The sequence below is a fragment of the Camelus dromedarius genome, chromosome 16 (assembly GCF_036321535.1).
Source record: "Camelus dromedarius isolate mCamDro1 chromosome 16, mCamDro1.pat, whole genome shotgun sequence".
NCBI lineage: Eukaryota > Metazoa > Chordata > Mammalia > Artiodactyla > Camelidae > Camelus > Camelus dromedarius.
This window is the reverse complement of record NC_087451.1, coordinates 34411460-34483084: the sequence shown is the minus strand read 5'-3', so window position 1 is coordinate 34483084 and position 71625 is coordinate 34411460. Positions and strand designations below refer to the sequence as shown.

The 71625-nt window shown below is 47.6% G+C and overlaps 1 protein-coding gene across 1 annotated transcript; it reads left to right on the top strand.

The window, feature by feature from the left end:
* The first annotated feature begins 31748 nt into the window (after window positions 1-31748).
* Window positions 31749-36606, top strand: SOX9 (SRY-box transcription factor 9). Its single transcript, XM_031448605.2, has 3 exons — window positions 31749-32548; window positions 33524-33777; window positions 34384-36606. The coding sequence occupies exons 1-3, from the start codon at window positions 32118-32120 to the stop codon at window positions 35232-35234; spliced, it is 1536 nt and encodes a 511-aa protein (XP_031304465.2). The 5' UTR covers window positions 31749-32117; the 3' UTR covers window positions 35235-36606.
* The last annotated feature ends 35019 nt before the right edge of the window (window positions 36607-71625 follow it).

The following is a 71625-nucleotide window of genomic DNA, read 5'->3' as shown; positions in this document are numbered from 1 at the left end:
TCCAAATGCGGTTCCTTCCATTTGGCTATTAAAGCCTGAGCAGACCAGATGGCTGGGTTAATTGAAATGAAAACCATTTTTCTTGTGACCAACTCGTAGTTTCATGTCGAGCAGACCCAGCCGTGACTTGACCTCTTTTCTACTCAAGTTCATAAAGAAGCAACAGGTCTTCAGAGGGCTGAGCGTGCCTGCATCTCCTTGTTCCTAAGAGGAGATGCACCAGAGGTGATGTGCAGTAGAGACATGAGAAACTTGGATCGTTCTGTTTCTTTGAGCAGGTCCTGAGTTGTGTGCACCCTGAATTTTCTTCCTTCCTTCCTTCCTTCCTTTCTCTCTCTCTCTCTCTCCCTCTCTCTCTCTCTCTTTCTTGTTGTTGAGTAAAGGTAGACTTATTCAGAGAGATACATACCCCATAGACAGAATGCAGGCTGTTTCAGAAGGCAAGAGAAAAGCCACACGTTTTCCAGTTATTTCTTATTTTTTTTTTGTTTATTTGTTTTAGGATATCTAGGGTATTAAAATCCTAACATTCTCAGCAAGCTGGTCTTTACCCCAAGGATCACTCTTTTTTGGTGACCATGAGACTGAATTGCCCACCAAAGATTTAAACATGCACCGTCAGGTGACTAGAGGCAGTCACCTTTCATCGCCTCAGGTTTTACCACTGATATCTGGCAAAGTCATCCAGCGTGGCTGAGACGGAAATGAATATAAGTAAACTCAGCTTAGCATGCAGCAAAACGCTGTGTGTGTGTGCATGTCTATGTGGGGAACCAGCGTGTGTGAAGGTGTGTAGTGTGAGTCTTAAACCATCCAAGCTGACAATACATGTTTGCAAGATGACTTGTCGACACGGTGCCTGATCCAGATAACACTGCACAATACAGATCCACTAAGGACAACCCAAATGCAAGAGTAGTTCAGACCTCTTCACAGGGACCAGGCAATGTGGGTAGTTAGTCGTGTGTAGCCTTACTCTGACATTGGAATCAAAACCAACTTTACAGAAAAGGGGAAAGCAAATATATTTAGATAAAGCTCCAGAATCAAAGAAGGTTTCACGCCAGCTGAAAACACATTCGTGAAATGAATGAATGCCAGCTTTCATGCCCCATTGTCCCCTCACAGAACTTCCTCTGTTGGCATCCTCCACCCCCCAGCCCCCAGTGATTGTGTTTTGAGTCCCAGGGAGCCAGAATTTCTTTTCCAAATAGGCAATGATAACGCAGTTCATATCTCACCCTTCCTTCCTCAAAGCTTACCCACCCGGTGTCTTGTTCCAAGGTGACCCTCCTGGAGGAGATGTGAGTTACTCCTAAAGTTGAAATGGAATGACAGTGTGTGCTCATGCTTGAGATGACACTTGTGTAAGGGGGCAGTTGCTCACAGTTCATTCCTGAGTCCACTCTCTGAGAAGATTGGAGGCATCCCCGAAGATTGGGAGGCAAGGAGCTCCATTTGGGACCAGGGAGATCCTTCTCAGCTCGGACCCAGGTGATGGCCTCAGACTCCGCTTAGGCTTCTTCCAGCCAGGTCTGCCACGAGGATGGAGGTTTGGTCACATGGCAGGCAGGCAGTCTTGGGCCCACGTCTCTCCACTTTTAAAATAGACAAGCGATCCGGCCTCAGAACCTGAAATGCAAAGGCTGAGAGCAAATCCCAGACTCTGCAATTCACTCTTCCCCACAGGCCAAACAAGAACTAATTTTAAACAAACCACCATGACCGAGCCTGCGGGAAAAGCCCAGCTCACGAAGCAATGGAGCCGGCAAAACTGCTCGCTCCACCCTGATTGTTTACTTCTCCAGAGCCTTTCAGGGACGGAGCCCTGAGCTGGGGTTTGGGATGCCGTCCATTCCACCCCAAAATTCCCTTTTCAGCTTAGGATTAGGAAATCCTTCCCCACACCGGTCCCCACCAAGCCAGAAGCTCCTGCCTGCATCCTTTGGTGTTGTTTTCATTAAGCACTCAAGTTTGGATTCCTATAATAGACGAGCTGAAAAAAGATTCCTGCTAAAAATTGTCTACGTACGTGTGAAGTCATGGGTTTCTGTGTCAGTCAGGGTTTTCCAGAGAAACAGAACGAACAGGACATTTTATATATATATATAGGTATTTATATTTATTTCATATACCTATTTTAAAATATATTATATATTTTATATTATATGTAAATATATATATTTAAAGATATAATTTTATATATAAATACATATTTATATATAAATATATACACTTTATATATATAAATATACATATATATGAAGAAATTAATTTCAAGAATTGGCTCATGCAATTATGGAGATTAGAAAGCTCCAAGTTGCAGGCCAGCAAACTAGAAAATCAGGTGTGCACTGATTCTGCAATCTAGAAGCAAGATTTCTACTTTTCTGGGAAACCTTAGTTTTTGCTCCCAAGTCCTTCAACTGACTGAACAAGGTCCACCCACATTATTGAGGTAATCTCCTTTACTTAAAGCCAACAGATTGTGAATGTTAACCACACTCACAAAATACCTTCTCAGCAATATTCAGATGAACGTTTGATTTAAATAGCTCGATGCTGTAGCTTCAGCAAGCTGACACCCAAAATTAACCATCACAGCTTCTTAAGGCTGTGCTGGCATCTGAACCTCTCTGAAGTTCTTGGAGCTTTGGAGTTGTTCAAGCCTCTTAACTACATAAAACCAAAGATTCTGTGGACCTGGGATTCATGGCTGCAACTTTACCCCAGGCCAGGCAGCGCCACCCCCAGAAACGGGGGCTCCCAGTGTCTAAATCAAGTAACAATGAAAGAGTGCTCAAGTTTCATGCTCATTATGTGTCAGGCAATTTGCTGAGCCGTTTAACAGCATCATTTGACTAAAGTTACTTCACTGAAATGAATCCTCATGTTATTCTTTTGCGGATGAGGAAAATCCAAAGCTCAGAAAGGTTGAGACACTGGTCTGAGGTCACACAGTGCCTTCGGTGGAGGATGGAGATTTGAACCCACTGTTCTCACTCCCGATGCCTGCACCCTCTGTGTCCTGTAGAGCAGCATCTCTAATACTAGACCTGGATGGATTAGGCAGTTCTTCCTTCCCTTCTGCCCTCCCCTCTTTCCCAGCTTCTTCCCATCTCCCTTCCTACAGTTGTTACAAATGTCGACTCTGGGCATAGCCCTCTGCTTGGAAGTTTGCTATTGTAGGGGGGAAGGGGAATGGGGGGTGCACAGAGCTGAGGTGCTGAGAGTTTTCAACCAACAACTAAACAGGGTAAAGCAGGAAGAGACGTTTTGAGTTGAAAAACGTATTTTTGCCAAAACTTAAAATTTGGCTCTGGACAGAGTAAAATGTTACCACTGGCCAAAGATGCCCCCCAAAAGCAGCTACCGTCATTCACAGTTACACTTACCCAGATCACATTTTTGCTGTGAACTTCCTCTGAGTCCCAGGCTGGAAGAGGTGAAAGATCCTGTCTTCAAGCAAAAATGCCCACCACATTCTAGATCTTCACGGAGGAAGAGTCCAGGCCTCACCTAACCTATTCACCTGCCCAGTAGGTGATGTAGAATAATGTCTTTGCAGCTTTTGTCCTCACCCAGCCTCAGGTAGGACTTACAAATTCACAGCGGGAGCACCGCCATCTTGTGCGACGTTCGAAATCAGAGACCAGAAATCGACACATTGTAAACTGACTATACTTCAATTTGAGGGAAAAAAAAAAAAAAAAACAGAGACCTGAAAACACCACCCCAGGGAAAGACTAACGGAAACAGAGTCTGCAGCAACCTACCAGGAATGGCTTTAGTTCACACACCTCGGGCAGTGTCTGTCTGCCACAACTTCTTCCTCCAGGCAAATCAACACAGATGAAAACTGGCTGATGCTCTGGTCCGCCGGAGACTGGAGAACAAAACCGCAACGTGGAGACTGCCCAATTCTAATTCAGTTCAGAAGAACAAACAGGGAATCACTCAGCAGACCTCAAATCCCCCATCAGAAGATTATGCCCGTGGAGCCAACAGTTCCAGGGACCATCTACTCCACCTCCTCCCTCCAGCCACAGCAAGTAGATTAAAAGAGCTCATAAAGCCTTGCCTTGGCGAGCGACATTCTCTTATTACATTGTTGCCCCCGACAAGCTTGTGGGTTTGTTGTTTTTTTTTTCATATAAAGTCAGATGCACATTAGGAAGAATTTATTTTACAAAATAACTGCAGCATGTCTATGTGAGCCTTGCATTTTGTCTCCCTCCTTTATATCCCCGAAGATCCTACTCAAATGCCACTTTTCTCAGAAAGATCGTTCCCAGCCACCCCCTCTAAAACGTCACCCTCTACCAGCCAACACTCACTACCCTCTAGATCTGCTTTATTTTCCTTCTGCAACTCCGTATGTTTGTTTAATCACAATGTATGACTCTCACCATAACTTAACCATGACTTTTAACACAGAGAAGATTTAGGTCTTGAAATAAATTCAAACGGAGAGGATAAAATGGAAGAGAAATCTGTAATTTATGATCAATCTTTTAGTGACCAGCGTTCAAAGATGCCACTGGGGTTGTTAAACCATTTAACTAAATTAAAGGCAGCACAACATTTTCTGCCGTTTTTATTCCTTCCCCCTCTTCCTTTGGCTAAAAGATGGTGGTAGGTCGTCATCCAATGAACTGACCCTTCAGAAACGGACATCAAAATGTTCACATTCAGGTTGCAGGTGTCCTGGTTACACAGCCGGCGATGGAATTTACCTCTCATGGGAAAAGGGTTTAAGATACGATTTAGTCATTGACCTCCAGTGTTTGCTCTGCCTTCTTACAGGCGAGTTCGAAGTGGAGCTGTGAAGTTTCCCAAGCTCCACTCAGGTGACAGAGGTCCACCCTGCAAATAGCAGTCCTTCACCGTCTGGAGACCTGACACCTATGAAACAGCAAGGAAGGAATTTTCTGGCTCTGCTTCCGAGCACAGTCATCACCCAGGATCTTCTGGTCTAATTAGTCGGGCTTCACAACTGAGCCTCAAGAAATTTGTATTTAATGATCTGAGTGAACTGGACAATTGAATCCGAGAAAGCAACAAGCAGACCCCTCCTCCTGCCTCCCACACTGACCTGCAGCGTCTGGACTGGACCAAAGAAAGAGGGGCTGGTGAGACTAGCTTCCAGGAAGAGCAAAGTCAAGGAGAGAGGTCAGCAGACTTGACGCATTTCGAGTCCAACGTGCCCAGTTTCTTATCTACCTGTATATCTTACTGTGGTGGTGATGGGGACCCCATTTAGGGGTGAAAGGGCCACAGGAGATGAAGAAACAACATCTCTTATGTCGTCGTTAAGCACAGGGACGCCAAGGCCCCATTCAACCTCCTCCCTCCTGATGTGGGGGAGGACTTCTAACTAAGGTGGAAAATCACTCAGGGCCTCACATCAGTGTCTGCATCCAAGTGGCTTCAGCCAAACATTCTTTAAAACACAGCGTAAAGGGCCACCAGTCAAGGGGCCGAAAGTCCTGAACCCCAGCTCCTGTCTTTTCAGCGTCCCATTAGTGAAAAGAGGGGGGAGCACCTGGACTAAAAATCAGGAAGGGAGCACGTGCTCTCACTGGGGCAGGGCGGGGCTGCGCCATCCACTGTGGTAGCTCAACTCCCAGAAGAGGAGGATGGCAGAACCCTTCTGGGGAACCCCCCGCAGTACTGAACCAGATCGTGAAAAAAAAAGAATCCAAAGCTCTCACTGTTTCAGTCGGGGATGGGGAGGGAGGAATGCCAGGTCTGAAGCAGAGAAGTGGCCTATCACACCAGGCATTCTGGTTCTAAAATGTAAATCCGAGCATGTCTGCCTTCCTTTGGTTTTAGATAAATTCTGAAGTCTTTAACATTGCGTGTGAGACCTCTTCTGATCTGGCACCAGCAGCTTTTCCCAGATTTATCTCTCACGCCCACCCCACACCCTCACTAACCCTTTATATTCCATCCACCTCTCTGACTTGCATTCCCAAGACCTGCCATGTTTTCTCTTGATACCTGGGCTTTGCGCATGCTGTTCCCTCTGTCTGAAGCTGAATTTTCCCCACCTTCCCTTTCTCTGGGTAACATCTACTGGACTAGAAAGCATATAACATAAAATAAATAGTACCAAGTCTCAGCTGAGTTTTTGTGTTCTGTTAATATTTTGCTCCTCTGGAAGCTCAAAAGAACTAAAGGATGTGCAAAGCCATGAATCAAGCAATACTCTATGGTAAATAATCTTTAAGCAATAAATGTTAAATACAGCTTATAAGTGCTTACACAAATTTATTAAAAAGATGAACATCAGTTAGTCAAATTTTAAGGTACATTTCTTAAAAATGATCCATATATATGTAAAATTGGTAGATCATCCTTTTTGAAGTCAGATATACATGGCTTTGAGTACCAGCCCTGCCACTTATTAGCAGTATGACCTTGGGCAAATTACTGACCCTGTTTTGGCTCAGTCTTCTCATCTGCTAAATGGGGATGAGTCTAGCATCTGCTTAATAGCGTTGTCAGGAGAATCAAATGAGATCATAAGAATGAACTGCTTAGTGCTACTGACCAGGTGCAGTGGACTGAATGTTCGTCTCTCCCCAAAATTCATATGTTGAAATCCTAACTCCCAATGTGACGATATAGGAGGTAGGGGGCCTTTGGGAGGTGATTAGGTTATAAGGGTGGAGTCCTTGCTCTTTCTGTTATGTGAGGACACTGAGCAAAAAGCTGTCCATGAGGAAGCCAGCCCTCACCCCTGAGTCTGCTGGTGCCTTGATCTTAAACTTCCAGACTCCAGAACTGGGAGGAATAAATAACTGTTTAGCACCTCGTCTCTGGTATTTTTGTTTCAGTAGCCGAAGCACTTAGACCCCAGGCACGCAGTAGCGGTCAGTCAACTCATTTAACGACGCCTGTCACCATTGTCAAGGTCATCGTCCCCACCCTCATCCAAATGTTAACATAGCCCTGCTGCGTCTCTCTATGATGGACCCTAAAACTTGAGTTGGTACCATTTTGCAGCTACCAAACCCATTGGTGGGGGGGTGGGTAACCTAGCCTAGATCACTCCAAAGATCTCCACCCACTACTGTCCCCTTTGGAAAAAGGGAATTGTAACAGTCTTCCCACGTGGTTACGCCCAGGAGGGGAAAAGTCACCAGGGCGTTCTGGAGGGTCTAGCCAACGACATAATTAAGGAGGAAGCAGCCCCCTTTGGCTGTCCCCTCCATCTAAAAAGTGCACTGCCTTTCCTACGGCTGTCCTCATTCCTGTGTCCTACCCGAGGGAGGCAAGGCAGATGTTAACCTTCCCATAATTTGAGATGAGGAAACTGAGTCCCTTAAAGAAGCTGCCCAAGCTCACACGAGTGAACTGTTCAGCCCGTCTTCAGACTCCCCAGCCCCGGCCCCACCGCCCACGCGCCCTGGGCAGCGGCCCCTAAACTCAATATCCTCTCCCCTTCCCAGAGGCGCCACCGTGCTCCTTCACACAGTTTAATTTTCCTTCTTCTGACAATGGCCGTCTGTAAGAGGCCCTCGGCGCCTGGAATTCGAAATTGTTTTTCTTCCCTCCCTTCCTAAGGACCAGATTGTTCCTAAGCTCCGGGCTGCCCGGCCAGTGCAGGCCTGACTGGCTGGCACTAGGGTTGCACGGAGGAGATGGATTTGTTTTTTCAGGATTGCTCATGAGCGATGGAGTACTGGCGTTGGCTTCCTCGTGAAAGGTGCAGGGCAGTTAGGCATGTATTTGCAGGGAAGTAAACTTCAAGAATAAACAGAAAACACACACACTCCACATCCTGCCAGCCAAGCCCCAGCCTCCCAGTCCTGACGGGTGATCCATCCTGACTTCCTTACAGAGACACACGCCCAGCTGACTGCACGCCTTGAAGCATGGCGGGCGGGAGAGAGCAGACTTGGATTCTCCACTTTCTAGCAGGGCGGGCTTGAAAAAGTGACTTAGCTGCTATGCCACAGGCTCCACATTTGACAACTTGTCGGCATTCTTTTGGTTCCTCCAACATACCAAAGTCTTCCCCACCCCAGGGCCTTTGAATGTGCTCTTGTCTCTGCCTGGGATGCTCCCCACCCCTTCCCCCTCCTTTCACTCCCTCCTTCTCATGAGTGGCGTCCCTAATCCATCAGGCTTCAGCTTGAATGCCGTCTTCTCAAAGAGCCTTTCCCCAGCTGCCCTGTCTAAAGGAGGTCATTCTTCACCAACCCCAGCCCAATTATTCTCTCTCTCGGGCATTCATTGGCTTTCTTCAAATATTTGTCACCATCTCTAATACTCTTTATTTGCTTTGTCTTCCTGTTCAAACTTGAAGCTCCTTGGGGGTTTTTTCCTGCTGTATCAGCACGGCGCCTGAATTTGATGAGGCCTCAATCAATATCTGTTTAAATAATAATAAATGTCCTTGCTTTGTCCAGGCTTAATTGGTTCAAGGGAAAGATCAATAGCTGTCACCAGGATCCAGAATCCCTGATCCTACGGGCAATTTTCTCTTCAGCTGAGTTCATGTGAATGATAAACATCAGTGGCAGAAAGATGTGCAGCCCAAAAGGCCAAGGAAACGAATGCTCTTATTGCCAGAAAAGACATCACAGACGCTTCGTTCTGTATCCTATAACGTGGGTACTGCCCTGATGGAATGACATTTCCCACATGTCTGCCTTGCATGGGTGTGGGAGTGTGTCTACAAAAAAAAAAATCTAAATCATCGAAGAATTTAATAGCAGACTGGATGAAAAAAATATTATCAGTAATGGTCGATATATGGGAATTTACAATTAAGCTCCATTTATACAATGCAGATTTGGTGAATGCCTGAGTTAATAAATAAAAAAGTGATATAACTCTATGCTTGATAGCTAATGATCTTGCTCAGAAAACAAAATATACACTGATGAAACTATCCTAGGAGCCCTATTTTAAAAGCATAAAATAATACTCCAACACCGTTTGGTTAAATGCTTTCAGTTAGAATTAGTTATGAAAAGATTAAGTGTCGGCGAAAGTCTTGAAGAGAGTGAATGAATGGGGTTTGGCACAGAAAAAAATTATAAAGTTTTAGAACTGGAAGAAGAATTTGTTTTATTATTAAATAGAATGCCCTTATTACAAGTGTTTTATTTGAAGTCTATTTGACATATAATATTGTATAAATCTATGATGTACATCACATTGATTTGATACAGTTTTTCATCGTAACATGACTGCCATTTTAGCTACAGCACCTCTGTTGGCTCATGTAATTATTATTTCCTTTTGTGGTGGGAATACTTAAGACCTCACCTCTTAAGCAAGTTTGATGCTCATAATAGAATAATGTTGTCTGTATTTGCTAGACTGTACCCTAGATCTCCAGGACTTATTTATCTACAACTTGCAAGTTTGTAACCTTAAACAGCATCTCTCCTGTCCCCCTCCCTCCCAGCCCTTGGTAACCACCATTATACTCTCTCTTTTTACAAGTTTGGCTTTTTAAGATGCCACGTATAAATAATACCATACAGAACCTGTAGAGCTGGAGTCCACAGTTACATATATATATACATATAAAATCACATTTATATCACATCTTCTTTATCCGTTCATTCATTGACGGGCACTGCGATGGTTTCCCTATCTTGGCTATTGTGAATAATGCTGCAATAAACTTGGGAGTGCATATATCCTTCCAATATCCTGTTTTCATTTCCTTCAGGAGAATCCTTTATTTACAAATGCAGAAAATGAGGTCCAGTGGGATTTCCCCCCTGCCTGGTTCCTGTAGCAGAGGAGGGTCAGGGAGTGAGGAGCCCAGGTACCCAGTCTTTCCACTACTTCATGCGGGTCATTTTAGGAGGAGGTGGGGTAAACCCTTGGCCGTGGCACCAACGTGAGTGAGCAGGATGTGGCAGTGGCCATAGCAACAGGACTGGGCTAGGAATGGAGAGACGTGACAGGAAAGGCTTGGAGGTGAACTGAGGGGTGGCCGGTGGCTGGTTTCCTCATGGAACATCCTTATTTGGGGCATGTTGACTTGCTAAGTGGCCCCTGAGTCATCCCTCTCGAGGCTAGGAACCAACTCAAATAGAGGAGCTCACACATCTCTCCTTTCAGCTTAGGCATCGGGGGTGCCCACCACATATTTGTTGATTTGCTTTGACCGTGATGCTGGACCTATAAGCGTGCCGTGGGGGAGTCTGCGTGCGCCATGGCCATAGAGTGTTCTATTTATGTTGGGGAGGTTCAGAGCAGGAAAAAAAATAAATCACCTCATTTACAGATAGCAGGCATTGCTCCTGTTGAACCGAAATGCTCTTGTTGACTGGAAACAAGAAAACACTCGAGCTGGAAGAACGTGGCCGAGAATGGGAATGTAGCACGGAGGTACCATTTTCACCCTCCCTCTGCCGATCACAACCACGCCCAAGCATCGCACCACGGGTGTGGTCCTCGTCCTCTAGCTGGAGAAAGAGCCTCCCCAGAGAACCGTGGCACCCAGCTCTACTTTTTAATAGCTGGATAATTTGGGACATGACTTTCTCCTCTTGGAACCACAGTCCCCTCCTTTGCTAACCCAGGCAAAGCACCCAGCACGGTGCACGACAAAGAACAAATGCTCCTTTCCCTCCTGATAAAAGTACCCCAAGGAGAGAAGGCAGCCTGCACAGAGAAAGAGAACAGCCCTGTGTGGTCCGGGGGCAGACGGGTGGGAGCTTGGGGACGACAGAAAACTGAGACTTTGCCAGATCATTAGCCAAGACTTGAGGCTTCCAGCGATAGGAAGGGATGGAGCCATGGTGTGGAACTAAGAGCAGGGTTCAGAATAACGTGGATTCAAAGCCCACTTGAAGGCAGGAGCATCTTGAGCAAGTCTGATTCCCTCTTTGGACCTCAGCGTTCTCAATTAAAAATAAGGAAGCTTTAATATTGATCTCTGAGGGTTTAATGGGTTTATTGAGGGTAAATACCATGACAGAAAGCAAGGGCCCAGGCAAGACAAATCTCCTCTCCGGTTTTCCTTCTCATGGCAGAGCAGAAGCTAAGTAGACAAAGAGACACATCAGGACCTTGTGGATCTAGTGGTTCTCGGGATAGAAACAAAGAAATGAAGGTGAAATACGCTCACTCTTCTCAGGCCAGAGGGTCTCCACTTTCCCTCTGTGTTCCAGGTATCTTGGGGGGAAGTTGCACGGGAGGAGTGTTAAAGGGAACACCCCAATCTGTTTCAGAGGGCCCTGAGGCTGGTCAAGTAGGTAAGAAGGAGGAATTCAAAGTGGAAGTCCATCATACCATACATCTGCTTCAGCTGCATCCTGACCCCAGTTAGTAATGTGGCCCGAGGCTTGCTTAGAGTTGATTCAGTCCCCTGAAACTTAAACGCCTCCGAGATAGGCCAGGCCCTTCCAAGACATCAGGCGTACCAGATGGAGAGCCTGGGAGTCTCCCAATGCCCCTGCTGGAGAATCAAAGGACCTGTGTGTTCTTTGGCTTGGAGAGACTGACACTGCTGTGTCTGGCCAGTGTGTCTGGCTCTGTAGAAGCTAGGTGCATTCGTTTCCTCGGGTTGCCCCAACCAGGCACCACAAACTGGGAAACGGATTGTCTTGGAGATCTGGAAGCCAGAAGTCCAAAAGCATGGTCCTGGCAGGTCCATGCTTCCTCTGGATCACTAAGAAAGGATCTGCTCCAGGTTGTTCTCCCAGCTTCTGGGAGCCTCAGGTGCCCCGTGGCTCGGAGATGCATGAATCCAACCCTCTCCCTTCTCCTGGCATCCTCCCTGCCTCGTCCTTCTGTATGTGTGTGGGTCCAAATTTTCCTTTTTTAAAAGGACACCAGTCATGTCGGATCACGGGCCCACCCCACTCCAGTATGACCTCAACTAGTTACATCTGTAATGACCCTGTTTCCAAATGAGGTCACATTCTGAACCACTAGGGGTTAGGGGCTCCCACAAATATAAGGGGGACACAGTGCAACCCGGAATACTAGCCTTCCCTAACTTCTGATCAAGAAGTCGAGTCTTGAAAGTAACATTCTCCGGAGATTAAAGATGTGAACATTTACTTCTTGTCCCAATACTCCTTCACCAGAAATGATACATTAAAATGGACCCCAATGCAGGCAGTTCCAACAGATAACTGGCCTGTAAACTCTCTCCCTTCACTCACCCCATGTCTGAAAACTTCGTGAGCTCCCAGACACTCGAATGCATTTTGGCTACCAAGTAACACCCACCTCAAGTGATCCTACACCAAAGCTGTTTATGTAACTTAAGGAGCCTTGATTAAGCTGCATCCAAGTAGAAGGAAAAATTTTACTTTATCCAGTGAAGGAGGGCTTCCTTGGGGAAGTGGTCACAGAAGTCTGAGAACAGAAACAGGCGTCTAGGAAAACACATGTATGCGAATAAATCCCAACACTGAGAACGTTTCTTATCAAATCATTACCTGTTTCTCCAAATCCCCACAAAGAAACATTCAGGCTAGAATATTTTCGGGAGGATAAAAACACAGGAAACGACATTTCGCTTACTTCTGCCCTTGCTTTAGGTACAGAAAGTTGTAGGCGAGGGTCATAAAAAAAAGGGGGGGGGGCTCCCTTTCTGGTGTCTTCTAACATATTATTTCTACATTAGTATTATCAGTCTAGTTACTCAAAGACGGATGCAGAACAAGAAGGTGATCGCATTTCCCAATCTTATTTGCAAACAAGCATTCATTTCCTGCTTATCAAGGCAGAATGCGGCTACTTTGTCCATTCAAATCATTGTCTTAAGCCAGTGATGCAAACCACTGAACAAGGTTCGCCCCAGCCAGAGCCTGGACGCTCAGTGTCATTGAACTCAAGGAGCAGATAATTAGTATTGAAAGGTGTGATTGCAGCCCAGTCGGCCAGGTAATCAGCCCCTGATTTCTCTTCAGGATTCTAGACCAATTGGAAATCTTAGCCCAAGAGGAGGCTGGAGGGAATTATCCTGGAAGTGTAGTATCCCTTTTCAAGTATAAACACTGGACAATTATCCCAGCCAGTTAGCCCTTCCTTGCTCAGTGCCCTGCAGCCCAGGCAGCGCGCAGAGAGGACCATGCTCTTCCCAGGCAGTGTGCCTCCCAGCCCTGGCTCCCCTCACCTCTTCCAAGACTGTAGCAACCTTGGGATGTCTCTGCAGACTAAGCCTCTTCATCCTGGTGCTGGTTTTGCAAACATTTGGCTGCTGCATGGGAACTTGCCCCAACCTGAGGCCCAAACTCCCTCTTGGCTGGGATGGTGAAGGCTCCTTGAGAAGGGCTGGTCTCGTTTCCCACTCAGATCTGATGACTTGGAAGGGAGAGACTGGAATGCGTCTTTCTGCTATCCCTTCAAGGACGGAATTCCAGTTCTCAGATGTCAGCTTTGACACAAAACTTGGTTAAATATTTAAACGGGTATTCGCATAAAAACAAAATTTGGGGTGGGAGGCAATTAGATAAAGCCTCAAAAGAGAGCTCTAATCTCCTTTTGGGCCCTCCTCCGTGGACAGGGTTGCCATCGGACAAAGAAGATCCAAGTGGAGACGCCCTTGACTCTCTATCAAAGAATGCTTTCTCCATTTCTTTCCAGTGCTTTGCTTTAACCAAACTCACAATGGCTAACGTAGTCAGACAGCAAAATAAACATGAGTGTCCATAAAACACTGACTCTTCCAGGCTCTGGTGGAGGCTGGGCAGCCAGCTACCTGCCCCAGACGCAGAGGGAGGGCCGAGCATATAAACAAAGTTTGCATGCAAGACTCCATGTATTATCAACATAGCACGTTCAGGCTCCTGCCAGCCTCACAGCAGGCACAGAACTCCACATTGTGCAAGGTTTTGGGAAAAGAGGCTTTTTGTTACTTAGAACCTGTCTTCCACCAGGGCAGATGGCCTCTGAAGCAGGCCGAGCAACTCCCAGGAGCCAGGCCCCCAGGAACGATGCTCAGAGCATCAGGCCACTGCTGTTCCTCTTTGCCCCTAGAAAAAGCTGAGATGACAGTTTGTATTTCTGGGCAAAGGCCCTCTAACTTTCTGCATCAACCTCATCTTGCTCCCATTGTGCCATAATTTTACCCAACATTTTATTGTGAAAATGTCAAGTATCCAGAAAATTTCAAAGGATCGCAGATTAACCACCTAGGAGATTTTTTTCAGCTTTTTTTTTTTTTTCAGTCATTACCCTCCACCTGCATGGCTCTTACAATCCCATCTTTCTCTCCAAGCCACATTTTTCAAGACACTTGTCATGGGAAACCTGTGACACAGGAAATCAGGGCTTCCGGCCACCCTCTTTCAGAAATGCGAAGAACCCAGGTGATGGTTACACACAGACCTGGGTTTTGATCTCGACCCTTCTACCAACCAGCTCTGTGAACTTGGGTGCGTTATTTTATTGCTCAGTTTGCCTTCAGTTTATGATGGGCAGAAAGTTCACCCCATTAACCCCATGCTCAGCATTTGCTAGACGCTAGGAACTCTTCCATATGACACCCGCTAGCTCAGATGCTCACAGTGTCCTCATGAGAGGGGCCCTAGTGTAGGCTCCTATTGTAGAGAACCAGGCTGGACATCCATCTGCTACCTTGCAGTGCCCTGGTGAAATGAGCAATAGTGGACGTGGCATGTTTGATACAAGTTTTTACTTATGGTAGCTTTTCAGCGAATCATTCAAGGATGATGATGATAATGGGATTATTAGCAGTTGTAGTATTTTCAGAAAAGGTACCGAATCAGCACCCTATTACAGCAGAGAACATAGCCAACAGTGACAGTGCCTGTCACTCCCAGGGTTTCCCATACTCAATTCTTTCAAAAGTTGAGGCCATTACTTCTGCCCTAGCAATAAGGGTGTGACCCCCAAACCAAGGGTTCACAGGAGAGCTGTTTTCTGTCTAGCTAGCAAAGACCTTTCTGCTAAAGCACTGCTTTGAGTGCTCAGATTTTAAATTCAGAACACTGGACAGTCTGGTTGTGTTAGGGAACTGGAGGACATTAAAATGCCCCAGTTGGGTAACTCCACACTGTATCAGACAAATAGAATTCAGATACCAGCACTGGTTAAGGTGTATCTTTTATTGGCTGGATCAACTTTTTTTTTAAGTGGTGGAAATTTATCAAATCTAAACTCCATCCATATGCCCTCCTGTAAACATGGCTATTTACGTTGTAGAAATATTTCCAGACGGCTTCATCCCTCATCTCTTCAGCTCGAAGATATTTTCCGTGGTGGCTGCCATACAAATGCAAAACCCTGAGCGTTCTGGGGCTAGTGACCCAGACATGATTAGCTCTTCTCTGTTTCGAGGGCAAGGCCTGGGATTCGTTAAGCAAATGGACGGCCATCTTTCAGGCCAAAAAAAGCTCCTGACAGTTTGCAACCCTTCCCTCATTCTAAGCCCTTCAAACTCAGCTCTAACCAGGCTCCTCCAGAAAGGAGCGTGTCCGAGATCTCTACGAGAAGCCGTCTGGCCTTGGGAAAGGCAAAAGAACGAGTGAGTGGACGCAGACTTCTGATGAAGAACCATCTCTGGGTGGGAGACACAACTGAAGCCCAGAGATGTGGTATAGCTTTTCTAAAGTCACAGGGCGAGTTGATCAAAAGAGGGAGAGGAGAGAGAGAGAACTTACGGGAGAAAGCCAGATAAATAACACCACCCATTTGCATGAGTCCAGAGACTCGAGGACTGAAACAAATCCTTGTAGAAAAAAAGCATTTTGGGAAAAACTGAAAGCACCCTGATGATGTTGTCTTTCTCAAAGAGATGCCGTTTCAGATACACCAAGATAGGATGCTGTTGATGAATCTGATAAATTTTGCATCCAAGATGAAAAAGAAGGGGCATCTTCCGAGTCTCGGCGATTAATAGTTGAAGAAGATAAGTCTTCTTCAGATAAGTCAGAGTTTGGATAAGAGATCTCCAGCCTGGGAAAGAGACAAAGAGCCACAGAAGGGATGGGCATGTTCCGAAGGAAACGGACCACCAACTGATCCGACAGTGAAACTCTCCTAAAAGTGGAGTTATAAGCAATTTCAGAGCTGTCTCTAGACCAACAGGGTTCTCGCTAAAATCTAAGGAGAAGGAGAAGGAGTGAGGGGGCAGGAGGGATGAAATAAGGCAGCAGGGTCCATCAGGAGCTGACACACATTTATGAGAATTATATTTAAGAACTTGCTATTGGAAAGGACTCTCCTGCCAAGACATCTGGTCACATCCACCCTTCCTCGGGCCATGGACGTTCACCGCCAGCAGCTGACATGTCATCGTAGAGAAACAATCAAGGTTGGGGAAGAGAAAGTGATGTTTTAGGTGGGCTGGCAGAACAACCTTGTGGACTGCCCTGTTTTTTAACGTACCCGCAGAACTATGTGAAGCCAAATGTTCTTCAGGCCGGGCCAGACTTTCCTACCCCACCTTGGGGGTCTGCCAGTTTTCGCTGGCTCTCTCCCCACTGTCAAGCCTTCTTGTGAAATGACTGGTACTTCCTGCTTCCCGTCGCACCCCAGACCCAGACACGCCACCTCTCCCTGGGCATCCGCCCTACAGTTTAATGTAAGGGAGCCAAAGGGGCTCTTGAGGACACAGGAGCCCCTGTTCAGATGAGGACGAAAAGCACAAGGTCATTTCCCTCCCTGTTTCCTAGTTTTCTTCACTTTTCTCTGCTCCCCGCATTCCTTCCCATGGTCGCTGCGCCCTGGCTCTAATTCAGCACCGCATTACTGCTGTTCTGTGTGCCAGCCTCCCAGCTGCAAGGCCACGGGGATGTTCAGAGAGTTCTAGGTCCAAGAAATCCTCATCTCCATAGACCTGTCTACCCACCTCCCACCTGGCCTCCCGAGAAACAGCCAACATTCCTTCAGTCCCACAGAGAAAGGGTGTGACTTGGATTACTCAATGAAGCCTTCGAGCCAGCATCTTATGCCCCCCAAACAATAGAGTTGTATTTTTCTTGGACTTCCTTCATTTCATTTGGTTTCTCCTTTGATTAGCAGAAAGAAGTCCTTTTCCTCCCCCTCTTTTTTCTTTTTTCTTTTTTTTAAATCCGCCATCCCAGTTCTTCTGTTCTCCCGGTAGAATCCCAACCCCCAACCTCAGTAAGATAAAGCCTTGGATCGTGAACTTGAGTGATGTCAGTGAGCTTGAGAAACGCCATCCGTTTCTCCTAGGCTTTCTCACACGTGGGAACCGTCTCCTGGGAGTCTACAGCCCATCTCCCATCTGTTTGTTTTGGATGCTAATCCCAGGACGCTGGGTGAGGTGTTAGTCAGACTGACCTTTCCCGTTTTCTGAGTCAGTGATCTTAGATCACTAAGTCAGGCGCTAAGTGTTGAAAATTAAAATCAATGTGTGGGGCCCCGACAGCGGAGGGAAACCGGGAAGGTGGGAACAAAAGAGCTGAAAGGGGAAGGCGACACCTTGGTTTTGGTTGAAACAAACAAACAAAAACCTATCCATCTGCTATCGGGAGCCATTCTCATCAAAAAGGATTCTGCTCATTTGGGACGAGGCTCATGTTACAAAGAGTATTACATGGACGTGACCCTCTCTAGACACATATCACCTCTGAAAGGGCTGGCACAAGTCTGAAGTCTCGAGGGAGCTGCCATCCATCCCCAAACACCCCCAACTCCTGGTATTCAGGTCTGTTGGCCTGGGAGAGAGATCTACAGAGTGTCTTACCTCTCACCAGGCTGGGACACTGAGGACACCCACCCACTCCACCCCCAGCTTCTCTATCGAGCAAATAGATCTAATGGGTAACAGCGCTAATAATGCCAGGTGTCTGGTTTGGATTGGCCCTTTAAATTCAGCTCTTATCTCGCAAGCCAAATTCCCCAGGATGGAGTCAGTGCAGCTTAAATACCTATGGAAACTCAGACCAGACAACGTCTCATTTTTAACAGGAGAAAACAGGCTTCATGAGAAGCAGAGTGTTTTTTAGAAGGTCACACAACATATTGACAGGAACAGAGAGGCCACCATTTTGGTCTAAGGAATTCTGGATCTAGGATTATTTGCTGAAAGGTATATGGAGCTTGGATTTTGCTGACAAAAATTAGCTTTCAGGTTTAACCAAATATGCGGACCGTCTGCTGAAGATTTGTTGCATTAGAATCTCCAGAACTCTATCTCCCAAATCATCAATAAAACCTTTTCCTCCCATCTAACCAGTTCCAGCATATAACCAGGACTACCTTTTACCTAAACATAGCAGGGGCAACTCTTCTCAGTGGATATTTGTTGAGCATCAATGACCTTCAAGGCATTTGCTCAAACCAGGTAAAAAATGCTAAATCTGCTCGTGAAGCAAAAACCATCATATCATATTCTCCATACAGATGTTTCCAAAATTCAGTAACTCACTCCTTTTTTTGCTTTTTCGCAATCCTTTTCTCAAGAAGAGACAACATGTTCGAAAAAGGAAAGAAGTTAGCCCTATTTTCTTTTTTTTTCTGAGAACACACACACAGATACTCGCAGACACAGCCACTCATGCACACCTGTATAAAATAATTATTTCTCAAGTAAGATCTCCACGTATGTCATGGATGTAAATACACTAGGCCTGTCGAAGCTCCAAGTCTGCATCACTCTTTTTTTAAGGCTCCACAAAGAGAAAAAGGGAAAATCCGACAGGACCCTAAAGGAGTCAGCCCTTCTGTATTGTCAGGTAATTGTTAGCAGAAATCGGCTATAATAACAAGCCATTTTCGAGGAATGCCAGTTCAATTCTCTCCTGCATGAGGAAGATCCAGAGTCCGCCTTCATTCCTAACCTGGGCAGTTTTGAGACAATAACAATACCCTCTTTCAGAAGCTACGGGGAATCTGAAAGGTGAGGCTTCTGCTCTCCCAGGGGAGCGCTGGCAGGAGAGGTGACTGCTGTCCAGAGGACGCTGGCGTGAGCTCTCGGAGGTCAGCCAGGAGCCCCCGGAAGAGAGGACCCGCCTCCCGAGAGGCAGCGACGCTTGGGGACGCGGGGGGCAGGAAGAAAGTGTCTTGTTTTCAGAAACTTTAAAAGGACCTCCAATGCTCTGCTCGGGGTGGACTCAGCGGCCGAGGCCTCCAGAGCGGCAGAACCACCAGTCTCTTCGGAAACGGCTCCCTGCTGACGGTATGTTTGTAGTCTGGGGCTGTTTTATGCAGCTGGTTCCTTCCAAGAGTCTGAGGTTTAGAGTTTGGGTGAGCTTGATGGTTAGCTTTTTTTTTTTTTTTTTTTTTTTTTTGCTTCCCTCTACCTTTTTATTCACAGTTTCCAATACACAAAGCACTTTATAACATCCATGGAAACCTTCACGGCCGCAGACCTAGAAAAAGACTATGACCAGTGTCCAACACGCGGGGAAGGCACGTGGCAGGGTCCAATTATGTGGCACGGGCGTGTGGCTTTCTCTTTTTTTAATCAGGTCCCCCCATGGCGTTTCTTTGCAAAGGCCAGATGGGCAAGGGCTTCAGCTGAGAAAGCAGCACCACCACGTGCCATGGTGGCTTCAGAAATGACGTTGCCCTTGAGGTGGTCCATTTGGGTGGTTGGGTAGCACCGAGCCAGGCCTCTCTTAGACGTTTGTGAAACGTTTGTGGAATGAATGTGTGCTGTTTTGTTTTGTTTTTAAAGAGCTCTGTGTCGCTGTTGGAACGTACTGGATGCTTCCCAGAGGCAGGAATGTGAACACTTGAACAACGGCAAATTCAAACATTCTAACAATGACTCATCTCAGCTAGACCCCCTGGCTCCCCTGAGAAGGCTCCAAGCTCAGGAAACGTCAATAAAATGTGCCCCTAAACTAACTGATCTCTGTCCTTCTCTTGAAGTTGTCTGTCCTCGTTCTGGGTAATCTCTGCAGACAGTCCCATGCCATCCCTTTTACCCACCTTTCCATTGTTTCCAGCCAATTGTACAGGACTAGTTGCCAAAAACTAAGGCTGAGCCTAGTTGATTCTAATCTGGCTCTTTCTGGAGAAAACAGCTGGAGAGTGGTGGAAAGCACACCAGCATCATTGGGGAACCTGAGTTCCAAGTCTCCGCAGACATCCATCCCCCCCACCCTCTGGGCATCAACTTCCTCTTTCCTTAAACTGGCACCATAGCCCTCTCCCCGCGTGTTGTACACGACCGAGTCTTAGACACCAGTCTTCGCCAAGCAAATGAGATGTGTTCTCACACAGGCCAGGTTTGAACCCGGGGATTCTAATCTCAATCCCTCCCTCAAAAGAACGTGTCCGTCTCCTACATGGTCCTTCTCAGGAGTCTGGGCAGAAGGGGAGAATGGCTGTGAGGCAAACAGCGAGTCCCACTGGGGAGTGAGGTCATCAGGTTACCAAACCAGCCACGGCTTATGCCGAGTGCAAGACAGCTGTTGCGATGCAGGCGTCCCAGCACCCCTCCTTCCCTCCCAGTCCTCATTCTCTTCCACTGACAGCCTCGTTTGGGAGCTTCTGTCCCCAAGTGTGGATCGCCCCACAAAACACAGAGTCCAAAGGAAACAGGGCAAGGCTCAAAAGAAGCAAGGCCGTAGGTGAAGTTTCCCCTACTGGAGACCGGTGGTATAGCCCATCTGGTCTTGGTGGTAAATGAGTTTTTACATAGTAAGCATCCAGGGGTTGGTAGCAACTGCCTTCTTGTTTCACTGTTGCTGTTAGTGTGGAGTTTTTACCCTTTATTGCTTAAGGCTGTAAAAGTCTGGACAAGTGAAGTCACCAGGCAGAACCTCAGCTTTCTCATCTGTTAAATGGGGTGGGGGGTTGGGGGTAAGACCTACCGCGAAAGGCTTTCTTGGGGGATTACAGGTGCTATAACCAGGTAAAGCCCTTAGCAGAGTGCCAAGCGCGTAGTAAGGACTCTGCAAACATTTCCTCTTACTGATAAATGACCCAATGCGGCAAAAAGGAAAAGGGACAGGGTGGTGACAGAGGGTCCTGCACTTCTGGAATAACGAGGGCTTCTCCAGGATTAGGTGGATGATGACCTCCCATTTCCAGTTTGTAGAACAAAAGGATTTTGAAAATCTGGACAAGCCTAAATCCAGAGGTACAAAGGCTGCCACACAACCCAGAGGAGAGCGATCACCGTGAAACAAAGTCAACCCGGGCACCACTCCTGTAAACCCGGAGAAGTTCTCACGGAAAGGAAATTAAGAGGAGGGAAGACGCATTAGACCTACAAGGTTCAAGTCACACTTTATTCTCTGCTCCTCCGAGACAAAGGCAGCCAAACTCTGATTAGGGGAGGAGGGAGGAGATAAGATCAGAGACACACTTCACAAAAGAGTGGAGCCCCAGCCTCTCCACGTGACCCACAAAAAAGAGCCAGGGCCCAAGGAGAGCTCTGGCAGAACAATGAGAGCGTGGGGGAGTGGGCTCTGTGGGCGAGCTGGCCTGCATGCCTGGGAGCCAAGGTTCCGTGGAAACGGCAGCCAGTGGAATCCTGCAAGCGCAGGGGCGAGCGGGGGAGGCACGAGACCCAGGGAGCTGCCTCTCCCATTAACAGTGTGACCTTGAGCACGCCACACGCTATTTTCAGGGCTTCTGTTTCTGCACATGAAAAAGCAAAGAGAATAATTTCTTCCCCTCACAGCCTCCTAGAGATGTCCGGGGAATAAAGCTGACGAGTGGATGTAAGGCACTTCAAAAGCAGAAGCAGGAAGCGGCAGCAAGGAATATTCGTTAGCAGTGAAATGATTTTTTCAGCAATAGGTGAGAAGGTACAAGAACAGACGACTATGTGTGCTTTAGTGATGCCTCTGTGTGTGTGTGTGTGTGTGTGTGCACGTGTGTGTGTGCATATGCGTGTGTGTGTGTGTATGCAGCAGAAAGAGAGAGAGAACAAATTTGTACCCCTAGGATTCCTGGACAGGAGTGAGTGATTCTGCAGTGTTTGGTGTTGGGGAGCGGTGACGAGTGAGTCCAGGCAGTTGCCAGTTTTGGGGGGACAGAGTAATAGAGACCATGATGTGGATGGAGTGGACACAGTGCCTTGGACTGAACAGGGAGTATAGAGGTTCTGAACAGACTGAGGGCAAGCTGGAGGTTTCTCCTCCCCAAGCCGGTACCCCACATTTCCTACATGGGGTGGCCGCCCTTTGGCTGGAAGAGAATGCCCATCCTTGACCCCTCACTGCATCGCTCCACCCATCTGGCAACAAGTTTCACCTAGGAGGAACAAAAACTGTGGCACTCTGACATTTAATAACTAAATAAATACCTGTTGAAATTAACTCTGCCCACCCCACCCCACCCTCAAGCCAGTTCAGTATTTCCTGAAGCTAGTGTTTTTCTCCTCCTGTTTTTCATTGTCCTCCTCCTCTCCCCCTCCTCCTCCTTCTTCCAAATAAATCACAGTTTGGAATTAGGGGCAGGGGTGGAGATGGGTGATTTTTGTTTTTCAAGTGCCTTTGGTCCGAGAGGATGGAGGGTGCTAGGTCTAAACATTATTGCATGAGTCCCCCAAGTTCCTAGATACCGCACACCCATGGACACACTGTTCTTTCTTTCCCTTTAAATCCCCCTCCCGCAAAGAGGAATGGGGGAAGGATTTGTGCTTCTGGGGCTCCTGGGACTGCAGTCCCTGGGGCCATCTGGGAGTGATTAGCCTACAGATTTCAGGTAGCTCCAGCCACACGTGCAGCCCACATGACACCCCCTAATTCCATACCCACAGCTCTCCTTCTCCAAACAAACAGCAGCACCGTTTGCAGAGAAAAGAAAATGCCTTTCTTCAAGGAGCTGCAGAGGAAAGCCAGGTCATAATTGTCTCCTCTGCTCTGACCCCCTCCCCTCCCTGCCCCCTGCCCAACCACCCCCACCCACCATTCATTCAACAGACCACCACATCACGGCTCATCCGTGAAAGGACTGTGCCTTGTGCTTAGAAAAGCAAGCAAGAAAACCAGGAAGAAAAAAATATTTATTATCCTTGTATATTTGGGCAGCAAGGTCTAGGGGTTTTAGAGGCTCTGATATGTTAATAATGATTTCAGTTTGTGGTTTGATTGTTTTCTCAAAACCTGTAAATCCAGGCCAGAAATGTATAAAGATTGCAATCTAAAAGCTTTACATCCATCACTCCAGATATTCTCTGAAGGCATGTCTCCAACACCCTTTCTTATAGAAAGAAGTCAGAGGGTGGGAAATTTAAAAGAGGATTCCAGAACAAGGACAGACTTCCTCATACGTGGCACAGCAGCCATCTACAGGACACATTTTGAGGGGAGTCATAAAGCTATTCCACCCACCATGTGCCTAGCTGAAATCTACCATTAGGTATTCATTGCTTTGGCTAAAATTTTGGTCATTTATTCTCTAAAAATTTTGGTCATTCATTCTCTAAATGAACATCTAGTCAGCAGAGTCTTTGTGGCATACAGACTGGGGATATAACAAGGATACCACTCTGTACTTGTCCTCAAAAAGATCACAGTTTAGTAGTAAGCATATCCACACAAAGAACAAATGACAGCACAAAGAGGCATAAACAAAATGTTATCCAAACAGATAAGAGCAAATATCTATTCCTGATGAGAACTGAAGTCTTCAAGGGGTTAGCATGTGAACTGGATCTCCATTCCCTATTAAAGGCTGGCTACCTCTTAGATTGAGATTATACTTTGTATATAGTCATTTACACCATAGTCTGAAAGAGGCTCACATCTTTCCCAAGAGAACAGTAGATGAGGGCAGCTTTTATCTGAGAGAGACACTCTTCCTTAAAGAGGGAAAGGAGTGCTTCAAGAAAGGGCTGTAAGGAAATCTTCCCAGTCCACAAGCAAGGAAAGTCTTGAAGTTGGGTAATAAGCCAGTACATAAATCCAGAATGTCTGAGCCAGTTTCATACATGAGCCATTGAGAAACAACCAAAAAAATATGGAGGAGACTCAAAGAGTTAGGGCTACTCTCAGAAATGAGCAAATGAAGGCAAATCAGTAATTCTTTCTAAGGAAATTCTACGGAGGCATTGCTTGGGATTTTTTTAAATCAAGTCTTTTCTCTGAACCCAGCCTTAAATCTCAAAGGCAACCTCACCCCCACTTCCTGGCTTGTTTGACTGAAAAATCAAAGTGCCCTTTGCAGAAACGGGTCGGGCCACGAAGCCCAGGGACAAAGGAAGAGGGTAGGTGAGTGTTCACGCCATCCTCTGTCTAAATGGCACGGTCCTCTTCGCTAATAATACTAACCCAAGAGCTGGCTAAAGCAGGTCTCAGGGCTCGCTGAGCTGAGGAAGTGAGCTTGGAGGCAAATGCTCCCACCGATATCACTCCGCAGGCCTGCTTTCCTCAGACCTCCATTCCTGGAGGAGGCTCAGAACCAAGGGAGCCTCCTCAGTGCCAGGAAAATAAAAAGCAATTAGTGACTTTTGCTTTAGGCAGAATCTAAAGGGGAAAAAGAAATCTTGGAGCCTCAGAGAACTCCACCTCCCTGGGCCTCTCCCGGAACCACAATGTTCAGCCCACTCAGCGTTTGGCCAGTGCCCCTCTCTCCTCCCCCAGAAGATTTCTTTGCTCCTGGAAAATCATCTGGAAACTGTCATCACCACTGCGCTGGTTGGCAGATGTCCCCCAAAGAGAGAGGGAAGTGTACCACACACTACAAGGCCTTTCTGGGCTTGGACCAAGAAAGGGGGCAGGGGAGACGATGGATGGCTCCGGCCCAGAGCAGTGCAACATCACCAGGGACAGAAGGCGAGAGGGGACTTCTGGGGGCACGAGGAAAGAGACGGAAGGGGGTCCGACACTGAGCCAGGAGCTCAGGACCACTGCTCCCTCCTGCTTTGTCTTCCCCTCAGCACTTTGATGGAGCAGCAAGGATGGGGAGCAGCTCTCTGTGACCCATGAGTTCCTTCAGGGCAAGAAAAGGGGAATCTGTGGTAGAGGTGGAGAGAGAGGGTCTCAGGACCCAGGGAGCCCAGAGAGCAAAGCAGGGAATGGGTGGAATTCAGAGGCTGAATTCTGACGGAGACAATGACAGCAGGGACCCCACCTTGTCCCCTTTGGCTGTTCAGGCACATAGGAGGCCCATCAAGTGATAGCTGCTGAACTGATTTAGGTGGGATCTGAGAAGGATTAACCTTGTTGGGCTCGCTGGGAAAGAGAAGACAAGTGAAAGACGACAGGGGATGGTATAAAGGGATGGAGAGGATAAGATGTCTTCCTCTACCCAGAACTGTAGTCCACCATCTGGGGTCCTAGAGACGACCGACGCTCAGACCTGTCACCCCACTCCTCCAGGTCCTGCACGGCCTTCCGTGGTGGTCACCCACACCTCGAAAATTCGCAAGTCCCGGCGGCCACCTGGTTGGCTGCCCACCATACCTCATGCGTTTGTTACAGCTGCGATTCAAACAAAAGCTGGATTGGGGCTCCCTTACAGGCCAGGAACAGACCCTGGAAGAAGGGAGTGAATGCCTGGGCAGAGCATCTGAGCCAAGACCACCCACCCTGCCTTCCTCTCCTACTGAAGATAGCGCCCTTCCCTCCACCAGACACCAGTCTTCTCCTGGTTACTGAGGAGAACCTCCCAACCTGTGAGAGGTCTCCACGGCTCCCAGAAAGTGAGTGTGTAAGGGAGAGGTGCCTCCATTGAGGGCTAAGATTGCCCGTCCCTTTTGAAGAATGATAGATGCCCTGATATTTGACTCTGTGGTGACCCTGCCCCTAAGTTATACCTGTAACTGCTGTTTGTCTCTGCGTTGTAGGGAGGGTGCTCAGCCATTCCGCTTCTGCCAGCCGAAGCTGACAGTTTTGTGAGCTTTAGGGGCACCGAAAGGGAAGCAGTTTCTGCAACCACTCCTGCCTCATCCAGACCCTGCTCTGCGGAGCCTTCTCTCACATTTCAGCCCACCTGGAAATTGGGGGAGAAGCAAGCTCCAATCCAAGAAGAATGGCTGTGACAGATGTAATCTGCACTCTCCCATTGGACATAAGCACATGTTGTCCTAAAGACCATGACAGGAACACTGGGAGATTTTCTGAGTCTTAATGATTTCGAAACAAAACAAAACAAAAACTTGTCCCTCTCCTTTATGTCTTTTATGCCAGGCCAAATTTCATACTCATCCAAAAAAAGGGGGGGTAGGTGGCAATTAAAGAGGCATGAACCGTCTTTTACATCAGTGAAAGAGCCTTGCGTGTGCCAGAGAGGGGGAAGGAAGGAAGGAGGAAGGAAGGAGGGAAGGAGGGAGGGAGGAAGGAGGGAAGGAGGGAGAGAAGAAGAAAAAGAAAGAAACAAACTGCTTTCTCAAAACCCCTCTCTGCCTATTGGAAGTTGGGAGAGTACCAGAGACACTCCTTGCTTCTCCCTTGAAACAAAGCCGGGACAGATTCGGTAATAATGCTGCCTGTCTCTCCTGCAGGTTTGCAGACAGCGACGCGTCCCAAGAAATTAATTTGAAATAAACAGTGGCAAGGCGGGAAGCCCAGGGTTCTTTGTGGCCCCCACTTGGCGAAGCCCCAGGGCTGTTGAACCAGGCTCTCGGTCCGCCTACCCTCGGCAGGTTTTGCGACGTCACAGCTTCGAGAACCCTCCGCGACCACAGCCCGCCGCGTTAAGACGTCTCTCCAGGGGACACTTGGAAGTTGGGGGCTGACCTCATGGCCTTGGCGCTGCCGCCTGAGCGCGGACCGAACCGGAGGGCAGGCGACCCAGCTGCGCGCTTCTGCCCTCGCTCCTCGCTCACACCGCTCCAAAGCGGAGCCCAACCCGCAAAAGGAAGGACGCCCGGCTTGGCCCAGTGAACGTATGGGTTCCAGAAACTGGGGGCATGCGCTCTGCCCCGGGGCCTCCGGGGACCTGCTGAGATAGAAAAGGATTGCGAAGAAGACCCAAGATAATTTGTCTTGAATTCTGATGGTTACCTTCGGAATTGTGTCATAAGAACATTTCTCTGTTTTCGCGGTTTGATGGACACATTTCCTTCGAACAATAAAGATCTGAAATAATCACCCACCCATTAGGGCATCTTAGGGGGAGCAACTGGTTAGAGTCCCTTTAGGCTGAGATGAAGCTGTCGCTCTGGAGCCTGCCATCCCTTTGGGAAATCGTACATAACTGTCCTGAGAATCTGAGCTCTTTTCTGTCGGTTCCATCCCTGGGACCGAACATCCCTAGACCGAAAGGGGGACCCGAGGGGAGGCAGGTGGGAATCCTCTGTCTATCTGTGGAGGAAGCTCGCTGGCTCGAAGTGAGCCCCTGGACCCCGCGGAGCCCACTGCCAAGGAGGCACCGCTGCCTCGAGGGTTTTTTTTTATTTGTATTTTTGAATTAGCAAGGCAAAAAAGCACCTTCAGCTGAAAATGCTTGAGAGGTTTTTAAAAGAGGAAAACTGAGGAAGGAAGAAAAAAAAAAACTTGGCCTAGGCAATTTCCCGCTTCTAGGGATGAGTGGAGGGAACCCGAATGACGCGCAGCTCCCTTGTACCTTGACTAAAAACAGGTATTTTCGGAAAAGGAAGGAGAGCACGCTCCCTTTGGGAGCAAAGTCCCTTTTGGGACTGGGACTGGGACTTCCCCACTCCCACACCTCCTTTCCCCCTCAGATAGTCAGCCAGTCCTGGACTAGCCAGCTCGTCCAGTTTCTGGTTCTGGCTCTGGTCCGCGCCCCCGGGGCGCCGCGCTGGGTTGCAGCCGCCGCTGCCGCTGCCCCGGGGCCGGCTGGGTCACCGGGGGAGCATACTGACGGTTCATGCCTCTCTCACCCGATACCTCCCGTCCACCTCACCCCTCTTCTCTTCGAGAAGAGAGAAGGGAAGAAAATTGAAGTTTCCCTCTCGGCCTGCAGTTTTAGGGGCGCTGGTCTTGGGTGACACATGTCGGACAGCCTCCCAGAGTAGGGCGTCCGTTTGGGGAGAAATATACACGGAGAAACATACAGCCACATGCGCTTACGGAACGTGTCGCTGGGAGGTCTGCAGGCCTGTGATGGGACGTACACACACTCGGGCAAAATGTCCAAAGGTCATATTTATTTGGCCGGTCAACAGATACTTATTGCGTACCTACGAAACTATCTGGGGCTTTCCTTATGCCTTTTGCTGCTGCTGTCCAGCCCAACGCTTGTCCTGAGACAAGCCTACCTGCCGTTCTTTTCCAAAGAGAACTGGTGTCGGGCGTGAAGAGTGACGGGCAAACGCGCTCCATGCCCAGGGAAAAGTGCTAATTACCGAGGAGCGGCTGCAAGCGGAGGGAGGGCGCGGGGACCTCAGTGTCCCGCCTGGGATAGAGGTCTTTTACCTCCAAGGAATCCGGTCAGGGGAATTGGCAGAGAGAAAGGGTGTCCCTTGCCCCCGAGCACCTCTATGGAAAACGTGGCCCAGGGCTGAGATCTTTGGGAGACGCTGCTGTTTTCACGCCCCCCTCCCCACTTTCTAGGACCTGCCTTCCCGCAGAAAACGGATTTAGACGCAGTCCCCACTTTTGCTAAGGAATTTTGGAGAGGGAGGTAGTGGCCCTTAGTTCCCCAGGTAAAGGGAACCTTATCAGCCCACACCGTCCACCACCATCCAAGACAGAAAACCCCAGGCACCGAGCGTTTGCGCCGCCCCACAGAGCCGGCAAAACGCGCTCTGCGCCAGCAACCCTGGGCTCCCGCCTGGGCTCCCGCGTAGACGAGGAGGGAGATTGGCAGCCCTGGCTGGGGAAATTGAGCCCGGCGCCGGTCCCGGATGCCGAAAGAGAGAGAAGGGGGGAGGGGGCGGATCCCAGACCTCGGTTTCCCGAGGTCTCCCTTGGGATCCCCTCGCACCTCCAAGTCTACGCTCCCGGCGGCAGACCTCGCGGCGCTGGCTCCCGAGCTGGACCCGAAAGCACGTCCTGTATTGGTGAAATGTGGTCCATTGCCTGTCCCTCTCCTTGATCTGCGCCGTTTCCCTCCCTCAGCCCCACCAGCCTGTTTAGTTCCTGGCAGAATGCTCTGGCTGAAATTGGGCCAACAGCCTCAGTTTCCCGATCTGTAATCGGAACCTTGTGAAGGGTTCCTTTCCCCTCGGGCTCTCTCTGACTCGGGTTCTCTGGTCGGAGACTGCAAGCGTTCTTCCCTTGGCAGGGAGGAGAGGTCAAGGGCGACCCGGAAAAGTCACACCCGAGCGAAATGAGTCCCGGCACGGAGGTGGGGGTGTAGGCACCAGAGCACCTGCAAAAATGCAGGACCGCCCCACTGGCTAATCGACGGTGCCCACACGTCAGAATTGGCCTGATCCTGGCACACTGAGCAAAGGGCAACGCTTGGCACTTGAGAGATGGGGGTCCTTGTGGTCTCGGTGTCCCGTTCTGTGCAGAATAGAAATGTCAGGCATCTCGAACGCGCTTTTTTTTTTTTTTTTTTTTTTTTGCCCAGTTCCCTATAGACACACACCTCCCAGTTCCCCGAACTGGGCTGCCCAGAAGTGGATCCGCACGGGAGGGAATATCGAGTAGGAATTTCTGCCGAGATAAATCTCGGCAGCAAAGCAGTCCTGATTGAATGGAACACATCCCCCCACCTCCCCCGCCCAGTCACCATCTAACTTTTCCTGCAGTTTCTGAGTTAGACAGTTTCTGGGCTTTTGGCGCCCCCTCTGGATACAGCTAAAAATTGCAGTCCATTATTTAAAACTTTATCATAAATTTTCAATAAGATACAAGAACACAAAACCGCTGGCATCAAACGAACAGAAAAGGTATACACACCCGTAGTTCATGGTTTTACATGTTATATATTACGTATCTCCTATTACATAATTGTATTAAAAATATTTTTATATGTACGTATTTATCTTCACAAGTATTTAGTGGAGTATTCCAAAATATCTTGAAGTCACAGTCGTCTTCACTGCCTTTATACCAGTAAATACAGGAATTACAATAAAATGTAACTAAGTACAGACTGCCCGGTTAAAACTTCTGCCCGAAGTTCTGGTCTATGGGTTCCCTCCTGGGTCAGGTGTCTGTGTGAATCACACAGCTATACTAGCAACTGTCCTCTCCCTAGGACACAGAAATCAGTCCATACTAAGCGGGGCTTTTTTCTTCCAAGCCAGGACGAAGTTGTTCTTATACTTTCCAAGCCTATATACGGAGCCACAAACGCAAGCTATTGTATGAGGTCTCAAACGTGTAAACAGGCTGTAGGGTACTGGAGATATCCACTTGTGAGTTACATTCGTTTAAAAAGTAAATACTGTTTTAAAGGCTTGTAACTTACTATCTTCTGAACAGTTCCATATTTCTATAACAAATGTCGGCTTCTTCGGAAGAAAACGAGAGAAAACGAGATTTCAAAAACTTCTTCAAGGAAAACATTCTTTGAAATCTTGTAATAGTGTCCACAATTTGCAAATTAGAAATAAGCAAGTCTTTGATATGATGCGGGCCGATTCACAATAACAATCAATTAATTCGGAGGTGAACGTTGGCGAGAGCCAGAAAGGGGAGGGGGTATTAAAAATTGAGTTTTCCACAGTTGTGCGTTTATTTGTGATTTTGAAGACATGTAACCCGCAGGCGACAAAGATTTTTCATCTTCCCCAGAACAGATACCCAACCAGGCTTCTAAGCAGTTCGTGTAAACAGGAAGGTTGTGCTCAAATCATACTTGAAATACATTAGAGACACCGCCACCCTCTCCCCGGAACTCCGGAATGTCTGCAAGTCGGAAAGGACCCGACTAAAGTCAGGACGACAGGAGCTTCACCGCTCCAGGTGTTTTGTTTAAAAAAAAAAAAAAAAAGAGGCAAAAGCAGGCAAGCATCAGGACTCCACCAAAGTGGAGTGTTTTGTCTGCGGTGGTGCCCATTCGTTTGGCCTTTTCAAACCAGGTGCCCGGCCTCAGCCTCGCGGCCCAGGACAGCCACATTCGCAAAGTTCGATTTCTCAAAGCCAGAACAGTTTGCAAACTCTTTCCCGTGGCAACTCTGCTGACGTTCTGACGGCCCGAGGAGAAGAGCAGAACGTCCAAGCGGTTGCCCTGTCACTGAGAAGCATCCGCGGGTTGGGGGCTCGGGAGGGCTGGAGAACGACTTGTCGGAGTTCAAGGTCGCTGAAGCGCGGGACGGCTCCCGCGAGCGCAGAGCTACGGCGTCGCCGCGACCGCCAGCCTGTGCGGGGGACTTAACTTTGGTTTTCATTGATTCCCTTTGCAAGAGCGCAGCCGAATCCCGACCGGCCGCACCAGCCCCGGCAAACCAGAGCATGTTAATCTATTTATATGGATTATTACAGAGGAACAGCGGGCGTTGAGTCACCAAAACATTTGCTTCAAAAGAAAATTTCTAAGCACTTTCGGAGGACACAGGCTCCAGGCGCGGAAACTGGGCTACGCTTTAAGGAGAGACAGCTTTTCTAACACTGCAAACTCCGGCTAAGTCCCCGGGACCTCGGAGAAAGCAGTGAACAGAAATGCTTGGGGGTGGGGATAGATCCTAGTACACACACACACACACACACACACACACACACACACACACACACACACACACACACACACACAAAGATTCGCGCGGAGACGGCACCGAATTCTGACATTACGAGAGGAAGGCAAACTTACACACTTGGACGTCCCGGGTCCCCCGCCTTCCCCGCAGCACCCGCTCCCCCCACCCGCCGGACCAGCGGCAGAACTCCCCTCCTCGCTCCCCCCTCCCCTCTCGTCACCCAGCCCAGTGCCACAATCCTCCTCCCCCCAAATTGGACCCAATCAGCTGCCTGCCAACCCCTGAAATGCCGTGCTGTGATTGGCTGTAGGTCTCTAAGGTGAGGGGGAGTATTTATTAAAGAGCCCCTGAGCTGGGAGTTGGAGAGCGGAGAGCGGAGCTTGAAACTGACTGGAAACTTCAGTGGCGACGCGACTTGCCAGTTTCACCCCAGGAACTTTTCTTTGCAGGAGGAGAAGAGAAGGGGTGCAATCGCCCCCGTTTTTTTGCTCCTTTCTTCCCCTCCTCCTCCTCTCCAATTCGCCTTCCCCCACTTGGAGCGGGCAGCTGCGGGCTGGCCACTGCGCGCCTTCCTAAAAGCTCGCCGCTGCGGCCGAGTGACGCGCCAGGCTCCCCGGGAGCCGCTCGCCCCGCGTCCGGGCAGCCGAGGGGAGAGGAGCCCGCGCCTCAAGTCCCCGAGCCGCCGCGGCTTCTCGCCTTTCCCGGCCACCCGCCTCCTGCCCCGGGCCTGCGTATGAATCTCCTGGACCCCTTCATGAAGATGACCGACGAGCAGGAGAAGGGCCTGTCTGGCGCCCCCAGCCCCACCATGTCCGAGGACTCGGCGGGCTCGCCCTGCCCTTCGGGCTCCGGCTCCGACACCGAGAACACGCGGCCCCAGGAGAACACGTTCCCCAAGGGCGAGCCGGACCTGAAGAAGGAGAGCGAGGAGGACAAGTTCCCCGTGTGCATCCGCGAGGCCGTCAGCCAGGTGCTCAAGGGGTACGACTGGACGCTGGTACCCATGCCGGTGCGCGTCAACGGCTCGAGCAAGAACAAGCCGCACGTCAAGCGGCCCATGAACGCCTTCATGGTGTGGGCGCAGGCGGCGCGCAGGAAGCTCGCCGACCAGTATCCGCACCTGCACAATGCCGAGCTCAGCAAGACGCTGGGCAAGCTCTGGAGGTAGGGCGGGCGCCGAAGGGTGGGCTCCGCGACGGCGGGAGGAGGGGGGGCGGGGGGCGCTGGCCGGGACCGTCTCTCCGCGTCCCGCCTCCCAGCAGGAGGGAGTTGCCGGTCCCAGAGCCGAAGAGGTGGGGAGGGAGGGGGGAGTGGGGACGAGGTGTAACTTGGCTCAGAGTTTGACAAAGTTCTTGGATTGCTCTTGGGGGGAAGGGGGGAGGGGTAGGTGGAGCGGGGAGGGGCGGGGGCGGGGGTAGATAGCCAAATGAAGGGAGAACTCTAGTAGGAGACACGGTGGGAGGGAGGGGGCTGCCAGCCTGACCTCCTGCCGCAGTGAAGTCCAATCCCAAGGTGGGGGGGTTGGGGTGGGACTTGAAGTTTACCTCTCCTTCCCTCAAACTGCGCTCTCTCGCGAAGCTCTACGCCCTAGGGGATGGGATGCAGAATTGGGGAAGAAGCCGAGGCTAGAGGGCCCCCTGGCAGGAAGGGTTGGGGGGAGAAGAAGGGAGACTGCTGGAAATAGGTGGGTGCAGTGTGTGTGTGTGTGCGCGCGGTGGCGGGGGACAGGAGGAGCTCCTTGCAGAAAGTTTTTAAAGAGTGTTGGGGACGGAAGGGGGGCGGGTATAACTCCAGTAGCAAAGGCACTGGGAGCCAGAGCAGCGGAGAGCTATTTTCATCTCCAGGGTTTCCAAAATAGAAGATACGGGGAGAGGGCGGGGCGGGGCGGGGAGTGACCGCTCAGGTCGGACTAGAAGAACGGAGATTTTTTTTTCTTTTCCTTTCCTTTTTTTTTTTTTTTTTTTTTTAAGAAAACTTTTGAGCTGCAGTAGTGTCTGGAAAGCAGGGAGGAGGGAGGAAAGGGGCTGTGTGCGAAGAATCCAAGTGGTGGGGATCACCTTCCCCTCCCGCCGAACTGACAGCCCAGCCTGTTTCACAGAGTCCTTCTTTTTCTCTGCGCCTCCCCCTTCCCGCCCCCAGACTGCTGAATGAGAGCGAGAAGCGGCCCTTCGTGGAGGAGGCGGAGCGGCTGCGCGTGCAGCACAAGAAGGACCACCCGGATTACAAGTACCAGCCGCGGCGGAGGAAGTCGGTGAAGAACGGCCAGGCGGAGGCAGAGGAGGCCTCCGAGCAGACGCACATCTCTCCCAACGCCATCTTCAAGGCGCTGCAGGCCGACTCGCCGCACTCCTCCTCCGGCATGAGCGAGGTGCACTCCCCTGGCGAGCACTCGGGTGAGTCTCCTCACGGCCCCCAGGCCAAGCCACTACCACCCCCACAGGCCAGGCCACCGCGGCCCCGTCTGGCACACCCCCAGGCCACCCCCTAGTAGGCTCTGCTTAAGGACTTTGCCCTCCTCGGGGGAGAGAAGCACTAACCCCTGCGACTGGTCCTCCTCCCCTCCCTGCCCAGGGTCCCACGAAGCCTCTGAACACACACACACACACACACACAAACACACACACACACAACTTAATCCCCACATCCTAACAGATTAATTTTTATTGAGAGGTAAAATGCCTTTACAACTTCACAGGACTTCTCCCTTCTCTCTGCTCCCCCACCCCAAAAGCACACACAGGGCTCTTCTACAAGTAGCAGCTTGGCCTTCCGGACCCTCTGGGCCTCAAACCCTTCCCTGATAAAAGGAGACTGCCGAGTGTGTACTGGCAGGTTAATCATTCTGCGACTTATCTTGGGTGCATCGCGCCTCCGGAGTGCATATGGGTCCTTAGGACACTTTAACGGGGAGGGAGGGTCCCAGGAGGGTTCCTAAGACTAAAGCCTTTGCACAGCCCTGGTTGATTTCCCTGTGCATCTTCCTCTTTTATTGCCTGCAGGGCAATCCCAGGGTCCACCGACGCCACCCACCACCCCCAAAACCGACGTGCAGCCGGGCAAGGCTGACCTGAAGCGAGAGGGGCGCCCCCTGTCAGAGGGCGGGAGACAGCCCCCCATCGACTTCCGCGACGTGGACATCGGCGAGCTGAGCAGCGACGTCATCTCCAACATCGAGACCTTCGACGTGAACGAGTTTGACCAATACCTGCCGCCCAATGGCCACCCGGGGGTGCCGGCCACGCACGGCCAGGTCACCTACACGGGCAGCTACGGCATCAGCAGCACGGCGGCGACCCCGGCGGGCGCGGGCCACGTGTGGATGTCCAAGCAGCAGGCGCCGCCGCCGCCCCCGCAGCAGCCCCCGCAGGCCCCGCAGCAGCAGCAGGCGGCCCCGCAGCCGCAGCCGCAGGCGCCGCCGCCGCCGCAGCCGCAGGCGCCCCCGCCGCAGGCGCAGGCGCACACGCTGACCACGCTGAGCAGCGAGCCGGGCCAGTCGCAGCGAACGCACATCAAGACAGAGCAGCTGAGCCCCAGCCACTACAGCGAGCAGCAGCAGCACTCGCCGCAGCAGATCGCCTACAGCCCCTTCAGCCTCCCGCACTACAGCCCCTCCTACCCGCCCATCACCCGCTCGCAGTACGACTACACAGACCACCAGAACTCCGGCTCCTACTACAGCCACGCGGCGGGCCAGGGCTCCGGCCTCTACTCCACCTTCACCTACATGAACCCGGCGCAGCGGCCCATGTACACGCCCATCGCCGACACCTCCGGGGTCCCTTCCATCCCGCAAACCCACAGCCCCCAGCACTGGGAACAGCCCGTCTACACGCAGCTCACCAGACCTTGAGGAGACCGTAGAGGGTGATAATGGCCGTGATGATCATAAAAATTAACCGAAGAAACACGTAACCAACCAGAATTTACTTTGAACTTTTTTTTTCTTATTTTTTGAAAGACATTGACTCTAAAGGCAACTCGAACCCAAATTCCAAGACAGAAACATTGGCTATTCAAACGCATTACCACCTTGTTGGGAATCAGTGGCCAGGCCACTCTTGGCTAGACGGACCAGCGCAATCGACAGGAAACTGGACTTGAAACCTTCAGAGCAAGTGTGGAGAATGATGGAGTTTCGTTGTGACCAATTTGCTCACTCTTTGCCTGTTTGGACTTTGTAATTATTTTTTAGCCGTAATTAAAGAAAAAAGTCCTCTGTGAGGAATATTCTCTATTTTAAATATTTTTAGTATGTACTGTGTATGATTCATTACCATTTTGAGGGGATTTATACATATTTTTAGATAAAAAAATTAAATGCTCTTATTTTTCCAACAGCTAAACTACTTAGTTGAACAGTGTGCCCTAGCTTTTCTTGCAACCAGAGTATTTTTGTACAGATTTGCTTTCTCTTACAAACAAACAAAAAAAAAGTGTGTGTGTTGTATTAACCTAAAAAAACCCACAAATTTGTGTGTTATGGGATCAGTTTGGGGGGTTAGCTTCGCTTAATTCCTCAGGCTTTGTGATTCAAGGAGGAGTTGCCTTAGAAAGAAAAATAAAGGCCTTATTTTGTGAATATGGAAGTAAACAATAGTCTAGAGACGCACTTGGTAAGCTTTATCATATATATTTTTTTCAACAAGAGAAAAACACCTTGAGCCTTAAAACCATGCTGCTGAAAAATGCTTTCGCCCACTTTTAGTGCATTTCCTCCAGTGTTTGCTTGTTCACCGCAATCTTATAAAAAGGAGCAAAAGGCAAGCAAAGGAGAAGAAATCTGTGTGGGGGGTGCTCCAGCAGCCGGTATGTGCGTGCCCCAGCACACCGCCCCCTGGTTGCCTGCCCGGGCCCCATGTGGAACACAGATGCTAGAGTCCCTCACTTACGCCGTCACCTGTGCCTCTCTGAACACCAGCAGTTAACCTTCAAGACATTCCACGTGCTAAAATTATTTATTTTGTAAGGAGAGGTTTTAATTAAAAACAAAAACAAAAACAAACTTCCTCTTTTTATTTTTTAAATTTGCCTTCTTTAAAATAGGTTGTCAGAGCCGTCCTCAAAGGGTATGGTCATCTGTTGTTAAATTATGTTCTTAACTGTAACCAGTTTTTTTTTTTTATTTATCTCTTTAATCTTTTTTTTTTATTAAAAGCAAGTTTCTTTGGATTCCTTGTCCTAGATTTGTATAAATGCCTTTTTGTCTGTCCTTTTTTTTTTTTCTTTGTTGTTTTGTTGAAAACAAACTGGAAACTTGTTTTTCTTTGTGTACAAATGAGAGGTTGCAGATGTAGTGTATCACTGAGTCATTTGCAGTGTTTTCTGCCACAGGTCTTTGGGCCATCTAAACTGTGTGTGTGTGTGTGCGCGTGTGCATGTGTGTGTGTGTTGTGACACAAAGCAGTGCAAGTATGTGTCATCTGTGTCCCCCTGCATGTTCTCTTGGAGAGAGGGAGGAAGGGGGAGGGAGTCGGCCCACTGACAGACCTTAATGCTTAATTCCTTCTGTGGCTGGAGAGTTTGAGGATTGCTTTTTAAAAAAGACAGCAAACTTTTTTTTTTATTTAAAAAAAGATATATTAACAGTTTTAGAAGTCAGTAGAATAAAATCTTAAAGCACTCTTATAATATGGCATCTTTCAATTTCTGTATAAAAGCAGATCTTTTTTTAAAAAAATATTTCTGTAACTTAAGAAACCTGGCATTTAAATCATACTCTGTCTGTAGGTAAGGTTTGGTTTGTGTTTGTGTTTTGTTTGTTTTGCTTGTTTCACCCCTCCCCAGACTTCTTGTTTTCTCTGTGAAACTTACCTTTCCTTTTTCTCTTCTTTTCTTTTTTTGTATATTATTGTTTACAATAAATATACATTGCATTAAAAACAAAACGGCCTATGGTCTTACTCACCTGGTTCTCTCTCGTTCAAAGGATGATTTGAAGAATTGGGGCACCAAAGAGATTGTGATATCCTGATCATTGCGATCTTTTTATTTTTTTATGCACACTTTTGGCAATCCTAAAATTGACTGTGAAGAAAAGACTGTGTCCCCAAAAATCAAAATAGAAAAATCTTGAAAAGTGCCACCCCCTTAGATCACATAGAGAATTACACGTCAGCAGTTGCCCTCCTGGCAAAATATTTGTTGTGGTTTTAACACCCTCATGCTTCAGGGCAAAAGGTGTTCCCTTGTAGAAGTCAAAGGGGTAATATTAGCCCTGAAATTGGTTAGCTTGTCAGTAGACGGAGTGCCAAAGGGGGTGACTTGCTTGTCTGAATTTAGTAGAGCTAACCTTCTGTGATTATGAACACACAGCAAGGGAACGGGTGTCCACTTATGAGGCAAAGGGAACCCAAATAAAACAGTGCCTGAAGGGGATCAGAGAGAAATCTGTCCCCTTTAAGTCTCCTGGTTTATCTGCAGGGACAACGAAATGAGATTCCCTTATTTTTCTGTCCCCTGCAGTTTAACTCACTCTGAGAAGATGCAAAGCCATCGTAGAACTAATAAGACCTAATCCTGTTTTCCTTGGCCTCAGTTACACGGGAGTTTCCAGGATCAGAGAAACGTTCAGGTCATTTTTCATTAAACAGATGAAATCACTCCTTCCCTCCCACCCCCCACACTGAGACACCCCCCCACCCCCACCCCAGCTGATTGGGGAAGTGGCTCTAACGAGGCAAGCCTGCTGTCACAGCTCAGGCTGGCCTGACTACTGGGCCCGTGTCTCTGACAGTCTCACCAGCATCCAAACTCTGGTATTACCTCACATTGTCTGTTTTTGCTTACTGGATTCCTGGCTTGCGTCCCACCCCAGGAGCATGGCAACCAGGAAAATGGTAGTTATCAAATCGAGGCCCCTCTAGTACTCTCCTCCTTTGCAAATTCCTTCAACAAACACGGATCGAGGGCCTGTGACCTTCGGGGTGCCGTGCAAATCCCTCCCTGCCCTCCCCCCACCCTCCACCCCCCAGAGTCACACTCTGCTCCTTGTTTGTATCAGACTGTCCCGTTCACTCAGGCCCAGAGACAATCCTCCAGGAGTAAAAAGTCTGTTTTTCCCCCTTGCCAACATTCACAAAGTCCCTTTTAACAGTCTTCATGGAATTCACTAGTCGTTTAAAATCAACACATCCCATCCCATCACGACCACCCTTTCCCCAAATCTCTACTGTTTGCTGGACGGTTCTCTCTTCTCCTAAAGTGGGCTCTTGCCCTCAGTATGTGACCTTTGGCAGACATTCCTGGAGCCAGAATGATCTGTTCGGATGTAAACGTGCTCAGTGACCTAGGGCACGTCCCTTACTCTCCCTTGCCTCGGTTTCCCTTTTGGTTAAAATGTTTACAGTCCTTCCCTCCTGAAACAGAGCTGTCCTCAGAGCTGTTTTTAGCAAGGAGCAGCCTGGGGATTGACTGCATCAGAATGGACTGGTCTGTACAGGATTCCTGCTGCATCGGCACAAGAGGGGAAGGAAAGAAGGGTTTCCCAAGCTCCCCAAGTGCCTCTGATCCCCAGGGAAATACAAGAGACACTGGAGTGCAGACAGAAAATGCTTCTGAATCGGCTCAGCCCCGTCCGCCAGATCTAGTCAAAGCCCAGTATCAGCAGATTGTAAAATACTTGAGAAGAATTTTTATTCTAAATCCAGAAATGCAGGGCTTATCACCTTGACAACAAGACCTCTATTGGAAACCTAGGGAAAAGTCTTCCAGACCAGAAAAGGCTTGTACGTGTAGATCCAGGGTTATTTGTTTATTTGTATTCAAAATAAAATCTTTCTCTTTCTCTCTCTTTTATTATTTTAACAAAAAGATTTTATTTTTAGCAAAATGGAATAAACAAAAGGGATTTTAAAAAATCTCATTTAGAATCAATCGTTTGCACCGCTATTAAAATGGAACTTGTGAATTAGTTTGAGCTGTGTGTTTAGCTTTCCCTCCTCAACTCCATCCCATCCCTTCCCTTCCCCTGATTTCCAAAAGGAGCATTTTTGAGCTCATTTTGAGCAGCACTTTTTAAATTAAATTAATGGATGAACCATGGCTATAAGCAGAGATGGACGGCCTCTTATGCTAAAGAAACTTAAGCATTAGCACTCATCACATCACTTTCACAGGCTCCTTCTAAGGCCCTGTAGTTATATTTGTATTTTTAAATTTTATCTATTTTTTAAGAGCTAACCTCTCAAAAAACAAAAACAAAAACCTGTAAGCTTCAGGCCCCACAAAACCTGGGTCTGTCTGTGACAACAGCTGCTGGACAGCAAACCATGACTTCAGCGGCTGCAAACAAGATGCTTTTCCTTCTGTTCTCCGCAGTACCAGACACATAGTAGGTGCTTAATAAAGGCCGACCTTTCTTCCTATCCATGGACCTGCTGGCAGTGTCACAGAACACGTTTTTGGGAATCTGTGCCAGAACATTCCACCATTGGCCTTACACAATTTTCTTAGCCCTCTAAGACTCAAATGATGCTACCTCGGGGGCTTAATAGAGGCTAAAGGAAGTAAAGCCCGCAAGAAATATTAATCACCTGTCCTTCCTCATTCCTTCCCTGCCCTCTTCCTACTCTTTTTTTTTTTTTTTAACTTTCCTCTCTTATGCCCCCTTTCCCCTGTATTTTCTTAGGATCTCCCACTGATTTTTGCAGCTGCAAAAAATTCGCTACACCCTGTTGGGGCTACTCTTTCTCCATTGCTCACAGACAAGGACCGTCTTACTCTGAATATCTGAAAAATTAATTTTCGACCAAATACAACAATGATGTATATTTGCATTTATTTAAAACAACCAGGCAAAATTTGGGACCGTATGTACATTACCTTGCAGTTCTTGCTAGACATATTTCTTGAAACTTCAGGATTTTATATTGAACTTAATCCATGTACCATGATTTCATGCTGCCATATTGCACTTGAGGAAGATTTATGCTCCTCATTCTTCCCAGAAACATTTTCAGAGCATCTCCTGGGGGTTAGGATTCAGCAGTGAACAAGACAGACATAATCCCTGCTCTCATGGGGCTTACATTTTAGAGTGATGGAGGCAGGCAAAAATAAATAGCTCTCCGATATTTATTTGTTCACATGCTATGAAAAAAATGCAACTGATTAAGGCCAGTTGGGAGGTGGTTGCAGCCATCCAGGCAAGAGATGATGGTGGTCTAGTTTAGGATGGCAGAAGGACAAGGTAGTTAATGGATTTGGGAACGATTTTGGTAAGAACTTACAGAACTCTTTTTTTTTTTTTTCTGTCCTGATCTCCAAACATTTTTCAGTGACATGAAATTTACTCGGACCCAGTTTGCAAAAAGCTGACCCACTCTATCTTAATCATTCTCTCCTGTCCCCCCTCCTCCACCCAATAACCTTCTATGAGTCTTCTCTACTTCTTGACGAAACACATATTCATGTATCCCATAATCCTTTTTTTTTTTTTTTCAACCAGAGACCTCAAGAAAAGGATCCAGTCCCTGGTATCCAAGAGGGTCTCTTAATCTTCAGAGACTTGGTTCCACACTTCACAGGTTTATGGAATCAGACATCTGGAAGATGGGATGAGAGGCCTTCCAGTTTGGTTGTACTCGCATTGCAAAAATCCTTTACACAGCACCTCAGCCATTGCATTGGCTCCTTACTCTCTTCCAGAAGGTTTGCACTGATTGAGAGCTGACCTATCCTCTCAGGGAGACCATTAAAGGTGAAGAATCTTATCCTCGCAGTTTCCACCTAGTGGTCCAAGGTGACCCACCATTACACCAACAAGATGTGAGTCTTGTCTTTTTTCTAAACGATAGCCTTTCAACTATCTGTACAGTTTTTGGGTTTTCTTTAAGTTTTCTTATTCTTTCTTTTTTTTTTTAACTACGCTACACATTTCCAATCCATTTTTACATAGGATATGATTCCCAAGCCCTTTCATATCTTGTCATTTTTCTCTGGATGTACTTTACTTACTAACATTTCTCTCAATTTAGCATGCCCAGAGTTATTTCCAGGACTCCAGATAGGATTTGACTAACACAGAACACAAATAGATTCATCTCATTTGTCATCAGAAATTGTGTGTCTATTAATTTAAACAAGTTGTATTTGTTATTGTAGTAGCCATGTCACCCGGTTATGGGGAGAAATTCTTATCCTATAATTGTGCAGTTGATTTTTTTTTAACTCAGTTACCAAGTTTTCCATTTACCTCTGTCTCGACTGGAGCATGATGTATACAAATTCAATGGGAGGAAAAAGAATTTACATCATTGAGCCCCTACGGTGCCAGGCACTGCGACAGATGTTTTATATACGTGATCTCATTTAACCCATTAAATAACCCTTAGGGACAGGTGTTATTATTACAGTTTTATAGAAGGAAACTGAGGCTCAAAGAAATGAAGCGATTAACCTAAGATCACAGCCACGCAACTAGTAATCGGCATAGACAGCTACCTTGACCCCCCCCCACCTTGCTGACTGCCTCCCCCGCCTCCTACCAAGTCCTCAGTTTTCAAAAGAGAATTTGCATAGTTTTTAATAAGGATGGGAGAGTACCTTCTTTTGTTGTAAATTATATTCCAGGGAATATCTTTTAAGTAAAATCTGACACATGACACCCCCCTCCCCAACCACTGCCACCTCTGGTTCCAAACATTCCAATGGCTACCTGTTCGCTTGGAATAAATCCAAATTCCTTACCATAGGCTATCAGATCCTTCTCCAGGGGTTTGCAAATTACAGCCCAGGTACCCAATCCAATAAAGGCTTATCAGAACTCAGTCACGCCCATTAGCCTACCTACCAGCTTAAAGTACTTACCAGCTGGTCTTTACAGAGGAGGTTTGACACTGTTTCTGCACAGTTTGGCCCTTGCCTGCTTCTGTGACCTCATCTCTTCCCATTACCCCCTTCCTCTCTACGTCTCTACCCTTCTGCCTTCTTTCTCATTCTCAAATCTGCCAAGTTCTTTGCCATGTAAGGGCCTTTGCACTTCCTGGGCCTTAAGCACCCTTTCATCAGAAATTTCCTTTCCATCTTTCAGGTCTCGGCTCAGACAGCATCTCTGCCGGGGACCTTGCCTGACCACCCTAGATCAAATAGTCATGCACTCATTTTTCTGTGTATTTTTGTAGTGCCATCACTTCCTGAAATGATCTTTCTCATTTAGATGGCTCCTCTCTTCTGACTCAGGCTTTGTTTGAGCTTTGCCTCATGTCCATCTTATCCCTAGTACCTAGAGAAGTGTTCGACCCACAGCAGGAGCTGAGAAATTGTTTATGGATGAATTCATTGAGGTTTTAAGCCCTTTTTATTCCCCCAGATTCTGAGGTGGGAATCAAGAATTCAGGGTTCAAAGGCCAAAAGTCATCAATTACTCTGTAATTAAATCATCGACTTGGTGAACATTCCATGAGTGCTCACTCCGTGCCAGGTAGGATTTGGAGACTCCAAGACTAATAAGATAAGGAGCTCACAAGAAAAAGGATGGAGGTAAAGCCATTAAGCCAATAATAGTGTTGCATGTTCAGCTGGAGGTGTGCACAGAATCCTCTACAAACGCAGAAGCTGGAAGGCAGAGGGAGCTTTCTGGAGAGGGGGAAGCCGGTTAGCTGAGGGGGGAGACGTTTCAGGCACAGTGAAGGGATTATGCAAGAAAACGGAGGTGGGAAACAGTCACACTTGGGGACGACGATAAATTGGTTCAGTTTGACTAGGGTTGGATGTGGGTAGGTAAATGGAGGAGAATTAGTTATGAGAGAAGCAAAGGTGGAATCATAGGGGACTTCAGAAGGATTTTAACCAGGGTGATGACAAGAACAGGTGTGTGCTTTAAGAACAGAGGGCGTCGTTCCAGCCCAGGCTTTTGACTTTGCTGTTACAATCTGGGAACAGGGAAACCATGTAGGAGTCTCTTGTTCAGTCCATTGAGGAGTAAGTGTTAAAGCCCCAGCTGAGATAAAGGCAGAGGCAATAAAGATGGAGAGAGGATGATGGCTCTGAGGAGACTCAGGGGGTTGAAGTGGCAGGATTTGGGAACTGATGGGATGTCAACAGAGAAGATGAAGTTGAGGATAACCTCCATGCTCTGTCTTCAGCGACAAGGTGAGAGGTGGTGCCACTTCACAAACCATGGAGTATAATATTTTTACCTTTACTGCCTCTTTAGACTTTATTCCGGAGCTGGGATCTCCTTGATCCTGAGTGATCCCTGGGGGTAGGGGTGGGAGCTGGGGGCGACACGAACAGGACTTTTCCCATGTGTTTATCTGTTTTCCTGCTGCTGGACATTCAGATTTTTTTTTTTTAAGTTTGGGGCTATTTTGAATAAAACTGGTATAACTCTCTCTTGGGCAAATATCTAGAAATATTATTACCAGGTCATAGAAGAGATCGACGCTCAACTTTGTGAAAAACGTCTAAGCCATTTTCTAAGGTGCATAAACCATTTCACGCTCCCACAAGCAAGATAGGAGCATTCCAGTTCCTCTACACCAATACCCACATTCGTTGTCAGATTTTAAAACATTGACACCTATTTCTGTGAGCATGAAATTGTATCGCGTGCTTCCAGCGTGCATTTCCAGTGACCCGGCTTCCTCGACACCCTGCGTAATTTCCCGGCACAACTTTTCACATCACAGAGTTAATATGACATCAGATCAAATGACCCCCTACACTCTTTTGGAACCCAGATGTTTATTTCCTTTCTCTGGATGGGAAGAGTTTGACTATCCATTTATCTTGCGACTTTTCATTTTTTGCAGCTGCCTTGGCACTGTATGAATCCTGCTAGACCCATACGGGGTGTGCCAAGCACCGTGAGGGAGCCAATTGTACTGGCTCCCCAGGTCCAGCTGGAGACAAATAGGGCTGGGAATCCAGGAGCATCTAATATGAGACTCTCAGCTCCCTTAGAGGCAACTTGGGAGGTGGAGGAAGTTAGGATAATGGAGGGAAATGTTAAACGCAAATAAACATCTGAACTGCTAGGTGGTGCTTATTCAAATTACCATAAATTCTCTGACCTGTGGGGAGCAGACCCACTTCCATGCAGATAAGGGATCTTACAGAAAGACAATGTTTGTGGGGTTTTCATACTTTATAGCTTAAAGTCCCTCGAAGGGGTGAGATTTGCTCCTATACAGAGTGTCCTACATCTCTGTAAATTCAGCAAAAAAAAAAAAAAAAAAAAAAAGGCACTTTTTTTTTCCCTAGGGTTTTCCAAAAAACAGAGATAGTGGAGAGAGTCTGGGGACTCATTTCCCCTTAAGCCTGAGGCCCCTGAATCCCAGGATGATCACGCATTCATCCCCACCTCCCCAGTCAACAGATCGCCTGTCTCCAGAACCAATTTTGAAAGTCCCTGAAATTTCTGTAGCCTTCACTGAACATGAGCACACATCTGACCTCTGAGTTGATTTCATCACCCAGCTGGCCTCTGTCTGAACCCCTGCCTCCATGGAGAATTCTTGAAATCCATCCTATTCTCCACCTGCAGCTGTTTTCTGGGATTTGAAGGAGAAAAAAAAAAAAAAAGATATGGCATTTTTAAGTCTCCCCAGTGCCCCTGCTCCTTGATCCCCTGTTCCCACCAAGACTCTTTGGAGTCCAGTTTTCACCTGTGTTCTCTGGTCATTTCGACTCAACCATCGCGCAAGTGGTTAACTACTGAAACCAAGCCTGCACCTCGTGCCAGACAGCAAAATGAAGACGGCAGGAAAGTAAATTGAGCCAACAGAGTATCAGAAATCAGCCATGAGCAGTCACTGATCTGTGGACATGAGGCCATGAAATTCAGCTGTCCAGCTAGAGGACAGCTATTCATCAAAACAATCTTGCTCCCGTCTATTCAGCCCAATGTCTCAAGAGGTCGTGATCATCAAGACAACAAATGTTTCCTGCTCATCCACCGCCTGGCAGGCTCAACGCTGGAGGCTAGTGGTTCAGCGGGACCCCACACCTAGTAGGGAGAGATCTGCATTAAACACATAGATTTAATCAGTGTTGGAGAGTTACGTTCCTGGATTAAATATAGTCAAGGGAGTTCAGTTTAAAAAAAAAAAAAAAGAGAGCTTCTAGTCAGAAGTTCCCTTGCTTCTAAATGTGTTTGTCTGAATGTGTATTGCTTTTAAACATCAGATGAGAAATAGAAGATTATTTGATAAGTAAATAAATGGATTGCCCCCAAATAAAATTTGTAGAGCCATCTTCCAGTTGATTGGCATTTAGGTTCCCTTACGTGACAAGGTTATATATATTTTATTATAAATTTAGGGATTTAACTGAAATTATAATTACTGTTCATTATTGATGGTGGAGAGTGTGTAACAAACTCCTCGCTTTCCCAGAAACTCTGTCTACTCTGTCTAGTCTGCTATGCTAGCTACCCTCTTCCCCCGCCATGGCCACATTTTCCCTCTTGATTTCTCAGAGCTGCCCAGCCCAAAAGTCCCTCTGGAGAGAGAGTCCAATAGCTTTTGACAGGGAGCCAATGATGATGACTAAATGTCTTTTCTGCTTATTCAGTGTATCATCCTGGTCGATGGTCGACAAAAATGGCACCGTGTGCCAACCTGCTGTTGGCTTGATATGCCAAGACCCCGACAAAATGCGGATTTCAACCAAGTTGGGGAAATTTACACGAAAATGAAGAAGAAACGGACAGCCACTCAGACAGTTAACTACCCAGCAGCAGTGAGGGGGGTTCTTTGCAAATCTTCTCCTCTGATGCAAATTGATTTGATTCCCATCTTACAGTCTGGCTTGGGGAGGAAGGGCGGAGGGTCGATCTGATGACCCACGGAGTGGGCAGCAGCTGTGCTGAGGACATCGTTTTTGGTGGTACCCGCCCCACCTAAGAGGAGACTCTTGACAGACTGCAACCCCCTCAGGCGAGGACCCACCCACAAGCTGCTGCTGTCCTGCCACAGCTGTTTCCGTTTTTTATTACGATTTTCTCCGCCTTTCATTTTTCCAGGCCAAAGAGAAGCTCAAGGGGCCCATCTGTTTCTCTCCTGTGCTTTTCCCTGTTCCCAGGGGCGAAGCACACGCAGGCGCGTGTGCACACACACGCCGCACCAGGCACCATGAACGGCTCTCCGGACAAAGAAGGACAGGAACCAGAAGTGAACGTCCCCCACCCGCCGACACTCCGGGGACCTGAAATGAGAGGCAGCCGTGGGGAGCGGAGCTGGTGTCCTCAGAAAGCTTTAAAGGAAGAGTCTGGGGAGAGCAGCCGCGGATGCAGGAGCGAAACCTTCTTGTGAAAACAATGGGTTTTCTTCTTTGTAGAACTTCCTGTTGGGTTTTTTATTTTACTTTAACTCTTCTATTAAAAACAAAAAACAAAAAACAAACAAACAAACAAAAAAAAAACAGGCAAATTCACTCAATTCCAGAAAGCCTAGGAGAAATGATGTCATCAGGCTTAAGAAAAGTTGGAAACTAGTTGAAATACCAACTCGCCCCTTAAGAGGGAAAAGGCTAGTGTCATTCTTGAAAAGAAGGACCCCTGTAACTTATGTATTAGGGGTTTGGGATTAACATATACACACTATTATATATAAAATAGATAAACGACCAGGACCTACTGTATAGCACAGGGAACTATATTCAATATCTTATCATAAACTTTAATGGAAAAGAATCTGGAAAAGTATGTGTGTGTGTGTATATATATATATATATATATATATGAATATGTACAAATGTATTACTTTGTGGTTCGTCTGAAACTAACACAACATTGTAAATAAACTATATTTCCACAAAAGTAATAAATTAAAAATTAAAAAAAATTTTAGAAAGGATACTGTGAGATCCAGCCAAAGCCCCTAAGGTCCCAAGGACAAAGCTAGGGCTTTGAAGACACTGTCACACTGAAATGCCAAAACCGGATTTTTGTTGACTATTTTTCCTTCACTCAGTGGCAGGCGTATGTCCCCACATTCTGTTAACTCTTTATCTCCAGCTTGTCTCTCCGGACACACCCACCCTAGGAAGAGCCCTTGCATTTCACACTGAAGTTGGTTGAATGCTCTTCTTGCTTCTGCTGTCATCAGAGCTTCCTGGAGCACCAGTTCTTACGTTTCTGGATCGTTCAAGAACCCACAGCCCTGGATCCTAAAGACCATGCTCAGCCAAGCAAACCTTTAGGTATTTTTTGTTTTTTTTTTTAAGCCCGGCTCTTCCCCCTTCCCTAATGGATCCATCCCCCATCGCGTCTCTGGATGATCTGTCCCACACCCCCATCACAGTGCTGGATTATTCATCCTTGCAGATCCAGGTTTCTCAGCCTCAGCAGTACTGACATTTGGTTGAGATGAAGGGTGTCCTGTGTACCATAGCAGCACCCCTGGCCTCTAACCACTCAGTGCCAGTCGCATCCCTCCCTGGTTGTCCAATGGTTTTTATCTTATTTGCACCATGAAATCCAGAAATTCTAGTGCTTTTCCCCATCCCACCTTGGCTTTCTCATGCCTCTCCCCACTGCTCTGTATTTATTGCCTCCGTGTTTTCACCAACCTCAACTTCTTACTTGCCTCTGAGCTTTGTTCACGATGTTCTTTCCTTCAAAAATGCCTTTCCCCGTGGCCTTCTGTCCACATTCTGTGCATGTTTATGCCTTTCCTGAGCCTTGTCCTCCTCTGCTCTCACACCCAACCTGGAAGAATCTCTCCTTCCTCTAAACTAGCAAAGCACCCTGGAAGGATTTTTGTATTTGATCAAATCTGAGACGCTACAGTGGGGAGGGTAGAGCTCAGTGGTAGAGCACATGCTTAGCATGCACGGGTCCTGGGTTCAACCCTGAGTGCCTCTGTTAAAAAAACAAACAACAACAACAAAAACACCAAATCTAAGATGCTATCAATCGAAAAACAAAATGTTCATCTTAAAATCAATGGAATAAAGTCCTGTTGTGATACCTACTCACTTCTATATGCTTAACCGGTGTTATGGTTACTGTGTAATGACTTTTTCTCTTTTTCTAAGCTGCCATCTTCTTAAATCGTGGTCTCCAGGTGATCAACTTTTGTGGTCCTCACCAAACCTGGCACAGAGTTTGGACTATATTTATATACACACATGAATACATCTTTATATATATAAATAAATGTATATATATATATGTGTATATATATATGTATATATATGTATATATATATATATGAAACTAACAGTAAGAATGAATAAACTTTCCAGTCTTCAAGAATCTTTGCACAAATATTCATGCATTAGGTTTTATAGTTTAAAATGTATACTTTCATATTTTTAAAAGCCTTGCATACTTTTCAAAATATTGAGTTATATTGACAAGTAGAGACATTTACACAAATTAACAAGAAAAGGGCATAAACATTACAAACTGTCCAAACATTGCACCCGAGCACCTGCTAAGTGCAGAAACTCTCCAAGCCGCCTTCATTCTCACAACAGCCCCCTGAGACGGGGACTGCGAACCCCACTTTGCAGATGAGCAGTGTTCATTCATCCAGCCTCAGTCAGGTCCCAGCTCAGAAGCAGCTGAGGCAGAACTTGAACCCATTTTTATCTCGACGTCAAAGTCTAAGCTCAAAAATTTCTGAGTAATGTCTAGTCTAGTTCTCGCATCAAAGAAGCAAAAAAAAAAAGCACTTGCTCCTGTAGAAATGAGCAAATCTCACTCCCAAGCCAGCAGCGGTGCAGCTGCGGCTCAAGGAAAGAACCAGGGCATCTCAGGATATGGTTCCAGGGGAGGCCATGCCAGGCCCTGCAGGGAATCCTGGAATTTTCCTCCCTCCTCAGAGGGAGAAACCAACATGGATAGTTCCTCCTTGGCACCCTGGAGATTGCGGACAGGAAAATAGAAACAAACAAACAAAAAACCCAAGATGTGCTAGCCTGGGTCTTCTGAGAAGAAGATGCGGAGATGGGATTAAATGTGCAAGGACTTTATTAGAGGAAATGCCTGGGTGAAGGAACATAGGGAGGGAGTTGGACACACTGGGAGAGCCAGCAGACCACAATGCAAGTCTGACCCTGAATGCCAGAGAGGTAAAAGCATCCTAGGCTGCTGGGCAAGGCCATACGGGAATTATCCAGCCAAAGTCGGCCTTCACAGGGATGCTGGCTCTCCCCGGAGCAGGTCTCCCCGAGCATAGCATCCTTGCTGGGCTCAGCCCTTGGCCAGGAGCAGCCTGTGAGAGGCGTGTCTTCTGCACCAACATGACTCTGGGTTTCCTAGAGCAGCTGCCAAGGCCTTTGGTTTACTACCCTCCCTGCAGGTGGAGGTGCATTCTCATGGGAGGCAGGGAAAGGGGGCACTCAGCTGAATTAAAGCAGATCATGTGCATGGTTGGTGAAGAAAGGGATGATACTGGCCTGGCTCATGAACTCAGGAACCCTTAAAAACTATGGTCAGAACAGTTGCCTTTTCTCATCCATTCTGTGAGTCTGAGTAACCACTGTTCACGCCAGATGAGATGGTTTCCCCTGAGCCCCTTTGCTGTATGTAGGGTATGGTAAAAGATGCTTCATTTTCTTTAATGCTATGGCACATGAGCCTTTCTTTTTAACGGCAAAAGATGTCCCGCTTGTTGTGAACAACTCACACATTGCAGAGGAGCAGAAATAAGCAGAAGAGCCCACACACTCCAGCTCCCAGTGGAAGCGTCCGTTAACCATGGCGCGTGCCCTTCCTGTGCCTGTGTGTCTGGCAAGCACAGGAATGAAGCCTAGGGCAGCATGATTTACCGGACTTCCATCCATCTAGCACCTTGTGCTGAGCGCCTGTCTCTTTCCATCCTCCTGACGACCCCATGAGGTAGGCAAAGCTCGTTGGCTCCACTTTCCAGGTATTCAGATGAGAAGGAAGCAATCGAAGGAACCAGAGAGGTGCTGAGAGTCAGGTAGGCTGGGAGCTAAACTAGGGCCAGTAAAGCCAGAATCTGACAGCAGAGAACCACTGAGCAGATCCTCAGTTATGACTCTACGCTTCTGGGCAGAGAATCTATAGCTCATACCGACCTGTTCCTGTCCCTCTTCCCCAAAGATTCTTAACGAGACATCTTCTATGAATTCTGGAAGAGGTTTCCACACTCCCCCTGGGAGACAGATTGGCTGTCTTCCTTCCATGGGTGTCAATACTGCATTTTGACTCAGGATTCAAGACAAGACAAAGATCTGCCCGTTCATCCACTTGTAATAAATTGCCTGTCTAACTTTTCAGGTATTAGAACAAAATACCGGACCAGGGAAAAGCTGATTCCTGAAAATGATGCAGCGTTCCCATCCCTATAGCACACGAGCAGCTCATCCCGTAACCTCCAGATCTCACACCTCCTGTCAGCTGGCTGTACAGGCTTTTGAACAAGCAGATGCTCTCCCAGAAGGAAAGAAAGGTAATATCACCAGGGATGCTAAACTTGGATCATGTTTGCCTTTGATCATCTCTGTTTATAGGTCTGTGAGGTCTTCCCACTGGGCTTTTTCCACCTAAGGGATTATTACCCTGGGTTGCCGGGGGCTCTCAGGTCCTCATCGCCCCCAGTGGTCCCAAGTCATAAATTTCAAGCTGCTATTAATGTGGCCAGACAGATGTTTAAGACTCCTATAGACAGTGTACAATTAACCATCTCCTGTCAGCTGGAAAATCAGCTCAGTAGCTATTCAAGTTCACGTCCAAACTCCTTTACATTAAGGAAGGCTTAGCAAGGTTCCTCGAGTCTCCGAACTAGAATCCCTCTGAAGCTGTGGAGACAGGAAGAAGTGCAAAGTGGGAGCCAGCTACCAGGAGAAAGGGTTGTGCAAATGTCCTACGTGCATACAGATTATACGTCAATTACTGTAGCTACCAGTCGCTTTTTTTTTTTTAACCCAAATCATTTTATTGGAATAGTTGTGCAAGTAAGCCCTACAAGATACAAGCCCATACATTTTTTTTTTTTTAAACCAGGTTGCTCTGTCCCTGGAAATTTATGTGGAAGAGGGTACTTACCTGGGGTAAGTAATAAAAATGGCCAAATGGCCGTGCCTGACAGAGGGTGGGGACACCAGCATGGATCAGTCAATAGACCATTCCTGCAACGAAGCCTAAGGAAACAGTGCACGGAGAGAGTCTTTCCCCCTTGGCAGTGGGGCCCTGGCCACCAACTCAGAAGGGAGGTACGATAACTAAGCACCATAGGGAGAGATGCCAAGAGCAAATGTGTGTGGTCACCCCAAGGAACAGAGCAGGCAGGCCTGATCGTCGCGCGGAAGACTTCACAGTCAAAGATGGCAGGGCACTCACACAGATAAAAGACAAACAAGAAGGCCTTCCATGATGTTGGCGCCACTCACATTGTGGTTCTGACGTCTCCCTCGTCTCCCCTTCGACCCTTCTATGTGCCGTTCACACTGGATGATCTGTTTCCCTCCCCAGGGCCTTTCCTCTGTCTCTGTGTATTCAAATCCTATCTGGATTTCAAGCCCCACCTCCAGTGCTACCTCCCACGTGAAGCCTTCTGCTGTCTCTCCTTCATCCTATTTGATGGCGGTTACAACTCGGAGTAGTGCTCTTGCCTAAGGGGTGATTCTAAAGCCCCTCTGGCTATGCCCATCTCCGGCGTTAAAATATTTCAAAGGCTCCCCTTGTTTAGAGAATAAAGTCCGATCTTTTTCATCCAGCCTGGAAAGCTCTCTGTGACCTGGCCTCTCTCTGCTCTGAACACCTTTATCGCTGGCCTCCCGTGGAGTTGTTTGCTTTGCTCTTCAAGGTGAAAGCAAACCCAAACTGCTTGTCACTCCTGGCTGTTTCTCATGGCTGTGGTGGCACCCGAGTGGGTTCTCTTAGCTGATCTCTTGACCCCTTTGCGTGGGAAACTCCTACTCATCCTCCGAGCCCTGTGTGAGTCACCTCCTCCAGGAAGCCCTCCCCTCTTCCCCTGAGCTGGTTCAGCCTGCCGTTGTACTCTCAGAGGCCCTTATCGCCACTTCTTTCCTAGCATTTACCACACACTGTATTACAATGCTCTGTGGCCATGCATGTCTCTCCCATGAGATTGAAACTTCTATGAAGATGACATCAACATTTTATTTACAACCCAGTACCTACAAGAGACAGCATCTCTCTCTCTTTTTTTTTTTTTCGTCACTGTTATAAATGTAATTGGAGCAATATGAAACTTTGGTGGAATGTTTTATTGCCTAAATCACTTTGATTCCCATTCCTTAGAAAGATTCACAAGGAAAACAAAGGGCTAAGAGGTGTCAGGGTTCTTGCCCACCTGGTACCTATCCCTGATTCATCCTGGTGTTTGCTGATTGTGAAACCCCTAAATTAGGAGGCCCACCAAAGTGTGGGTCCTTGCCTGCTGGCTGGAAAGAATGCACAGCTGAAGCAGAGGGACAGAGGGAAACTGCCTTTATTGCTCAAAAGAGGAAAAGGAAGGAAGATGCTCGAACAGGGAGAAGGAAGGAAAGCACTGTAGCGATGAAGCAGTGCTGGAGCAGGGAGCCATCCGCCAAGATGGTCAGTAGGGACAGTAGGGACAGTAGGGACAGCTCCAGCCAGGGTCAGGTCATGTGGGCTTTAATGAGAGGCTTCTGCCATCATATCCTCCTTTCCCGTGTGATGGAACCAATCAGTCCTTGTTCGAGCCTTTCAGTCCTTGGATGGGCTTTTCCGGTTGTCGTCCTGGTCATCGTCAACGGTCATGGTGCTGGTGTTCGTGTCACTTAGCATGCTCATATGTTACAATGAGTGTATAATGAGGCTCAAGGTCCACTGGAAGTCAAATCCTCCACCATCTTGGTCTGGGTTCTAGCCAGTTCTTGTTTTGTCTCTGCAGCTGCCTCCTGAGATAAGAGAAGTTAGTTTCTATCTGAGAGAGGGGCAAGGGTATGATCCCGGGGGCAAAAGCCTTGGTAAGAAAAAGGAAAGTTGCTTTTAAACAGGATGACTGCGGTCTAGTGGACCCATCATCCCCACCCCACCCCCCAAAAAAATCATGTCCAGAGATTCTGTTCAGCCCTGAAAGTTCTAAAGGGAAGCGAGGAAGCGAGTTAATCACTGAGATGGGTGGTCAGAGTCATTGCCATCCCCCAGTGCCTGCAGGCTTGTCCTAACCCACTGCTTGAGCCTGTCCTTCTAAGGCCTGGGAGGCTTCAGCTTTTCTGTAAACAGAGGCCCGGGTTTGGGGGAGTGACCACAGGGTCCTGTTCCCTTTCACTGGCATGACTGGGTTGTTGATGGAAACCACCTCAGTCAATCTGGACTGCTCTAACAGAATGCCGTAGACTGGGTGGCTTATAAACCACAGGCGTGTATTTCTCATACTTCTTGAGGCTGGAAAGTCCAAGATCAAGGTCGAGGACAATCTTCTCATCTTCTGCTGTGACTTTGCATGGCAGAAGGGGTCCAGAGAGCTCTCTGGGATCTCTTTTATAAAGGCACTTACGCCATTCATGGGGGCTCCACCCTCATGACTTATTTCACCCTCAAAGGCCCCACCTCCTGGTACCATCACATTAGGGGTGAGGATTTCAACATACGAATTTTGCGGGGACACACCGTTCAGTCTGTTCAGAAACACAGCAACTTCCATGCACCCAGGCCAGGGAGGAAATCATATTATGAGATGACTTCATTAGTGACACGTCATTATTTTAACCATGTTCAAAACTTAGGTGTGTCAAGGATCAGAAAGTAACAACAAGGATATACTGTAGAGCCCAGGGAACTATATTCAATATCCTGTAGTAAGCTATAATGAAAAAGAACATGAAGAAGAAGATATACATATAACTTTATATATGTGTGTATATATATAACTGAATTACTCTGCTGTGCACCAGAAACTAACACACACACGTGCGCACACACACACTCACACACACAGAATTAGAAAGTAAAAAGAAACATAAAATAATAATAAAAATAAATCACAGTGAGATTTCCTCTCATTCAGAAAAGATTTCAACCCTCTAAAAGCTCAAAACTAACATGAGGTTGCTGTGATCTCCCTCCCCTTTGCCTGGAAATGACAACATGAACGGTGAGATCTAACAGTTCAAAAGTCTATGAAGGAAAAACAAAATACTCCTAAGTCTTGAAATTCCAGCAGAATGCAGTCTGGGCCTTGAACTTGTGCCTTTTACGGGAAACCTATTTAAATGCAGATTATAACTTTCTACCTGGGGTTACTAATCTGTTTGGCAGCCAAACCAAATAAGAAGGCCTTTTCCCAAAATGGATTTGTCATCGATCTCTTTTGCCTCCTTCGCTGGGTCTTTCTTCATGATGGTCAGCTTTCCCTGCCCCGCAGCCCAGCTGCCCCGGGAACTAAAGGAGCCGGAGGTGTTGCATGACTGTGAGGAAGGGAAGTGCGGGGTCTGGGGAGGAGGAAGGAAAGCAAAAAGAGTGTACAGTCTGGAAGCAGTTAGACAGGGTCTTTCTGTCTGCAGATGGGAATCCGAGTTATTATTAACACTGTTGTTCGGCTAGATTTTGAACTGAATCTGTATCAAAGCCTGGTGAATTTAAAGCACTGTTTCTGGGGGTTAAAAATACATTCTGAATTCCAAACACGGTTATAAATGAAGATTTGGAAAATAATCTTTTCTAAACTTGGAAATTACACGTATCTTTATTAACAGATCTTAAGACTGCATTCAAAGTATTTTTTAGGTCCTTTCTCCATGCTTTTGAATCTGACGGAGTTAACCCAAACATCTAGTTTTATTCCCATAAAAACCAATCCCAACTGATTATTGGAGCTAACATTTTCAGGACTTGACTTTCGACCCCGTTGAATTTCCCTCAGCTTACTTGGGTACGTTGCTGCTAACTCTCAGATCGTTCCAAATTTTGACTGGTTGGTGAAGCTATCAACATGAGTTATCCCTTTCAATTATTGATCACAAACACATACCATAAGCATTTCTTTTTTAAAATCATGATTTTTTTAATTTTACAAGGAGGCAATTAGATTTTTATTTGTTTATTTTTTTACTGGAGGTACTGGGGATTGAATGCTAAACACACACTCTACCACTGAGCTATAACGTCCTCCCATTAAACCTTTCTTTTATGGCTTCATCTAATTTTTATTGATTAAAATGTGGAACAGGACTGAGGCAAAATAGAACCAAATGACCCTCCTCTGGAGATTTGCTGTCATGTTAACGCCCCTCTAGCATGGAACAGCTGAAACTGGTCTACGAGATATGGCTATCTTGAGCATAAGAACAAACAGGCTTTACGTCTGTCTCAAGTTCACGTCCTGATGTCATCCTGCCATGGGTACCACTCACTCATGATGCTAGAGCTTCATGAGTCAAGACCAGATGGGTGGTCCTCCCATCACACCCTCTAATAAAGGACTCACAAAAAAGGATATTTAAAATTACCACCTGCTTGATTTACATTTAGTGGAAATATCTGTTTTGAAAAATTAAATGACAGTACAGGAAATCAAATACTTGTATTTCTCAAAACTGAGCCTCCGATTTTTTTTTTTTTAAGTGTGAGAAAAATGCTGCAAAAATATTCAAGACTCATTGTCCAAGCCTGTAAGTCACGTGCTTCTCTAGTGAGATGCCGTATTTCTTCTCTTCAGGGACACTGTGGGGGCAAAACTAAGCAAAGCAAAATTACTTTTAGATGCAAAATTTCAACCCCGGCAATCAAATCTTGTCCTGGGGAAGAAAGAACACTTTAAACCATGAGACACATTGTGTGTAAGCCCTTCTAGAATTGCAGCAGCCACAGTTAAGTGAGTACGTTGGGCGCCTCTGCTAACCTATTGGATACAATGTGACAAAACAGGGACAGTCCCTTCCGAAGGGTGCTATTTGCTCCTGAGCTGTCCAGTCTCACCAAGCCTGCCACCCCCACGGCGGTGGTAGTGATGGGGGACAGCAGCGGAGGGGTGAGGGTGGGGCTGCCAATGTAATCAGACATCTAACAGCCTAAGGGGCCACCTAGGTTATTTTCTAAAGGGACATGGAGACAATGGAGGCCGTCAAATGGAAGAACTAACCAGAGAAGAAAGGAAGGATGGTGACACCTGACATTTACTGGGTGCTTTCAGTGTGCCGGGTATGTTCTAAGCACCTTCCTTAATGGTGGTGCTTATGTACCAATTTTACCCATAAGGATACTGGGGCAACAAAGTGTTAAGTCACAGGGCCAAAGTCAGATGGCTGGTGAAAAGTTGGAGATGGGATTTGAACCCAGATACTCTGGCTCCCCTTTAATTCTACATCCCCCTCCACCCCCAGAGCAGAAGTGAGGGAAGCAAGGCTGAGCAGCTGCACCATGCCTTGTTTCAGGTCCTACAAGAGAGCACTGATGAGAAAGCCACAAGGGAACGGCTTGCTCCCAGATGGCTTCCCAGGTACTTAAATAAAGTCCATGCCACCTTCGTCTCCATCCTTTCTCCTGGAACCCGCTCCCACCCTAAACTTTGGCATCTTCTGCCCCACCTGCTCTCACAGCGTCTTCCCCCCAACCCGTGTCATCAGTTACCAAGAGTTGGCAGTATTGCAGATCCATTTGTTTTTAATTAAACTACACACACACACTCACACCTCCTTCTTGGTCATTTCGTAAGAGGTGGGAGGGAGAAACACGAGTCTGGGGGAGGTTTTGAAAAGCATTCCTTCCACCTCAGAGCACCCTTTCCTTCCCACTTAGAGTGCTGGCCCCGAGGGGATATTCCACTGGGTGAGCGATTGGCGGGGTGCGGCTTTCCACTGTGAGAAGGAGGAGGACAGGAGAAAAAGAGGGAGGGCAAAAAGGAAGGAGGAGGGAGGAGGGGGAGGCAGGGGAGGAGGGAGGGGAGGGGGAGCAGGAAGAGGTTGCCTCCTCAAAGGAAGATCCTTTTCCCATGGAAATGTTCCGAGGCTGGTACCCATTAGCATTCCTATGCATAATAAGGGGCCAGTCTATTGTCATGCAAATTAATTCAGATGACAACACCCTCTCCTGGACAACGTGCCCCAGCACGAGGAAGTTTCTCACACGGCCTCAGCCAACACCAACCGGTGGCCTCTACACCATCTTTCATTAATTATTTTCGCCCCCTTCACTCCTGCGAAGTTTGTTTTCAGCTACAACCCCCTTCACCTCCCAGCTGCTGCCGGCGACTTCTCATTCTAGACCAGTTGACAGCCTCCCGATAAACAAAACAAAATCTAAGAAAGAGAAGTAGGAACTAGAGGAACAGCCGCATTTCAGATCAATACTGGAAACAGAAGGGTTTGGTTCAGTGGCGTGGCGGAGTTATTTCCAGGCGTCCGCCAGCAGAGGCTCTCTTTAGTTTTACCTTTCCCATTGTGGAGAGGCCACTTAAGCAGCCTCTCTCCTCCCCCAGGGAACAGCAGTCCCCTGTTGGCCATTCGGGGCCTGATAAGATGGGTTCTTTGAGTTTGACTCTACAGGAGCTGACTCATCCTTGCCATTCATAGTTTGGCGGGCCACCCTCTTACTGCAGGCCACTGACCAAGTATTTCCCACTTGTCCACATCGGCAGGCTTCGCTTGGGCACGGCCACAGGCTGAGACCAGCTCCAGCCCTGAAGGGAGTTCTCTGTCAAAACAAAGAATACACACTGGTGGCTTCGGACAAAGCCAGAGCAGGACAGAGCGAAAGCCAAGCTGTAGTTCGTTCATGCTGCACGCATGGCCTCGGCAGCCTCCATCCACCACCTGAGTCCCCGGACATCCAGACATCCTGTCCCCAGCCATCTCCTGGCCGGAGGGTCTATCCCTGTAACCTGAAGCTAAGAGCTGGGCTCTCTCTCACTCCCAGAACTCTGCCTCCTTGTTCTGTACACAGCCTAGTAGACTAGCTCCGCCCAGCTCTGGAGTCTGAGGACCGATTCAAGTCCTGATTCTGTCTCTTTTCAAGCTGCGTGATCTCAGGCAAGTTACCCATCTGTGGGTCTCAGTTTACTCATCTATAAAATGGGGGTGACAGTTATGCACACCTTGTAGGGCTGTTATGGTGATGAAACACATAATACATGTACAGTGCTGAAAACACCACCAGGCACTTTGTAAGAAAGCACTTTCCATAAGTGTTAGCTACTGTCATTAATTAATTTTCCCAGAATTAACTTTATTTTGGCTTTTCTGGCCAACCATCCCCTTTCCAGTTCAGCTGAGTTCACTCCTCTACGTGTTGCTTCCAACCCTCCAGGCCACCCTGTCCTGGAATTGTCTGCTGTCCAAGATGCTTTGTGACAATAAAATGCATAGTGGAAAGCAGCATTGCTGACACACAAAGTGTGTGATCCAGCCACTACCCTTATCCCCCGAAAGTCTGGACGTTTCCACTGTAGATCTGAATAGACGGGGCGAGGAAAGACAGGGCAGAGTGGAACATTCTGGAAGTCACCTTTAGCTTAAACATTATCTGAACAACAGACAGGCTTTGTAGCCGGACCCAAATTATATGTAAATCAGATGCAAATCTGAATGTAAATACTTTGGGCCCAGGGAGAAAAATCCTGGAGGAGACACCCCCTTCCCTTCTCCCCTAATTCCCGAGTTGCATTCTGTTTTCTCATTGGCTAGTTTGGAATTCATTATGAAAACTCAAAGGTGCATTTAATCTCCAAAGGAGTTCTTTTTACCTGCTCGTTGGGGGTTAGAGGCTGAAGAGACCTCGGGAATCAGATATCACTAAAGGGAGCCCCCGTCCACTTTCCCCCGGAGCCAAGAGAGAGAGTAAACAGCTGCTGACACCTTGATCTTAAACTTCCAGCTTCCAGAACAGTGGAAAATAAATTTCTGTGGCTTAAGCCACCCAGTTGGTGGTGTTTTGTTGTGGCATTTTAAGAAAACAAATCCATCCTTCCAGAGTATTTAAGTTTTCCAGCAGCGCCTAGCACACCTTCGGGGTCTAATGGGACGCACCTCTGAAGGGAGAACTCTCCTGGTCATGACAAGCAGCCCAGGAAAGACGCTCGGCCTGTTCCTGTTGTGCATCAAGCCGACTCCATCCTGCCACAGCTTCTCTATGCTGTTTCTCGTGTTCTGAGAAAGGTCGGCACAGACCTCTCGGCGGGAGACTTCAGTTTGATCTCTAAGGGGGAAGGAAAGACACGGGGAGGTATTCTAGCCACAGTGTGTTAAGCTCTTGTAGTTCCCCTTGTCTGAGTGCTTGCTCTTGACTCTGTGCCTCAAACTTGCTTCCCAGTGTGCAACATGCAAGGCTAGGTCCTGCACCTGAGGGCCCACACCGCCGCCTCTCACCCCCTCTGTGGTCCTCTCGGGCCATCCTTCCCCTCTCAGGTCTCCTTTTCTTCCTCACCCTCTCTCACACTCTCCCTACCCTTCGCCCACCCTCTCCACATTTCATGTTTTCTTCCCCCGTTGTTCTTTTTCTACAATCCTTTCCCTTCCCACCTTCTCTCCATCCCTCCCAGAATCTCGGGGGAATAGGTTGGAATGATGGAGGACCACCAAGACTTGGCCTACAGGCTCGCTTCACTGGGTGGGGATGAGCGACCTTGACCTCTCCTTGTCGGGGGCTCCCCGCTTTGAGAATTCCTCCGGCTTCAATGGATCCAGTAACGGACTTCAACTCGGTTGTCCTACCCTCTCCTCCCTGAGTGCGGTAGCCCGGGACAGAGATTTAGATTCTGGAATTGTTTCCAAAAGCCATCTCCTTATTAAAATGTGTCCTTCCCAAGGCCCGCCTTCCACTGTTGCCCGCCCTCTCTTTTCTGCGTCCCCTCCACCCGGCTACCATGTCACAGGGGGGGAAGGCACGCGAGGGCCTGTGCTTCTTGCTTGCCTCGAGCTCCGCCAGCGGGATGTAGGGTCCCACAAAAACCGAACACAAAGCGGAAGAAAGGAACGGTGGAACCCAGCCCACTTCTTCCCGCTTGTTGCCTGGTTCTCACTTATCCCCGTCTCAGATTTCCAGTGGCCACTTCACTGCTTTCTCTGCTGGCCTGAGCCCGTTGAACAGTATTCATTCTCAGAGACGCTCCCTTGTGCCACCAACAGAGACAAATGGTGGGACCCACTGGCCGCCTTCCATCTGACTTCATCTGCAGAGTCCAGGGAAGAGGACTGGGCATCGCACCACCTCCCCTTTTCAGTGTGGGGAAGGGCGGGGAGGGCTGACTGGGCAGAACAAGGGAAGACAGCTCCGAAGGCAGCTCTTCCATCAAAGTATTCCTGCCTCTGATTTTGCAGCTTGTACAATACGTCTCACCGCGCCTGCCAGTCGCCCCAGCAGGGGAGGAGTGGGGGTGGCTGGTGGGGGAGAGAAAAGCCAAGGTGGTTCAAGCCGCCTGCCCTTGGCCCGTCTTTCCCTGTGTGTGCACGGACCGTGCTTCTCTGTTCTCAGCCTTCACTCCCCCGAGGTGTCACGGTGCGAAGGGACGAGGCATGCTTCCTCATGGTTTCCCTAATCCTCCCGTGTCAAGTAACATATGCATCACTCGCTTACCCTCAACACAGTTTTGGCAGATCCTCCACCAACATCTGTTGCCTGAGGTCTGCCCCATGCAAGCTTCCCCTTCATCAAATGACAGGGCCAGCAGGTAAAGCATGTCTCTTCCTCCCTCTTCCGCCAGCTCGCAGCTTGGGGTCCCCGGGGTCCAGCGCTTCAGCCGTCAAACAAGCACGGAGCCGGCCGGGAGGTGGAGGCGGCCCCAGGAGTGTATCACCAGAGACATCTTCCTCCCCATCCCCCAGCAGAACGACGCCCGGGTGACCTCCCCAACATCAGTGATTTGTCTTGGAGGACGGCCATACCTACAGCAAACACAGGAAGGGTTAGAACACAACATATGCCGTCCAGCAGCAGAAACAAGCAAAGGTCCTCCCTGAATCTGAAGGGTTATTGAGGGGGAGGCGAGGGAGAGAGAGAGCAGGAAAGATGACTGTCGAGTCGGAGAAACCCCGCTTATTCATCCAGGACCGAAAGGAAATGGATGCCTCAGATCTGGGTGTGTTGAGGTCAAATCCGATAGGGGCTTTGAGTTGCAGCCGCTTTAAAGCCTGTTGGTGACAGATGTGGACTTTCGCCAAGTCAACCACAAAATAAGATCAAAGGAAGCTGAAAAACAACAACAACTGGGGCTCCCCAGCTGAAGTTTTTTGCTGCCCTTGGAATGTTAGCCCAGTGGACCTGATCAGGAAGTGGAAGGGAGACTAGGAGAAGCTACATTAAAATGAGCTGGGGAAAAAAAGAAAGATCCAGAAAGCAGTCTGATTTCTTGAAGATGTGGGGTATTCTCCTTTGCAGCAAAGAAGCAGAAAACACGAAAACCAGGGTGGAGAGGGGCACCTAGAACCAGCACTGCTACTTAGAACATTTTTTCACTTTCATTCAAGGAAAACAGACGTTGAATCATAATTAATGCGTTTTAAAGGTGAAAGGGACAGAAAAGCGAATTGGGTTTCAGCTTCCTGGCTTTGAGGTCGAATCCGGTTACTTATTGAGCTCAGAAATGGGTTTTGCCACTTCATGGATGTGTGACCCTGGGAAAGTCACTTACCTTCTCTGTGTTTCATTTTCTCCTCTGTAAATAGGGTTGATGATAGTACGTGTCTTAAAGGGTTGTAAGAATTCAAGATACGCGTGTAATGTGCTTAAAACAGTGCCTAGTGAGAGCAAAAGCTTTCAATAAATGTTAACTACTATTTTGCCATTAATTTGTAAGAATTAATTTATATTCTGTAGAATGCCCACCTCAGGGAAGACAAGATCAAAAACACTGTGTGTTCACAATTCTAGACTCAAAGGATATCATGTGACAGTATTTTGTAAATCAAAATTGTGTTGCACAAACACTTGTGAATTTCCAAATACCTCGTTCTTCACATCTAAAGCCAGCCTCAGTGACCCATCCCGTGAAGGCTGAAGACAACTAAAATGCCAAAAATAATCTCCTTGAGAAGAGAAACACATCTTAGAAAGGGTTAACGTACTTGCCAGTACTTTCTCTTTGAGACAATGTTCTAACTACTCTTTAGCTAAAAACAGCAACCACTTTTTGACTATCTGGCTGCCCTTTACGTCCAGTGGCATATTGTCCCTTCTGTCCCCCTTCTTCCAAATGGGCTCCACCCTATTCTCACATAATCCAAAGACCTGGCATTCTCAGGTCCTATAAGCCCAGGTCCGTGTGGATCAGCTCCCCAGGTGTCCCGCTGAGTTACGCCGGAGACTTGTGGGAAAAAGAATGTGCTACCACTGCTAATTCTGGGGCAAGACATTCGTGCCTTCCACCAACAAATGTCCCCAGCTGTGGGAAGGAGAGTTGGAGGCCTTTTCACGTCACCCACTGGCTATTCCTCTCTGAGGAACTCCTGCAGAGAAGAAGTTGGTACCTCACCATAAGAATATCTCCAGGGCCAGCTCTGCGCACCCCAGGGTAACAATCACAGATGTGGGGGCACACTTCACATCATCTCTGACTCTGTGACTTAACAGAGACCTTTCAGGTGGGGGCGTTGGGAAGACTGTTTGAAAGGGAATTCATCATCTTAGAAAACAATTAGAATTTAATTGAATGAATGAAGTGGTGTTCTGGTTTTCAGACCTATTCATGGAAAGCCATGGAAGATGTCCATGACAGGTGTGGCATTTAGGTTTTATCACCTCTCAGCAACCAACCCTGATGGTTTGGCAGTCGATTGTGGAAGCATTCTACTAAGATGGACTGTGAAACCATAAACTAGCATTCAGTTGGCTGTAATTGATCAGCAATGTCTGCCGTGTGTGGTGGCCTTGGGTCTGCTCCTCAGATAATACAAAATAAAATCCATAGTATTTTTAATATGACCATTCCAAGGGCTTTGATTCGTTCCTTAAAATTCCTGGGACTTCATTTCTGTTTTTGTAGACTATAAAAAGGAGAGGGGAAGGAAGAATTCTTTTTTTTTTTTTAATAGCGTTTGAAATGAACTGGTGTCTAAAGTCAGTTTTTGAGGGAGGGGATAGCTCAGTGGTAGAGTGTGTGTTTAGCATGCACAAGGTCCTGGGTTCAATCCTCAGTACCTTTATAAATAAATAAATAAATAAATAAGCCTAATTACCCCCCCAAATTAATAAAAAATAAATTTATTAAAAAAATAATAAAGTCAGTTTTTATTTATACGTGTTAAAGCAGGTATGAAAACCCTGCTATCCAAACACCAGGTCCAGTCCTAGGCAGTTCTGTAAAAGTTGATTTCTGCATCTGTAACAGATTTCATTGTTGAGCTCTCTAAAACAATTTACCGATAAGCTTGACTGTCCAGCCACCTACCCAACTATGGTCATTCTTGCATCACCATTTGAAAATCTGGAATCTTACTACAACCACTGAGGTGCAGGACCTCACTGGGAAAGCAGGTATATTCATAGCAGGTGATATTAAAGATATGGCTAGGGAATAAAACAAAACAAAATGAAACAAACAAAAAGTGTTAGTTAACATTGGCTGAAATAGATCAAAACACCTCTCCCTACGTCCAGGATAATTCCCTCTCTGTCTCTTTCTCTGCCTGTCTCTGTCTCTGTCTCGCATCTTCAGAGGAGACATGCCAGAGGAAAGGAGAGAAACAAAACCCTATAGTCTAGGGTTCCCTCTGCAAGGAAGTGAAAGAGAAGACAGAGATTCCAGAACATGAACGAACCCAGAATTCGGAACTAAAGTCAGATTGCATTGGCTTTACATGAAAATAGTTTGTCCTAATTGACATTTTAAGATGAGCTTTTGCTGTCCTGATAAAAGGGACAGACATAGCTAGTACTTCCTTCTTTTTTTTTTTTTCTGGTATAAATCTAGAATAAATTTATTATAAATTTACTCTCTGAAGTTTCTGAACCAGAGATATTCTGGATTTGAGATAGTAATGCAGTGAAGCTTAACTGAAAGTCTGTGTACAAAGATGACACACAAATTCATGAAGTGTTCCATATTTTTAATATCTTGTAATAACCTTTAATGGAAAGGAACATGAAAATGAGTATATGTATATATATGCATGACTGGGACATTATGCTATACACCACAAATTGATACATTATAACTGACTATGCTTCAATAAAAAGATAAACAAAGAAAACAAAAGAAAGTCTATATAAAAAACAATGAATCCAAGTACACACATATTAGACTGCTTGAAGCTGTCCCACAGCTCAGCGAGGCTCTTTCTACTTCTTCTTGCCTTGGATGCAGATGTGATGCCTGGAGCTGCAGAAGCTGTTTTGTGACCATGTGACAATATCTGTGACGGTGAAAGGCCAACAAGTTAAGCGAAGGCAGTATAGAAAGGTAGAAGGAAGCATAGATTGGGGGGGTCATTATTGAGTGGTGAACTAGCCCTGCACTACCATCCTCCAGACTTCCTTGTGAGGCTGTTAAATGCCTTTCATTTTAAATCACTGTTATTAAAGTTTTATTATCTGTAGCTCAAAGTATTTCTATAAACTATTTACCTTACTACTATAAATTGATATTTTTTTAAGGCATTGGACCCATTCTGATTTTTCACAACTGACTTACATTGGACCTTTAAAAAAAAAGAACGTTAAGGGTATAAATCTAAATTCTCCAGGGGTCACAAAGAAAAAGTGAGTCATACCAGCTAACATAAATGGGGGTATTGGAATTAGAGGATGAGGGTCTGTAAGGAGAGGAAAGCCAGCATCTCCATCTGATTGACTTTTCTAACATATTCTAGAGGATGAGAACACAGCCCAGGCCATCAGCCAACGCTTTCTAAATAGAGCATTTCCCAAAGCTGTGCCCTAGATGTCAACACCTTTGAGACGTGAGTCAGAGCGAGAGCCCATCTGTACACACAATCTCCACCCACCTTCAGCTTATCCAGTAAGCAGAGTATCATTGAGTCAGCTCCCAGCACCTGTGTTAATAATTTGGAGGGCACACCGCCTGCCCTTCACTACGTACAACTCACAAGAACAACCCAGCAAACTGCTCTGGCTTTCGACGTCAGTGCCCTGAGCTCATGGACAGTACCATTCTGTGCCTTTATCTTTTCTAACAGACCTCGGAAACATAGCCACCAAAAGCAGTCAGGAAGGGCTCAGCGTGGGCTAGGAAGACCTCTTCCTTCCAAACAGCCAGAGATTACTCATTTGCCTTGAGAAGATCCGCAAAGAATGCAAATGGCATCTCCTCACCTCCTGATTTATCCAATTAAAACCATATGTGGACCATACTGCTTCCTCTCTTCCTGTGGGCTCTCAGAAACTAACAGGGAGGGAGGGCAGGGAGGCAAGTGATCTTGTGGCCTCTGCTCTGTGCCTGGCATTGTGCTGGCTGCTACCTTCCTATGCATGATCTTATTTAATCCTCAAAGAATTCCAGAAGCTAGAGGATATTGTCCTCATTTTATAGATAAAGAAGTAAAGCTTGGAGAGAAGAGGTGATCTGTCTGAGGCCATCAGTTAAGTGTGTGTGGCAGAGATCATTCGTGTACACCTATATGTCTGTGCAATTTTGCATTTCCCAATCTTCTTTGCAAATGTGTTGTTCATCTTCCTGAGCTCTGGACAGAAGCAAAGCACACCACCTCTCAGGTGGACAACTAACCCAGCTTGTCCCTGTGGCTGGAAGGGAAAGACTCCAAGATGGCTGAGCTGCCGGATAAAAGGAACCAGATATTCAAGTCAGCACTTAGAGGGGAGATGGTCGTCTTTTTGGATTGTGCAAACTCACAGTTTTGAATTTGTTACTGTGTTACCATGATCCATACTACTCTGTCTTACACAGAGGCCCCCTTCAAAGAGTGTCCATGATACACGACTCTGTGGAGTAGTGGAGGGATCTTTGAAGCAATGGACACAAATATCACACAGGTCCACCATGTCCAGTCCAACAGCCGAGTGAGTGACACCACCCCAAAATGAGTCAGGAGGGTTGTACTCAGACAGGAAACATGTGTTATGATCCCTCTATAGCATCTCTGTGTATCTGTGCCTCCCACTTCGTCTGTCATGGTCCTCAGACATAACAGAATCCAGAAAAATACATGTTGAATCTAACCTAGTCTTGCCTCAAGTTGGGCTTGAATTTGGCATAAGAGCCCTTGGTAAATTCCTTGGAAGGTTCATGTCTCTGTTTCTTCCTTTCCTCAGTGTAAGTGGAATAACGACCATGGCTCTCCTTCTGAAGTCTTCTTGAGGTATATGACCGCTGCATAGCAGACACTCGGCCAGTCTAAAAGGAAAGGTGCCCAGGAAATCCATGACGTTACGGGTGGACATGACTTAAAGAACCATGTGCCTGTACAAGTTCAGTACGCGCTGACTCTTCGGAGTACGTGTTCCAGGCAGGGCTAAACTCTGAGAAGCCAAACTGGTGATTATCCCAAGAAGATCAACATTTTATTAAGAAGCTCGTCAAAGCGAAGTAGGTGGAGAGATGGATTAGTGGACTGGAAAGGAGCTGGAGGCTGCTGCTGAAAAGCAACAAAGATTCGGAGGAGAGGATTTTGAATCCTTAGTCCTCCTCATTATATTAGCATCTTCCATGGTATGTGACTGTTGATAAATATTCATTGAAGGGGGAATGGACCTAATGTCATGCAAATCACATGCAAAGCAACATGTAAATTGGGACCATTCTATGAAGTCAATAGGTGAGGTACTATGCATATTAAAAGTACAGGACAACAGCTCCCAAAGACCCAGAAAAGGCCCATAATACTCCCCGGGGAGCTTCCATTCCAAAAGGAATCTGAGAGTCAAAGAGGGAACGTTGCTGCTAAAGAATGTCACCAAGCATGAAGTGGGGACACTGAGGCCATGATAGAAACAGGGATGGGCCTCCTGCCCTGCTCGCCCCATCTCTTTCAACGCTGTATTCAAAACAAGCTTCTCCTCATCGCCTTCCCATACTGATGGGACCTGATTACTGATTGATTGGTCAAATCCACTTAGCGACAGGGAGGCAGTCGGACCCACTTGTCCATTCGCCATGCTACCCAGGTTGGCTCCGTCAAGCCTTCGAACAAAGAGCAAGGGACACCGAGACAGCCCGTGTAGGCTGGCCGCTTTGAACCTGCTGGTACCACAGGCAAGACTTTTACAAGCTTTTGTATCCCATGAAAGCTCTCTTCCCGTGAGTGTCACATGCTCACACGCACGAGTCTCTGGCCCAGGTTTGCACGCATCTGCAGAAACGCACCAAGTACAAAGCCAGGCCCAGGCACTCAGATACAGGCTTTTCGCCTCCACCCAAGTCCTAACGGAGTCACAGGAGAGTTGGACCATCGTGACTGCTCTGGGCCAGAGAAGGTCACAGGCTGTTTCTGATTGGAGTCCTCCACTGTGTTTGCTTTCTGTGCCCCCATGGACCTCCTGACAGGGCTGGGGGACATGGAAATAAGTCAGGGGTGACCCTTCTGGTGACCCGTAGCCTCACCAGCAAACTCCTGATTGCAACCTTCTGGCTTCAGTAACAGCCTTTAATGCAGGCCTCTTGGCCTCGTGAAGGCCAGAGCTGCTGCAGAGCTGGTAGCAGTAAACACGGGCTGCGCTCAGAAAGCCCGTGCCCTCCCTCCCTGCAGGAGATGACCCAAGGCTGGTGGGATGGGCAGGGAGGACGCAGAACGGGAAGGAGCGGAGGCCGGAGGAGAGAAGGAGAGGGGGAGAAGCTTCTGACTGTTCAGCAAACAGATAGCCTCCCTTTGGCTACAAAACACCCTTCGTCCTCCATACCATGCTTTTACCCGACTGAGGACCTGCCAGTTCTCAGGTCATCGGATGCAGACTTAATATGAGACCCTGAACAATTGCTGTGGAAGCCCTGCCTTCAAATCCCTGCTTCTCTGACACAAGGTTATAGAAGCCATTCTCACAATTCCCCAATGATGTAATAAAGCATAAATATAGATGGCGACCTGACTTTATGTACCAGCAGCCCACACACTGTTTGTAAAGGGTTTCCCACATACACACCTTTGCCTATGGCACCATCAGTACGGCCCTGTACACTGGGGCCATGTGGCTTTTACAAAAAGGATCTTACGTTGGTGGGGAGGGTAGAGCTCAGTGGTAGAGCACGTGCTTAGCATGCAGGAGGTCCTGGGTTCCATCCCCAGTACCTCTATTAAAAAATAGATGAATAAATACATACATCAATCTAATCCCCTCCCCCCAAAAAAGGATCTTACGTTAGGCAATGGACGTGAAGGAGCCGAAGCAGCGTCCCTGTTCTACGCAGCCTCTTGCTGGGACTCGCTCCCCAGTGTAGATGGGACACCTCGGAGATCCTGAAACTGAGAACTCCGCCCATCCGATTGTCCCCTTTTACAGATGACGGATCTGTAAGGAGGGAGTGACCTGAGCAGAGTGTCACACGGCTGAGTCACAGGGACAGTGACTGGACTGAATCCCAGTGACTGGACTGCCCCTTGACCACCACACACATTCTCAGATGGCTGGCCAGGGTCGGGTCCCTCCAGCCACTGCTTTCACGAGTTCCCCCCACCAGAGCCCCCGCTCTCCTACACAAGACTCTTGCCGGAGTAGATCTTAAATAAAACAGCAAGGATGAGCCAAGGGGAAGTCCAGGTAGGAAGCAGAGGTGAAAGGTAAGATTCTGCAAAGGAAGGCTGGACCTCCACCGGCCAAGAGCCCAGGCCTGATCCGGGTACGTCTGAGAGCCAGGGGCCACCCTCTCCCCCAGCTTCACCCATCCAAACTCAAACATAGCCTATCTTTTGGAAAATTGGCTTCTCAACTCCAAGGTCCTTTTAGACTCAAGTTGCTGCAAGACAAATAGTATAAAAAGATGAAGGTTGCTGGAAGGAAGTCAGCTCTGATAAGCAGTCCTTTCCAGGACTGTAAACGCGGCTCCTCCCTCTCTCGGGAGGAATCAGCATGTTGCCTTTCCAGTACGTTCTGCGGCTCAGGGCCCCCCTCTCCCAGCGCAGCCCGGGGTATGAGCCCTCCCAACAGAAGCAAATCAGCCGCTTACCCCCCCGCCCCCGCTGCTTCTGTGCATATTGAACACACTCTGTCAGGGTGATGCGGGCTTAACATTCGACTCGCTTTCAGTTTTCTTTCCCTTTTGCAGAAGCGCTGGTGGCAAGTATATATTTCTTTGAATTTGCTTATTTTTAAAGCTTCAAAACAAGCCCGAATCACATTATTTAGGAATGAACCGCCAAGCCATTCTCAGGGTTCCCTTTCAATGACTGGCATGGTGTTTAGCCTAACTGCTCTTCCAAATGCATGCCTTGCTTTTAAAAATTGGACCCCCCTGCTGTACATTTGTAGGGAAGCATTACTTAGTCAAAGCCTGAGACTCGGACCCACATTCAGGAGGGGCTTCAGAGTAACTCCTTTCCTGGAGTTCAAGACCTTCCTTTCCCAAGTCTCCACAGGATTAAGGGTTTCTAAGGCATCATCTCCTTTTGGAAAGGAACTTTTAACCTTTACAGTCCTGGGTAGTTTATTAGAAAAGGATCTTTCCTAGGCTGAACATGGCACTAGGACAATTTTCCAAGTTCAAGCTCCCCACCTAAGTCATTCATTTATTCATCCATCCATCCATCTATCCATCCTTTCAATCAACAAATATGGTGGGCAGATAAACATGACCCCTGACTTCACAGAGCCCAAAGCTTAGGGAAACAGACAATAATCAAGGGCCAAAATTGATGGAGCTTAGTTGCCAAGGAAAAGAAGGGCACAAGATGAATCTAGGAGGCAGATAAAGGCTCATTCCTTAGGGCCAGGAGGCCCCAGAGGCCACCCTAAGGGTTTTGGTGTCCAGTCTAAGAACAGTGGGAAGCCATGGGTCCCGCCTCCTCCTTCCTTCTGTCCTCGTGGTCTTCCAGAGAGGACACGGCCTTCTGGTTTGATTTAAAATTTGACTTCCATCCACACCAAAAGTCTCTCCCCCAAACCAGAGCGTGCCTTTCATGTTACGCCACCCACAAGAGCCCCTGACACCACAGGGCCCCCAGGAAGAAGACAGAGTGGGTGTTCAAAGTCTGAAGATCAGCCATGAGAAGGCGCGAAAGCCTGGAGGCTCCCAGCCTGGACCGGAATTTCAGCCCAGTTAGAAAACAAGAGTAAAGGTGACCCAGTCGTAAGCTGGCCAGCCTCTCCTGTTCTGTTTGGAAAGGTAGCAAGATGGCGCAATATCAGTGTTTAGAAGCCAAGATGGGTCACTGGCCATCCCACTGTGGGCCTCACACATGCTCACTCAGGCAAGGCCAACCACGCCTTGCGAGTTCTGACACCGGCAGCGGGCTCCTGCCCCATGAAGAAGTGGTTTTGCTAACAACCACCCTTCCCAGCGTAACAATTGCACAGGAGGCAACAAACGCCACAATGTAATTAGCAAAATGATGGGAAACTATGTAAGCAATTCAAGTACCATTGGCGCCCCCTTGGAGGAACGCGTGATCAGCCATCAGGGTGAAGGGGGAAAACGCAACTCTCTGACCCCACCAGACAATTTTGCGCAAGTATCATATTCAGAAATCTCTAGATTGTGGTAATCTTTTGAATTAAAATCTTCTTCAAGAATCCAGCTCAGAAAACTCGTAATCACCTGTCCCCCAACCTAGGCTGAAGTTGTCATCAATCTTGTCTTTTCCTGCTGGTCTTCAGAATGCAGGATCTGCTTAGCGTGGTTTTCCAGTCAGGCTGGTGACTGGACTGCGGCTCTCCGAATAACGGAGGCCCTGCACCCAGAAGCAGATGCTCTTATCCTCACACGTTGTCTGAATTATATTCTTCTAAGGGGATTGGATAAGCAGACTTGACTTCTAATAAATGGTCTCACTGGCTGGAATCAAAAAGAAAAAGGGAGGGGGAAAAACAGGAAACAAGCCAAGTCAACTGTCCATCAGCCCCTAAATTCCTGATGTTCAGAGCTGAGATCTTCCATCCTTTTCTTAAAGGAAAAATGGTATTATATAAAACTTCCCTGACACCTGGAGCGGCTCCTCAGGAAGAACAAGGGCCAGGAACATGGAAGAGAGTCCAGGATGTGCCCCCAGCCCCTGAAAGACAATATATTCATTATTTTTATTATTTTTCTCTAATGAAATACTTCTTTTCCTGTCACTCTCTGTCCTAATTAATGACACCACCAGCCATCCAGACGATCGAGCCAAAAAAGCTGGCCCCACCTTGGGCCTTTTTTTCACCCCCCAAAGCTAGACATCCTTTCAATTTCACCTCCTAAAATTTTCTGTCATCTCTCCCTATCATCACCCTCTAATTTGGGCCATGCTCATCCTCACCAAAATATTTGTATAGTTTCTGCCAAGTATCGGCATGGCTGGATCCC

Excerpts from the sequence above, each read along its gene's own strand:
- SOX9 (XM_031448605.2), top strand. The coding sequence starts at position 32,118 with ATGAATCTCCTGGACCCCTTCATGAAGATGACCGACGAGCAGGAGAAG. Across the intron at positions 32,549-33,523 it reads ACGCTGGGCAAGCTCTGGAG|ACTGCTGAATGAGAGCGAGA; the intron begins GTAGGGCGGGCG and ends TCCCGCCCCCAG. Across the intron at positions 33,778-34,383 it reads CTCCCCTGGCGAGCACTCGG|GGCAATCCCAGGGTCCACCG; the intron begins GTGAGTCTCCTC and ends TATTGCCTGCAG.